A 71,256-nucleotide genomic window follows, 5' to 3' on the forward strand; every position below is an offset into this window, starting at 1 on the left:
TTCTACTATCTTGTCTTTACAGCATCATAGTCAATCCGTTCGACAATCCTCTTTCGCCAATCAGTTCTATTTAAATTGGCCATTCCTTATTATGAGGGTAAAGATGTAATTTGGATTACTATTTTTATTAGTTCATTCTAAACAAGAAAAAAGTTTTGTAGATTTTCTCCGCACTAAAACACTCATACTTTTGAATTTAGTCACTCTTCAACTATGAAGACAAAAAATGTAATTTTAACTTCATTCAATTCCCTCTCATTAGGTCCTATGTTCAAGGTGTTAACTCTCATTCTCAAAAATCATATCCTTTATTTGAGGCATTTTGATTTCTCACTATTAAATTATACTAATCATTTTAACAATACAAAACTTATATATTTAAAATTGACATGAAAACGAAACCATCCTTCAATATATATGGCAGGTAATAGTTAAATCATCGGATTAAATGGACCAACCCATGTTGTCATAGCTAATAAAAAATTAAAAACAAATAAAATTATAAAATATACAAAGAAGTGAAATAAGAAGAATTATTTATTAATGATCGAAATGAAATACAAAATTTAAAAACTGATGTAACCGTTTTTGGTCACGTACCATTTTTTGTGATGTATAAATTTTTTTGGCCAAGTACCTCGTGTTTGACCTGGTGGTGACGTGCCTTGGTGATGAGCTACTTGGTGGCGAACTTCCTGGGGGAGAACTGCCTGGTGGCGAACTGCCTGGTGATGCTCCCTGGTGGCGAACTGCCTGGTGGCGAACTGCCCGGTGGCGAACTGCCTGGTAGTGCTCCCTGGTGGCGAACTGCCTGGTGGCGAACTGCCCGGCAGTGCTCCCTGGTGGCGAACTGCCTGATGGCGAACTGCCAGGTGGCGAACTGCCCGGCAGTGCTCCCTGGTGGCGAACTGCCAGGTGGCGAGCTACTTGGTGGCGAACTGCCTGGGGGCGAACTGCCTGGTGGCGAACTGCCTGGTGGCGAACTGCCCGGCAGTGCTCCCTAGTGGCGAACTGCCTGGTGGCGAACTGCTTGACGGCGAACTGCCTGGTGGTGAACTGCCTGATGGCGAACTCGTCACTTGACTTGCTCCTAGGCGGTCTGCAACTCAGAGGATGGTGGAGCTCCCTGGTGCAGCGCAACCCGACTACCCTCCGCGTGAGGTGATTCTCTCTCTCCTTTGTAGACGGCGGGAGCTGAGGGACCTGCGGGAACTGAATCAGAGGACCCGGGGGTATTTTCCCGGCGGGGACTCTCCGATGCCTAAGTTAGCATTCTGATTACAGAGGGCTTGGAGAGAAATGAGAGAGCTAGAGAGCGTGGGTTACCATACTTTTTTCTCCTCTGTGGCTTTGGGGGTCAGAGTCCTTATATAGTGGTGCCCTCGCGGGTTAGGTGGGTGAAAAGCCTTCAAATGGTAAGACGTCATATCCCGTCAAAACCGGGGTACGGTGATGAACTCCTCGAGGTTGTCAGGCTGGCGCTTGTGCCAGGCGGCCAGGTCGGCGCTTGGGCCAGGTTGTCAGGTCGGCGCCTGTCAGTCGGCGGGTTGGTGTCCGGGCCAGGTTGCCAGGTCGGCGCCTGTCTGTCGGCGGGTCGGTGTCCGGGCCAGGTTGCCAGGTCGGCGCCTGTCTGTCGGCGGGTCGGTGTCCGGGCCAGGTTGCTAGGTCGGCGCCTGTGTCAGTCGGCGGGTCGGTGTCCGGGCCAGGTTGCCAGGCCGGTGCCTGTGTCCGGGTCAGGTTGTCAGGTCGACGCCTGTGTCCGGGTCAGGTTGTCAGGTCGGCCCTGTGTCCGGGTCAAGTTGTCAGGTCGGCGCCTGTGTCCGGGCCAGATTGCCAGGTCGGCGCCTATGGCAAGCTGATCCGGCCAGGTCGCGTCAGGTCGCGCGCAGAACGCGCCAGGTCGCGCCAGGTCGCACCAGGCCAGCCAGACCGGTGCCCGGGGGGGAGACCAACTTGGTAAGTTGTTGCCTGGGTGCTTGCCTAGTTGTCACGAGGTGCCACGTGTCATAATTTCACTGGAGGGCCAAATCTGCCCTCATCAAAAACTACCCAAAAAACAAAACCATTTTCCTATTCAAGTGGTGGATTAATTGTTCAACCTTTTATGTCAAACGGATAAAATACAAAATTTAAAAGAGATAAAGGCATAGAATTACTAAAAAATATATGAATTTTGAATAAAAAAATGTATTTATCGTGTAAAAAAAATAAGTGTGATAAACAAAGTTATTTTTATTAATGCTAGAAATAGAATAGAAAGTTAAACTATATTCTATCTAAATAGTGGTCAATGGTCCATAGGGATCTACTTGGGAGAGCCCAAAAGTTTGGCCTTTTCTATTTTTTTTGGTTTGGCTTGAACCTAGCCTTTAGGTTCAAGTGTATTAAATTTTAGTCTAGACCAAGGTTCTAAATATCGATATGCTGATAGGGGAGTATCGGACAATATCAGTACCGGTTAGAACCCCAATACACCCATTGTAGATACTTTGAACCTTGGACATATTAGGCTTGGGATTGAGTCTTAGACCCAATTCTTAGGGTTGGGCTTGGGTTAAGCTTAAATTAAGCCTAACCTGCCCAACTTGCTATGGATGCAAATGGATCAAATTGAATTCAGATAGGGGAAAATCCAAATCCGATCCAATAATGTTAATCATATATCTGATTTGATTCGATGATTTGATGGATCTCACAAAAACCGATTCAAATTCGAATATGCTAAGGATGTTGAATATTTGAACCTTATTCAAATTGATTTGATTTGATTATTCATAGGTCTCTTAGATTTGACAAAATATTAACAGGAAAGAAAAGAAATGAAACAATCTATACAAAAAAACACAAATATTTATTTCAACCATTTTTATTATATATACATGTCTTTTTATAAAACAGCATAAAAAATATAAAAAATCAAATTACAAAAATGCAATATATGTGTGTGTATGTGAGAGAGAGAGAAAGAGAGAGAGATTCAAACTCTGTCCTATTTTTAACAGATCCCATTTTTTATTTTATCTTGCATATTCAAATTCAAATCGAATCATGATTTGATCCATTTTGCACCCCTACAATTTGCAACCCTAATGATTCAACTACTTGAATAAAATGGATAAACCAAAGATGTCATAATTAAATAATAACTACTAAAATATAGAATTAAAAAATAAAAATAAGAAACATAGAAAAAGTTAATATATCTCAAGTATCATAAATTTATCATATTAAGCAAAGATTAGTTTGATAAACAATAGTTATTTTTGTAAATAAATTATGAAAATGGAAGAGAAAACTTAAAGCTACCCAATAGTTATATCATATTTTCTTTCAAGTCAAATGGTCAACAAATTGTGTCATAGTTATGTAATAAAAACACTAAAAATTGATAAAAACAAAAAATATAAAAAATGCAAAAAATTGTCAAAATTTATGTAAACATCTAATATCATACATTTATCTTATTAAACGAAGATAGACTTCTTAAACAAGTAGTATTTTTATTAACAAAGAAAATGAAAATATATAATTTAAATCCATAAATCACTATGCTTTGATTACTTAATTTTTCTTTTTAGAATGGTTTTAGACAATGAGCTATTATTGAAATTATCACATGCAACACACACATACTAATTAATCTAAAAGATTAAGCTATTAGGTGAGACCCCTAAAGATGTTTTTATTTCTCTAATGGATACAAACCCATTCCTAAATGTCAAAATTAATTATATCAACACATCAAATAAATGGATAGCAGCCACTTGGCCAGCAGTTCTTATTTTCTTTCTTCCTTTTTTTTTTGATGGGTACCTAGCCAGCAGTTCGAATTCTTTCAGAGTTTATTTTATAGGAGAAAATTCTTATAGCACAATTTCTAAGTGCATATGGTTTATTGTTCAAATTGCAAAAGACAATTTTCGGCCTTCCTCTTGGATTACAATTAGCTAGGTATGTAGGTGTAACCATGCATCATCAGTGTTGCCTATAAAACCCTAATTTTTCCAAATTTCTCAATTTACTTTTCTTATGTCAACGGGTCAGGTTCGGCATCGGTTTGCTTCAACCCAAACCCTACCCTCTCATGTTGCTCTCTGACCCTGATCCAATTTGTCTCGGTAGGATGCAATTCTTTAACCCAACCCGATTGACATTATAGGGTTCAGCCTCACTTGCACCCTTTCAATTGTAATTTTTATAATACATTTTGAAAATTTAAGAACCATTAATTTAAATCCCAAATCGAACAGAAAAACAAAAAGTTGAAGGATATAGGCTCTATTCATAGAGAAGACATCTTTAGGTTAGAGTTATCAGGATCAGAAATTAAAAACTTGGAGAAGTAGTAATGTACAAAGCCCAAAACGAAAAAGAAGCTCTCAACTCTCGACAAATTGTTATATTTTGGGTTGGCTAACAAATCCTCTTTTAGCCAATCTGCTCTGCCCAACAAAACAATAATTCACCAAAATAAGAAATACCCAATTCAAGTAATCATGGTTGAAAATCCTAAATTTAACAGGCAAATTTTTAAAAAGAAAATTTCAAAACAGACAAACCTAGCTTAGCTCTATCCTAAATTACTATTTCTATTTCTAACATGCAAAATTTAGGAAAAAAAACCATAGGAAGTAAGCTGTTTCGGACCTAAAGAGTTGAACGACCTGATCATTGGCCGCGTTCCATTGGTTTTGGGCACGAGGAAAAGAAGAGAAATAAATGGGTTTTGAGATCCAAGGTTCTTGCTCAAACTATCCTTATATTTGTTCAGTTTGATCATTCAGGGACACAGCTATTTAGCAGTCTCTGTCATGATTCTCTCTCCTGCTTGAATTTCCACCACCCAGACCCCTCCATCCCTTCACACCCTTCTATTCTTCGAACTTGCCTTCGCTCCTTCAATGAAGGACGCAAGCTTCCTTCCGACTTGCATCATTCATTGAAGGAGCGAAAATTTTTCCCTCTTCCAATCAACCTCACATCTTAAATCTTGTCACGTTCATATGCATGAGAGTTAACGTGTCTGTGATTGCAACAGCGAAATACAGAAGGTCCAATAGATCAAGAGAGAGAGAGAGAGAGAGAGAGAAAGAGAGAGGAGAGAAGAGCAAATTGAACCGATTGCTTAAGTGAGTTGGGTCTAGAAGTAGAAGTCTTTACCCAAAATAATCACATCTTTTCATATAGGATACAGACGAGAGAGTCAATCGGAAAGGCTCGTGGTTTAGGACGAATGACAAAAATTGGTTCTAGACTTCAGGGTCTGGAGACCCATCCGTGACCCCAAAACATTGCCTAACTTAACCATCTCGTTCTCTCCTTCCTCCTCTCTCATGGCTTCTTCCCAGTGTTGGTACTGAGGGACCAGTCATGGGGGAGCCAACGGAACATGCCACGGCCTCCTCCTCGGAAGAGCCGGCACCACCACCCCCAGCACCGCCCCGCCCGCCTCTGTCGCTTGTCGAACCCACCCATAAGAAGAAGAAGTCTGTATTTCGCCGCGTCCGAGCTGTTTTCCGAACTTTTCCAATCTTAACGCCTGCCTGCAAGCTTCAATCTCTCCCAGGTGGATTAATACCGGATGGCCATGGCCATGGAGGTACTCGTGTAACGGGCACGTTGTTCGGATACCGTAAAGGAAAGGTGACGTTGTCCCTGCAAGAGAACCCCCGGTGTCTCCCGACGGTTGTGCTGGAGCTAGCCATGCAAACCAACGTGTTGCAGAAGGAGATGAGCTCCGGCATGGTTCGAATTGCACTCGAGTGCGAGAAGAGACCAGAGAAAGACAAGACCAAGCTGCTCGAGGAACCCATCTGGTCAATGTTCTGCAATGGAAAGAAGACCGGCTTCAGCACAAAGAGGGATGCGTCGAAGGAGGATCTGCACGTCATGGAGCTCCTCCACCACGTGTCGATGGGTGCAGGGGTCCTCCCCGGAAGTTCAGAAGCAGAGGGACCGGACGGCGAACTGGCCTACATGCGGGCCCATTTTGAGCGTGTTGTAGGTTCTAAAGATTCTGAGACCCTGTACATGATAAGCCCAGAAGGTAATAATGGGCCCGAGCTCAGTATGTTTTTTGTAAGGATTTGATACTAAGAGATTGATTGTCGTTTGCAAACGATTTCTTGTCTCCAAGGTAGGAGATAATCGAGTCAAAGGTAAGTAAAGTTTGCGACGGATATATGTAGAATTGAAGGAAGAGGAAAATATATAGGAATTAATCAGTCTAGGTAATGGCTTAGGCTTAGGACATCCAATCAGGTTTACTAATCTAAAACAGTAGCACATAGAGTAGAGACATCGATCGATCAGTGATTCTTCCTTTCACAGCTCAGGGTTTCTGGGTATTAGGTTAGAGATACCAACATGGTCAACCTTTTAGCAGTAATAGATTTGATGCATTTATCAGTAGACAAGTAGAGAACCCTTGATCATACCCATAATAAAAGGAAGATCCCATTACAGACCAGACCATATATCTGCATAACCAGCACAAATTCAATCAAGATAAATTCTATTCGGGCTGTATTAACCCTAGTTTCTCTGCAAATTAACAGATTGCAAACTTATTAGAAAGAAAGAACTCTTTTATTTCTGTTACACTTTGTATTTAATCAATAATCTCCACATGTCATCATGCATCTTGTCCCTCAATATCAGTTTTCTTATCATAGTTACATCATATTCATTGCCACAGTAACCCACTCAATGAGAGCGTCCAAGATGATTCCCAAGAATTGTATCCAACGCAATTCCTGAGATCTGTATCCAAAATCTATTGATCGAATGCTCATAAGTTTGGACTTCAATTAAGTCTACACACCAACAAATCCCAAATAGGCTTGAAGTTTGTAACTTCTAAAAACCTCCAACCTTTGAAGTTTGAAGTAAGGTAACTTCTAAAAAAATGTCAAAAATTAAATAGAATATTTCGAAACAATTACATATGTAATGACTGAAGACTGATTATACCACAAACTAATCTGTTGAGCTCATACTTCTGCCTTGAGGAATGACATAAATTTGTTGTTGTAAATTGAATGTCTGATTGCGCTCTGTATGTTTTTCTTATAGCTGTAATGTGGGATGCACGATATGGGCCGTGCCAGGCAAGGCCCTTCACACTGGGCTTGGGTTTTGAGGCCCATGAGTTGGCACGGCATGATAACGTGGGCCGTACTGGCATGACCCACATATATATATATATATATATATATATATATATATATATATATGAATATAAATTTTTATTTTTAGTTTTGTTATATTATTTTATTCTAATTTCATTGTAATTTGTTTTTATTTTCATTTTATTATTTCATATATAAATAAATTGTATACATCAAAATTTATATAGAATAAAATTTTAAGATTTTTTTTCAACTTATTGTCTATCTATTTATACTGTTAATTTATTTTAACTTTTCATTATATATTTTTTTAATTTTTTCTAAAAATATGCGCTGCCCCAACTCGGCATGGGCCCACTTGGTCTCATGCTACAAGTCTTACTGGGCCTATCTTTTGAGGGGTTTCGGGCCTGACAGACACAGCCAGCTACAATGCAGAGCCAGCACAGCCCACTTTACACCTCTAATTTGTCTGGAGAGAATGCTACGTTTTTTCACAAGGTTGAAACTGTGTAAGTCTTAGTTTGTAATGCAATGTAATATATTGGCCTGCAATAAGCTGAAGCTGAACGTAATTGCTATTTTACTTTTTCTTATATTTGACTTTGTCTTATTTGTCTATGAAAAGTAAACACCTTGTACCAAAGAGAAAGGAGGTAGGCTAGGAGGGTTATTGGTTTGAGAGTAAGGTAAGAAGCAAAATGATCTTATCCCCAGTCCCCACTTTATACATGAGAGAAAATTTGATGCAATAAGAAGGTGGTGCAAATTTTGTTTCAGTTTTTGGACAGGCTGGCCAGCATTGTAATGCAGGTTTTAGTTCGAAAGTAGCCACTTAACCACTTTGAAGAAGAAATGCCAAATGCTAGAAGCCTAGATAGAACTATATCCAGTTTACACCTCCCTAGACCCAACTGGGTGATAGCCTTCGAAGCAGGATCTGCTCCTCACAAATGGGCGCCTCACAGGCACATCCACTGTGCATTGGGAATATCTCCCGTGAATAATAACTAATAAGTACAGGAGATATTCCTAATGCATGGTAGGATGTGCGTGTGAGGCGCCAGGTGTGAGGAGAAGATCCGGTCTCGATAGCCTTCTTGTGTATAAGTCAAAGAGCCATTAATTTATTTATAATTTTTAGACATTTTTTATTTTAAAAATAGTGAATTTAATTTGTATTAAATCTGAAAAATTCGTAAGATCCAAATCCAATTTGAGATTTCTATTGGATTTTGGATCGGATGTTTAGTTGAACATACAATATCTCTCTCTCATCTAATATGCAAAATATCAAAGTTAGGGAAATTTATGGTCATATAGCAGTTTCTAATCAATCAGCACAAGATAACAGACAATTTACTAGACTTTAGCAAAAAAAAAAAAAAACTAGTCATATTAAGCAGAATTCATTTGTTGATCCAGTTCATCAACACTCTTCTTCAGCCAATTAATAAAACCAAATATGATATTTTTAAAATATGTAAGGGTTCAATTGTGATACCGAAAAAAAAAATCGCAACTGGTATCATAAAAACGATAAGCAATTTAAATGATATTCATCAAAATTCAGTAGGGTTTGATTGTTCAAAGCTTTTCTAGTATCATAAATTTGATATTACCAAATTAGCATCTATTACAATTAAGCAAGATGATACACCCCTATTTTAGATGAGAGGGAATTGACATAGGAGGAAGGTGGTGCAAATATTGCTTCAGTATTGGAATGCAAAACTTGCATTTCTAGTGAGTTGAAATGATGGAAAACAAGTTCAAATTTTATATCAGCTAACAGTGCAAATTATAGATGCAAATGCAAAACTGAACTGGATGCAAAATTTATATTTGGTTTGGATTTGCATGGCAAACAAATATAAAAATGAACAAATTGGAAACAAATAATGAATTTTCTCTTGTTCTTTTGGTAAAATTCTCTTCGTCGGTTCTGCACTACAAGCAAATATTATTAGGAACAGTTCTTGAACTAAACAATTAATCTCTTATACACAAAAGCTCTCATAACCCTCCCCCTCCCCCTCCCCCTTCTCTCTGCTAGTCAGTTAGATGTTGAGCTCGCTTAGGTGCTAAGCACATCTGTTTCTGCCACCACAAGACACTACAATCGCAAATCTGCAACATCTTCCCATAAATGACGACACTCAAGTATGAGAGATGATCTAGATGTGTGGCTGTAGGCTTTTGTGGGTAGCAGATCCGGTCGAGAGCACATCAATAGCGATTTGCCACAGAAAATTTTCTATACCAAGAATAGAGAGTATGTGATTTCGATCCGGATCACGATAGACCTGGTGGCTGAAAAGTGATGTCAAGAGCAAAGATTGGGATTTTTTAGTACCGGTGAAATAGACCCGGTGGCTGAAAAGAGTCAAGATTGGGTCGATGCCTTATCTATCGAAAAAAAAAAGAAGAGTCCAGAGTGGGATTTTTAATATCCGTGAAGTTTTGGGAAATTCTTTTGGTAATTATGGTAGCCAAAACAAAACCCAGAAAATTTCGATGTGTTAATTTTCCGAAATTTAAAATCTTGTTTGGGCCCATAACTTGCAAAGAAATAGGGGCCTAGGCCTAATGCTAATTCGAAATTCCTTTGTAGGACAGAGTTTGAACTTTGAACCCAAAGAAAAGAAATTGTGATTTGTGACCATGGTCCACGAATAACAGGCCTTCTGAAATGTAGAAAGTAATGGGCCTTAGATAATTTGCTCTTTGTGAACAAAACGTTATTGAACTCAGATGGCTATGGGCCCAATCTCTTGATCCTAATCGTCCTTAAAAGGCTAAGGCTGCTATGGTATTGGCCCATACTCAGTAGGTCAGATGACTTTCCTCTAGAAGTTAGTGCATATCATCTCGTGAGTCGTGAGTCGTGACATCGACATCTTTTTCCTACAAAAGAATAAGGTGCACACGCGTCACCAGCTCACACTCATGTAATTGGAAAAGGGTATGTCAGCGAAGGATTAGACGCCACGAAGACATTCGGTCATCATCGACTGACCTCACAAATTTTCCGAAGACGTGGAACCCTGAGACACCGCGAAGTCTCCCAATAAAACGGAAATCCAGATTCCAGTATCGCCCCATTTTCCTTCTCGTGTCGTGTGGTATCGGGCATTTCTGATTCTCGTCCCCATGGCTGCGGCCGCCCGGCCGATCTTCTGCGAGTTGCAGACGCAGAAATCGATCGTACCGAAGAGAGAAGTGGCGATTCCGAAGCTGAAGCTCGGCGATTCGTCGCCCGATAATGCGAAAATCGTTCTTCAGCCTCGTGTTTGCACTCTGAGGTCTTATGGTTCAGATCGCACCGGAGTGATTAAAACACGGGAAGATGCCCAACTGTCTCCTTTCTTTGCTTCGCTCTCGGAGTACATAGAAAATTCAAAGAAAAGCCAGGACTTCGAGATCATCTCCGGCAGAGTCGCTATGGTAATAGATTCTTTATTTTTTCTATATTTATTCCTTTTTGGACATTTAAGCTATGTTTGATTTGAAGGAAAAGATAACAAAAGGAAGAAGGGAAAGACAAAGAAACCAATACAAGGGTTCTTAAGGTTTCTCTGCCTTTCCCTTCTTTTTCCTACATTTTCCCTCAAACCAAACATAACCTTTAAGTTGAGAGAAATACGGGTTTGAAAAATTAACGCACCTTCCACTTAGAGGGAGTATGAGTCCCGACCGCGGGGTGGTTGTGATGTGTGAACTTGCTGCAATCGCCCTTGCGTTCTGCTTTGAGGTACCGGCGGTGGATAGGATCCACGTAACGGGGATCCTGATTCTTTATAAGGGAAAATACCTTATTATAACCCTGTTGTCTACTGTCATTTCTTCAACTTCAAAGTGTGTCTATACAGTAAGGGTTGTGTTCTGTCAATCCCCCAATTTTAAAACGTGTCTAACAGTAACCCGAATTTTCAGAATGTGTTTAATATATTCGTTAACTTCGTCACTTATTTGTATTACGTCATGATATATACTACTTAAAATTTTAAAAAATGTGGAAAAATAGGGACAGGCCTAATGTAGATTTCTCATTTCCACTGCAAATTTATAAACATTCAAAAGGTAAAAAAAAATCATACTCTATACACTTATACCCCTGTGAATTAGCATCAATCCCGAGCTGCCATAAATACTGTTCATTGTCTTCTTCATTAAAATTAAATAAGAGGAACGATCACTCAAAAAACTATCATCTCTCTATTTGTTACATTTTTCTGGATGCTAGTGACAGAGAACATATTGGTACACAATAGTGCCTGGCCATGGAAGAAGTTCCAAATAATGTGTATTCAGTGTTGAACGTCATAGCTAACCTTAATATTTAATTTTATTATTAAATTATTCATAGCTAACCTCTTAAATCAGTGTAATCCTGTTGGAAAGATCACCGACAAAATCAACAACATCCTTGATCTTGGTCTTTATCTCCCATTTAGTTGGAAAGTAGAAGTTTCTTGCTTCTTTCGAGTTTAGGCTTGTTGTTTTATGCTTGATATGTGGATGAGAAATTGGACAAAATCAATTCGGGTTTTAAGAAAAAAATAGTGATTTTTCTGGACAATAGTATGGTGAGACCTGGACTGAGACTTTTTGGTTGAGATATCAGGGGTTCTTCTATTTGATAGGGAAATAAAAAATGGCGAACTGAGAACTGAGCAAAGATAAAGAAAATTAGATGACACCTTATGAGTATTTTTAACATTTCCAAAATTAACTGAAGGACTATTAACAACAAGGACTTGTTAGACACATTCTAAAAGTTCGGGATTATGCATAGACACATTTTGAAGTTTAGGAACTGAATGACGCATGATTGCTTGCCCCAATTTCATAGGAGTGGAATGTTCATAAGTCTATGATGAGTCTATGGACATTGTATCTTGTCAATGGTGCATTGTTCCCACACTAGTGTGTTAAGTCGTGATAGGTTGTCCATACCGCCACATGTGATTTTGTCTCCACCCAAAACCCAATCCGATATGGAGTTGTTTAGGCTTCCAAGTCAAGGGGCTAAAAAAAGGATATGGATGGTCGTGATCACCCCAATAATAGTATTCTTTTAAAAGTTTTGTTTTTTGGGGGAAATTTTTTATCAGTACCCTATACTTTGGTTCGAGTGACAATTTGGTCCCTGAACTTTAAAATGCGATAATCCAATACTTAGACTTTCAAAACGCAATAATCTAGTACCTGCTGTTAATGGACTGTCAATCTAGTATCTGTGAGTTTTGGGTAGAGCTACAGAGCTGGGAAGATTGGTAACCAATAACATAAAGAAGACTACCACCAGCGCCACCAAGTCAGGCTAGCTGTGAGTTTCATACCACCCTCTCCCTTTCACCTAACTTCTCTCTCTCTCCATCGTTTTCTTCTCTTTATATCTCTTATTTCCTAACAATGGGAATTATTTTCTAGGCAATTATAAGGTTTCAGTCTATACTTTCTCTCTCCCCTCCCTCTCTCTTAACAGATCATTCTTGTTTAGTTTGCTATTTGGTTGATTATCTCCTAGAGGGAAAAATTAAAAAGGATGAAAAATTTGATGATTGATTGTGATTTTAGTAGATGATCAATAAAGAAAATTAGATGATACTTGAAGGGCATTTGTCTTTTCACATGTTACTTAATGGTTGATTAACAATAGGTACTAGATTGTCACGTTTTAAAAGTAAATTGTTGCATTTTAAAGTTTGAGACTAAATTGTCACTCGAGTCAAAGTAAAAGCTACTGATCGATAATTTTTCCTTTTTTAGTGTACAAGTGGACCAAGTGATACGGATTAGAGAGCAGGATGCACGTGAGGTCCACCATCATCTTACCCCGCACGTCCCACTGAAACTCTACCGACTTCAGACTCAAAAGTTCACACGAAATGTGCAAATTAGACCCAGATTCGGTCAGGTTTAGGTCAGCGATAACTCAATCTGAGCTGTTGAACCCTCAACACTCCCTAGGGCAACCGAAGTTTTTGGGTTTGGTTGGGTTGCAATCAGGTTGGCCCAATTTTTTTGCTTTCCGTCAAATCTTTTTTATTCAAGTATTGAGGTTTTTATATTTTCTGGTAATGGAATTGTTCAGTTATAATATTATATTATTGATTATATTTGCATCTACACAAATATATATATATATATATATATATATATTATATAATATAATATAATATTTGTAAATAGTTATATCGGGTTCAGGTTGGCGAAGACTTCAATCTTAACCCAACCCAAAATTAAGACTTCATATTTTTCAACCCTAACTCTAACCTGTCCCAGCATAACCCGACTTTTTTCGAGTTGGATGCCACGGTTTGGATTGATGCATCTAGATCTGAATTCATTCCGGTTAGTACATTAATATGACGCTTAGATGTTTGAGACCTAGTCTGAACTATTGAATCTGAATAGGACTCGAATCATGTCCAAAGTGCAAAGGCTATAACTAAAAATGGCTCCAAACTTGCAACTTTTGATTAAAAATGTAAAACTTGAGGGTTCAAGTATGATATCAAAATACATGGTATTGAAAAACCTTGTAACCAATCAACTATCATAGAAGTAGATACTGGTAGGGGTGTTAATTGGACTGGATTTGGTCCAATCCGGTCCAGTCTAATGAATATTTTGGACCATTTTGGATTGGTCCAGAGACTGTCCAATCTGTTCAAATTCCTGTTAATTTAGATTGGTTTCAACTCAAACCTGGTCCATTGACACCTATGTTCTTATCTTCTATCAATGAACCGGATACTGGCTTAATACAATATAAATTCATTATGGACAGACCAGGTCCAATCCAATATGTTATATTGGTCCGTCCAATCCATTCAAATTCAATGTCTTATTGGTCCATCCAATCCATCCAAATGGATTTTGATTTGGATGAAGTCCAACCCAAAACTGGTCCATTAGCACCCCTAGGTACTGGTTGATTAGATTGCACGAGTTTCATGGAAACTTTCGAACATTGCTCAGTATCTTTTTTGTCTACCAACATGCAACACTGTTGCACAGAAGTTGGCTAAATAGAGTTCTCTTTAGATCTCATGTCTTTATGTGGACAATTGTTCCTACCATCAATTATTGTCTATTGAGACTGAACAATGTAATAGATGTTTGTTGAATGGAATTTTCCCTAGGCATTCAAGAAAAAAAAAAAACTATCATAGTAGTAACAAAAGTACCAAACCAATAAGGTGGTATACATCAAAATTTACTTGGAGAGTTGATTGGTCAAAACTCTTCTAATGACTAGACCTAGTTAGTAGGCCCCTTTGGTTAAATCTTAATTTTCTTTTTCTTCTAATTTTTGTATTCTATTTCTACTATTAATAAAATAATTTTTGTCGCAACATGTATTTTTGTTTAATATATTGATTATAATATTAAAGATGTTTCCAAAATTTTCTACATATTTTTTATATTCCATCTACTTTTAAATTGTTATTATTTGATAATGATATTATAAGGTTGATCCATTTTACTTGGATGGTTAAACCAATAACTCACCAAGTAGTTTAATTTTTAGCTTTCTTTTTTAGTGAAGTGGATTGATTTTAAAATGGTGGAAAACAAAAATATTGGTTTTTATACCATTCACATTATGGGGTACAGAAATAATTAGTGGAATTTAATGTAAGAAATAATAACGAATTAAACATAGGAATTAGTGAAAGAGAATGAGAGTTTTTTATGTTAGGAACCAGTGAGAGAGAATAGATGAACCCAAAAATAATAATTCAAATTATATCTTCTGCCCTCAAAATATAGACTAGAGAGAGGTCAAATTTAGTAGTAGGGATGCTTCAGTTTAGTAAAAGTCCAAAAATACTCTAGATCCATTCCCACTCCTTATAATAGTATAGATGTGGATATATACCAAAAGTATAGAATAGTAAAATGATGGATTAAAAGCAAAAGCGGCCATTTAAAGCATAGCCTACCTTAATTTCCATGCCATGCCACAATTATTGTTTCATTACACTTTTTTTTTTTTTTTATAATTTTTAACACTGGTGTATATAGTCATAACTTCCTTCAAATTTCTTTTGGTAGATGGTGTTTGCTGCTACGGTAACAAAGGAAGTAATAACAGGAAACTCGTTGTTTCAAAAGATGGATCTACAAGGCATTGAGGAAGCCGCAGGGGTTTGTTTGGGTGCTGTAGTTTGTGCTGCTATTTTTGCTTGGTTTTCGAGTGCTCGAACCAGAGTCGGCCGAATTTTCACTGTTAGTTGTAACACATTCATCGATTCACTGATTGACAATCTCGTCGATGGTTTGTTCTATGAAACCGAGCTCAGTGACTGGTCTGATGACATTTAAACCAATTACTACTGATCACCCATTTCTCTGCTGGGAGAGAGGGCACTATATTCGGATAGTTAGAGTGTTTCAATCTGCAGAGTTTGATAGTTATATATATTTGTGTTACTGTGTATATATTCAAGAAAACTCCTGTATATCAGCAGATGGTACTAAGAGCCTAGGTGCTGGAAGAATTAAATTGCTAATATTCTAGGTAAATTTCTTGGGAATGACCATCGCCCGTGGTTAAACATAAATTCTGTAAATAAGTTGTCACTATTAATAGATGCAAATTTAGAACATATCTTGCATCCTTCGTACCTTCCATGTTTTTTGATAAATTCTTTTGGTTAACATAAACACATCGATGTGTAAAACACTAATATGATCAATTATATTAGTATTGTGAATATCAATGGGCCCATGTATGCTTCTCTGTCATCATTAAGGCACCTTGTATAGGTTTTAGCATACCTTTTTCCTTCTTTCCCTAAGGTTATGTTTGGTTTGAAGGAGAAAGTATGGAAAGGAAGGAAAAGATAGGGAAAGATATATAAATATATATTAGGTTTATAAAAATTTTCTTACCTTTCCTTATTTTTTCCTTTAAACCAAACGCAACCTAATTTTCTTTCAAACCAAACATAGCATAGACAGAATTCTCAATGGATCAGGTCTTTTCAGTAGAAGTGAACTGAATTGATTATACTGGTTTCTGGTTCTGAGTTTTGTGTCCTGGTTATAATAATTCGGTTGGGATTGGTTTTTGTTATTCCAAGCCTAATATCTAATCAATATTAATATATAAAGAAGGTCTTATGGCTTTCTTGTAATACTGTTTTTGTTATAGCTTATGTCTAAATAGGAAAATTCATATAATAAATAAGATGCTTTTAGTTAAAAACGCTTGTTTGTCAACACATAAATAGTTTATTATTTATTTGCAATTTTATTAAGGTCATATATTTCATCATCAAACATGATGTCTGTAGTTTTCATATTATAGATATTAAGTATAATTTGGGAGCCAATTATCCTGATTAATATATAATTGGTTTCCATCCTGGTTTTGGGTTTTGTGTCCTCATATAACACTGTTGGGACCAATTACACCCTATGAGAGACCCGATCGACCTGTTATCATCTCTAATTATCAACCCACAGTACTAATCCAGCTAATTTCTGAGTACAGCCTTTAAGACTTGCCCCTAGGAGGAATCCGGATTTCCTTTGCTTCTCACACCCACCTCACAGCAATTGCAATCGTGCATTTAGAATTTTTTTATAAATAGATATTTATAATGTGTGGCTGTAGTGTGAAGTGGATGTACCTGTTAGAGAAAATCCGAACTCCCCTATAAGGACCAAACCATTATCATCGAAGCTTTATCCTAACTAGATGAGATCGGCTACATGCATGAATCCTGTCTCACCAAAGTCGCATAACATGTACCAAAAGATAATCTGTATAGTATTTCCCATTTCAAACCAAAGCTAATGATCAAATACATTTTTCTATGGGTAAATGAGCATTTCTAAAGGTTATTCTGAATGGCCACTGAAATGAAAAATCCCACACCACAGTATCAAACATTCTCCTACTTATAATCATTAAAAAAACTAAGGCCCCGTTTGGTTTGTAGGAATAGGGATTTGGAATTGGAATCGGAATGGGCTATTCCGATTTCAATTGTTTGGTTGGATAGAATCGGAATCTCATTCTCATTCTTGTTAGAATGGCATTCCCTCATTTAGGGGTGGATTCGAGCTAAGCCAAATACTTGGCTATTCGAGCTCGATTCGCTGAAATTGTGTTAGGTTCAAACTCGACTGCAAGTCAAGTTTTTTCTTTTTCTAAAAAATAAAAAGTATACACATAAAAATATTTTTCTTATTTTACATATAAAAAATTAAGAATTATAAAAAGCATTTATTATTATATATATAAAAAATAAAAAATATACATATAAATAATGCTTTTATTTTACATATAAAAAAATAAGAATTATAAAAATTATTTACCATTGTACATAAAAAAATAAAAATATTATTATGTAATAAAAATTATTTATTATATATATTTATATATGTATATGTTTGTATGTATGTAATAAAAAAATATTTATTTATTATACTAGGCTCGCCAGCCTTACGAGCCAATCTTCATTGGGCTCGAGCTTGGCTTGATTAGCAAACAAGCCTATATATTAGGCTCGAGTTTGGCTCAAAGCTCGATTTAAATTGAACCGAACTTTTCACGAGCCGAGCTTGAATAGCTCATGAGAAGTTTGGCTTGTGGCCACTCTACCCCCATTTGAGGGAATGGCAATTCCCTGCCCCTCCCTTGGGAATGAAATTTCATTCCGGATGATTCCAATTTTCATTTCCATTCATTTCTGAACCAAACATACTATGAGAATAGACTATTCCGATTCCGATTTCAAAGGATTTCAATTCCGATTCTGAGTGTGAACCAAACGGACCCTAAAAGGTTTTGTTGGACGATGATAAGAATAAAATGACTATTTATTTAAAAAAAAAACATAAATTCCATTCAAAAGTGAAAAAACTTTGGCTGTTTGTAAAAAACAGTTTGGGTTGTTTTGAAAAGCTATTGTGAATGATATTTCATAACGAGTGCGGGTAAAATAATATTTACGCCAAGGCTCCTAAAACAGCTGTTTTTTTTCCAAGCAGCCAAAGTGACCTCTTCATAAGCATATTAAAAGAGCACAGTCATATTGAATTAATAAAAAGGGAAACAACCCCTTTTATTAAATCTTTAAACAAGGAGGCGGCATTGTTATTTCACTATTCGTTAGAGGAATAGATATTTGATTGATGTTTGATGTTGATATTGATAAATGTTTGTGAATATAGACAACACCCCTTACAACTTTATACAATTATTATAAGGGAAAGGTTATGTATGTATGGATATTAAGATATAAGGACAAAAGCAAGTGAGAAGAATCGTTGAGATATTTTGATACCAAATGGGGATGTTAAGGCCTCGTTTGGCATTAATTCTCAGGATTCTCATTCTCACAATCCTTTCAGAAAAGAATGAATTCTGATAATCATGAATCCTGTCTGATACAGTTATTCAATCCCTCTTTTTGAAAAATAAGACAACAACCAATTTCTTTAAATCAATTCTTTGTTCATTGGATAGACAAAACCATGCCAGTACTAATAACTATAAGTTAAAATAGAGTTACACTGCACTCTTTTACGTTTACAAATAAAGCTCTTGTGCTTAATAAATTTGAAGACATAATGATGGTAATTTTTTACATCAATCACCTTGCTAGCAAAGGAATTTATGCTACAATTGGATTTCTTCGTTGTATCTAGGGCGAAGAATCCAAGAGTTGTAGAGAGCATTACTCTCTTCGTTGAATAGAAATCATTCCCCTGGCCCCTCAGCGGGTGAAGTGTAAGCAGCCTGAACCGTCGGCTCGAACCTCGAAGTTTGCACTTTGGGAGTTGAAACCCTCTCTCCTCAAGTGGAGGGGGACAATGGGTCAGGATTCAGATACCCAGACAAGTGCCCATTTGTCGATTTCTCTCTGTTTCGCTCGCGTTCTTTGCTCTCTCGATATTTTATCGACGATGGTGGATCCAAACGCATGGCTGCAACTGCTGTCCAAATTAGCGCCCTGAAATTCTCATTCTCTTTTCGCTCCTCGTTTTTTATTCAGCCATTCCTTACTCTCTACGTTTTGGTGGTTGGGTTCTAGAGAACTTTTCTAGTTTCCTTTTAATGGAGATTTGCATTTCTATTTCTATTCGTCCTTCCTCTGTATATTATTCTTCAAGCCAGCTCTTCCCTCTCAAATTTTGCAAATTTTCATCTCCTTCGTTCACTGCCAGCGCCATAAGGAACAATGCTTGCTGTTTCAATGGTTTGAAGCCCGAAACCAAGAGAAGAGTGTTTGAGCGACGATTTTCGAGCGAGACTGTTACTGCTGATCTCGTCAGCGTCGGAGAGGATTTGCCGGATGACTATGGAGAATGGTTCCCTAAGGCGGATCCGAAAGATCGGAGAAGAGCTGGTGTTCTGCTTCATCCGACATCATTGCCAGGACCATATGGTATTGGAGATTTTGGTGAAGAGGCCTTTCGCTTCTTGGATTGGCTTCACGAAGCTGGTTGCTCCATTTGGCAGGTCTGCTTCTACTTTTGGTTATTACATTTTAAATTCTGTATTGCTTTATTCTTTTCTCTTTTCGATTTTAATGATATGATTTTTCCTGGCTTTTATGAGGATATCTTACATCACTTATAGGAAGCTGGATTTAATTCAGAGTGGCTGCATACTTGCAGGTTCTCCCTCTTGTCCCTCCTGGGAGGAAGGCTAATGAAGAAGGATCCCCTTACTCTGGCCAGGTGAACTTTATCTTCTTTACTAGACCGTTTCACTAGTAACTTAAACATTGTTGCACTGGAATGCTTTACTTAGATAAATTATGTGAAGAGTGGCGATCATTATGGGGGGTGCGTGGTCAGGATATGCATTTTTTTTGGAAAGGGAAACTATAAAAATGAAAACTTGAAGGGAGCAGGGGAAAAGATACCAGAGTCCAGACATCAGAGGAAGAAGAGGGATCGAGTAGGAACTCTGATCACTTAAACATCTAGAGGAGTTTTATATTCCAGGGCTCCTATACATTGGCGGTGGTGATGTTTTCTGGGGTTTTACTTTTGTTCTTGATGTTTGGTGTGGTTTCTATTTTGTAATGAATGGTTCTTTGATTGGTAACGAAGATTCACTGTTATTAATTATGAATAGAAAGAATAATATACTAAAATATGCATGCCTCACACCCCTCATACTGCCTTAGCCCCTGCTAGCCACCCCTCTATGTACATACTCCCCACTTGGAAGATTACACCCTACTATGGATATCTATTTGCTCCCTGGGAAACCAAAAGAAGTTTGTATTCAGCTTCTATGCCAAGTTCTAAACCTCCCACATAATGTGTTAGTACGTCCAGGAACCACTATGGTTTGTAATGAACGTTTCCAGGTTTATATGATAAGGTCAATCTTCTTGATTGATTTCTTTTCTCACTGGTGTTTTGACAGGCTTAAAGGGGGTCAGGTGGTTTGCGTGGTATTTTGTTCTATTTTTTTGTTTGTTTTTTGTAAATGGTGGTCCATTTTTTGGATTATGTTGCATATAAAGCAGAATCCATATTTCTTGCTTGTTAAAGTTCTTTGCATCTGCCATGTCTTTTCTAGTTCCCAGGAGGCCATTGCTTCTGCAAAAAATGCCAGTGGTTAGGTTTGTATCCAATGTGCCAGTTCCAAGATCCCAGATTGCAGGGACTAGCATCGATAATGGCTTTGTTTATGTTGATATGGTTCCCTCTACTAGCATCGATAAAACAAATGACTGCATGCTAGAAGCAAAGGCATCTTCATAGCATTTATCTCAAATCATTGTGTACTAAATTTTGGAAGTTGGAAATCAGGAGGATAAAGGATATTTCATTGTAAGGAGTACTTTAGGAGGCAAAAAATCAACTGCATGGTTAGCTTTTCACCATAAAAGGAAATTTCTGCGAAGACAAAAGAGCTCATGGTTGTAGACAAGCGATTCGTACATGATCCTGTGGTTACTATAATTATTTTATAGTATATCCATTTTGTACGAGGTGGGTTTAGAGCATACCATTTAATAAGTGCTACCTAGATTTCCTAGGTATAAAATCACATCATAATCTACATGATGGGTGCTACATTGGAAATTATATGATTAAGTTGCTAACCATTTGATGTACTCCTTGCTGTTGACATTTTGGAAAGAAGAAAAAGATGCTAATTTGTCCAAATTCAGATTCAGTTTCATTGACTATAACACAATTAATCTTCTTGGCATCTTCCTGCAGTTGGTACCAACCCTTCTTTATGTGTCTCATCTCATGTGCAGTTTGTGGGAAAACTGTTTTGGAATTTTGCCCAACTCTTACCCATGTATATCAAGGAATTTAAAGATATTTTGATGATCATCTGCAGGATGCAAATTGTGGTAACACCCTTTTGATTTCTCTTGATGAGTTAGTTAAGGATGGTTTGTTGATGAAGCATGAACTTCCAAAACCAATGTAAGTTTTTCTTTTTATCCTTTATCTTTTTTTTTTTTTTTTTTTTTTTTTTAAATAATTGCTTGATGTATGGGATTGACAAACTTACATGGTGTTCTGAAAAATGATGGTATGGTTCTAGAACCATACCATTTTTTTTTTGGAAAATGGCTGCTTTTTTTTTGAACCAGACAATATAAGAGGCTGTTCTATTTGTGGTTCAATTATTGAACCATGATATGTTAGTATTGATTGTGCGACTCATGTGTATGTGTACTTTCATTATTACCTTTGATTACTTTTGATCGTATGGTCATTATTGAGCAGAAACATTATGATATGAGTTATATTGGTGTGTGAGACACACTATATAACTGCTAAGTCATGCTTAATTCAGTGAACCATGTTGCTTGGTTGAGAAGGCTATTAAGAGTTGTGTTCAAAAAATGCTTATTATGCTGGCCCTGGAACCATGTATTGCTGGTTCCAGAACCTGCAACTTCATACAGATTACTCATTTCTGTCATGTCATGAAACATGAAAACAACCATAAACTGAACACACCCTTAATTTTTTGTTTTCACTTTTAACGTATGTGTTTTTCTTATTAATATTATGCTGCATTATGTGTTTAGGATTGCTGACCGTGTGAATTTCACAACTGTTGCTAGCATAAAAGACCCTTTGATAGCAAAGGTAAAATATGTGGAGAAGCATCATATTTAACTCTTCTTGCACTTTCTAGTATAGATTATATATTACATAATGTATGAAGTGACTGCCTTATTGAAGATGGCGTCACTTGTTCCATATTTGCTTCAGTGGCAATGCTGCATTCTTTATATGTTATTACTTGTGCAGTTGTGCTCCTTAAATGATTTTAATGTGTGAATGCTAACTATAATAGCTTCCTCAGAAAGCATGCCTGATTTTGTCGTACTATGCATAATATATATGTATGCATGTATAACTGATTGTCAGAGGCACAAACACACATACACTCTAAAAACTAAAATAGGAACCTTATAGAATGCTCAGGGTGTTGCTACATTATCACACCTTGTTTATGATTTGTGTTCTTTTTAACATGTTAGGGCATCTTCAGAAATATTTTTACTTTTTCTGTTGATTCTAAACATTGTTCTCTTCTTTAAGTAGTTACACCACAGGCTAGGAACTTGATGAATTAGCTACATTCTAAGATAACAACTTGATTCTAACATAACCTTTCTTGGAGTTAGTTACACCCATCAGCCTAAGTGCATAACACTAGGAAATGGAAAAATAGGAGATATCTAGGTGTTTTCCTTTCTAACTACAGTAAATTTTTCTTTCCTTTTTTTCCTGGAGAATCCATCTTTCATCTCTTGGTGCTTTTACAAGCAAAACTTGGGTAACAGCAAGGGAATAAATCTATTTTTGCAGGCTCTCATTTAAATGAACCCCAAGCAACTTCATTCTTAATGAACTTTCAAGAAGTAGGTTGCTTAAGTTGGAATTAGTCTGAGACATTCATATGTGTCAATTTATGGGTATCCAGTATCATCCCTGGGACTTTTTTTTTTTTTTTGATAAATTATCCTTGGACAATTTAAGCAACATGTGGATCTAGCTGCCCTAAAAAATTTGAAGTCAAGCAAGTCAAATAATCATGAAATCACCAAATTTATTTTACCACTTTTTTTTTGAGAAAAGTTAACAATTTTATTGAAGAAAGGAGTGTGTACCTCTCTTTTGTATTTTACCACTTTTTAACCACAACAGATTACTTAAATCTGTGCCATGCCTAACCTTTAAGGTGTATTTTGATTATTGTTAATATTTAAACACTTCCATGATATTTGGAGCCAATATTGTTAGGTAGAGCAGATCCAAACCTTTTTTATCAGTAACATAAAGTTTTACTGCAATGTTTTAAAATGTGGAGACATGACACGAGGCGTTTCGTTGCCAGGAGGCGTGAGGTATAGTTCAGAACATAAAAGGCGTAAGCCTCCTTAAGTGGAGGGGGGGGGATGAGGAGGAAGAAGAAGGGGCAAGTGGATCTTTTTTTTTTGTTTCACTTTTTATGAAAGATGTCTTGTATTAAGAATTATTGATAAAAAAAGGTTTCTTGTATTAAGAAGAATGAAGATGCATGACACTATCTGAAGGGGGGGGGGGCCTTGTTGAATTCCTAAAATAGTATTTTAATTTAAAGACATCAGAAAAATCACTAAAATAGTTAACCAAAGATTTACTAAAAATGGAAATTATGAGAATTACTATAAATAGTAAGCCCAAGAGTTACCACAACTAATAATTTCAAAACAACAACAAAATTCTAAAAAATAGTTATTAAGATACCAACAACTTGAAAAAAAAAAAACTAAAAGAGTACCAATATCCTATAACCCAAAAATTCTGAAATTGGTATAGTAATTGGAGAATTGGTTTGTTTCCCCATGAATTCTTTCCTTGTTTTTGCATCTGCATCACTTTCTTACTACTTAATATGGGTTTTGTGTAGCATGGAAATGTTTTTGCTCAACTTCAAATCCATGTTACTCTCTCCTTTTTGATGTTATCATATTAATATGTTTATAATATCTACTTCATCTTTAGGCTGCAGAGAGGGTCCTTTTGAGTGAAGGGGAGCTGAAAAGTCAGTTTGAACAATTTCGTAGAGACCCTCAAATATTAGGTAATTAAAGATTTTAGACTTATTATTGATGAAAAAAAAGCTTTTAGACTTATTTACTCATGGATCTTTCATGGCTTATTGTAGTGAAATGTTCTAGTACAAACATTCTACCAATAGAAATAAATGTTTGATTTGGAAATAGTTGAGGAAATGAAATATTGAGCAGCATTTGTTTTCCTATTATTGATATTCTCCTCGATATTGTTTTTTCCCTTAAATTGATATAAGAAACAGTCATCGAATTTGACGTGAGCTCTATTCTCATAAGAAGGATTGGATAATAAGAACACAAGAACCTTTTCCATAGGAAGTTATAGCTTTCTGACTTGGGAGTTATGTAGTTGACTTTAGAAGTCATGTCACAATTTAAGTTTTTACAAGCTATGTTTATGTGGTGCTACATTTTATATTAATAAATAATAGTTAGCTTTTATATTTTCATCATCTAGGGAGATCAACCATGGAAGCTATCTTTGTTTTGAGAAGATTGATAGAAAAGTTTAGAGAGAAAAAGAGAGATCTCCATATGGTGTTCATTGATTTAGAGAAAGTATACAATAAAGTTCTTAGAGAGATAATATGGTGGTTCTTGGACAAGAAAGGGGTTCAAAGTAAGTATATAGACCTAATTAAGGATATGTATGGTGGTGCAACAACCAATGTTAGAACACTTGTCACTTGTGGGAGAGACATCAGATTTTTACAGTTACAATGGACCTTCTCCAAGGTTCAACACTTTGTTCTTATTTATTTGAATTTGGATTAACTGAACGATTTAGCTGTTCAGCAGGCTGTGGAATCAATGATAAGACTCCACACCAGTCTTAAAATACATGGGGCCCACACTGAGAGGTTGATGATTGTGGGCCTCATGTACTTTTAAAACTGGTGTGGAGTCTTGTCATTGGTTCCACAGCCTGCTGAACAGCTGAAGTGTTCAGCTAATCCTATCTCTATTTATTTGCACTGATCATGGATGAACCGACTAAACATTTTCAAGAGGAGTTCACATGGTGCATGTTGTTTGCTGGTGACATCATTTTAATTGATGAAACTAATGGAGGATTAAATGCAAAGCTAAGCTTATGGATAAATTCGTTAGAAACAAGAGGTTTTAAAGTAAGTAGCTCTGAAACAGAATATATGGCATGTAAATTTAATGACGATGGGAGTGCAAATCAGGGTACACTTAGGATTGGAGACCAAGAGATAAATCAATGTGACCTTTTTTGGTGCTTTGGTTTGGCAATTTATAATAATGGAGAGACTGAGGAGGATGTTGCCCATAGAATTAGAGTAGGATGGGCAAAATGGAGGGGTGCATCTGGAGTTGTAAGTGATAGGTGAATACCACTTAGATTAAAAGGAAAATTCTATAAAAGAGTTGTAAGGCCAGTTATGTTGTATGAAGCAGAGTGTTGGGCAGTCAAGAAACATGTCCAGAAAATGGGTGTGGCAGAAATGCGTTTGCTGAGATGGATGAATGGAAAAATTAGAAAGGATAGGATCAGAAATGAAGTCATTGGTAGGACCTTAGGAGTAGCTCCAATAGGTGATAAAAATGAAAATAGCCTAAGATGGTTTGGTCATGTGCATACTGCATAGAAGACTATCAACAGTGCCCATAGTAAGAATTGGTTTGTTACAAGTTGAAAGGGGCTAGAAGGGCAAGGGGTATACCAGAAAGGACATGGGTAGAATTAGTAAGAAATGATTTACGTGCCAATAATTTAACATTGGATATGTCATTAAACAGAACCAGACTGGAGAAACAGGATTCATGTAGCCGACCCCATGTAGTTGGGATAAGGGTTGCATGATGATGATGATGATGAATTTAACAATGGATATGACATTAAACAAGGAATGGTGAACGGGATTCATGTAGCCGACCCCATATAGTTGGGATAAGGGTTAGATGATGATGAGTCTAGTTATGCACTATTGTATTTAAGATTTCCATATAGCGTTGTTAAAATTTCAAACAAATATACATGGATGTCATAATCTTTTGATACCATTTTTTTTCTCTTTATGGCCTTGTACTACTCAATTTCTAAGTTGTCTTTTTCTCATATGATATTGCAAATTCTGTTTACTTTCTTTTTAGGATGGCTAGAAGATGCAGCTTATTTTGCAGCTATTGACAATGCTCTAAATACTTTCACTTGGAATGAGTGGCCTGCACCTTTAAAAAACCGCCATCTTGTGGCCTTGGAGGAAATAAACCAAAGCCAAAAGGACTTTGTGAGTGCTGGTTTACAATCTGAATACATCTGTGAGACAGTGGTGTCCTGGATATTCTACTTGACATTTCTATTCCTTAAGGAAACTTGTTCATTCTTTTATGAATGCAGATAGACATATTTATTGCACAACAGTTCTTATTTCAAAGGCAATGGCAGAAAGTTCGCAACTATGCACATATGAAAGGAATCAACATAATGGGAGATATGCCCATATATGTAGGGTATCACAGTGCAGATGTCTGGGCAAATAGGAAACAATTTCTTTTGGTTAGTATTTCTTGATGGGGTTGTGACAGATATAAATCACCTTAGTTTCATGAACTTCTTAGCCTAATGCTCTCTCTCTCTCTCTCTCTCTCTCTCTCTGCAGAGCAGGAGTGGTTTTCCTTCCCTAGTCAGTGGTGTTCCCCCAGATGCCTTCAGCGAAACTGGCCAGCTTTGGGGCAGGTTGCTATTATACTGGATATCACCAAGTATATTTAACTTTTTAGTTTTTAGACACTTTGATAGTGAAAATCTTACAAGTTTTTAGTCAAATAGAGCATTGCGTAATGAAGACTTTGTCTGTGATCCCCATACAGATTACTATAAGATGACTAACACAATACTGGTTGATGTGGATTTGGTGCATCAATGCATGTGTAGGGAACCCACTATTAAATTTGTTCCACTCATAGATGTGCTGCTTTGGAAATTGACTTGGTCAGATGGACTTAAGTAAAATCAATTTATCTTGATTGCATACAATTTCTTTCACAATTCTATTACTATATACCAGTGATGTCAGACTTGGACTGGATGGTTGAACCATGACCGTGATCCAGTTAGATTCCCAGTTAAATGATGGTTTTCATGGATTGAGTGGGCTAACTGGCTGGTTAACTGGTAAAACTTTGACCGGTGAGCATTCTTATTTTCTGTTCTGTCCAAGTCTGACAGAATTTCTGTATACCTATATTTGATTCTTATGTAATTTTCCTAGTCTAACTGATGTTGGTCATGTTCAGAAGCTGGACCACTAGTTATTGGTTCCACTTGGTAGATATGCTTTGCCATAAACTGACATGACTGGATGACCCTAGGTATTTATTAGAGGGGCTGGACATGTTTATTGAAGGTAGGATTAAAGAGTAAGAACCAAAAAACAGAAAGGGCTACAAAAGGTAAATAGAAAGAGAGGGATTGGGATTTGAGATATATCTTATGTATAATATGTTAAATTTGGATTAGAAGCACGATCAGATAAGCTTTATTAATAATGTAAAACATTAAAAAGAAACTGCCCAAACTTGAGGATGTCTCCAGGGAGGGGATATGTAAACAGCATACAGCTGACTCAGAGCTGATGGAACAGAACAAGTAGACATACCAGTATACTCATTCTCTCAGCTGGACCCCAGGACTTCGTAGTAATATCTTAAAGCTAAAACTGTTTATTAAAAACAATGCTATATTTTGTCTTTATGTCCTGTTCAGAAAGTTTATGAGACCTAAACCGTAAAAACTTGTTCAGCTAACTTATGACATCTATTAAGAAAAGTTTCTTTTTTTAGCACTAAAATTTTCTAATCCTTTTCCATTCTTATTGAATGATATTACTGCAGTATTAAAGTTTTCACTTATCTGTAGTAGGTAATGTTACCTAACTTGGCATTTCTAATCACTTCAATGTTGCCTTTTGTACTTGAAGTCCTCTATATGATTGGGAAGCAATGGAAGATGATGGATTTGCTTGGTGGATACAGAGAATAAAGCGTGCATATAATCTGTATGATGAGTTCAGGATAGACCATTTTCGAGGATTTGCTGGCTTTTGGGCTGTTCCTTCGGGTGAGACCATTTATGTTATATAGCTTGAATTTCTGTTTGCTATGTATATTATAGTAATCCTAATTGCATGACTTTGCAGAAGCAAAGATTGCAATGGTTGGCCAATGGAAGGTCAGACCTATGAGCATTTATTTCTTGTTTCTTTTTAACCTAACAATCGAAACTAAATGCCTTTTCCCCTCGTTGACTGTAGGCTGGACCAAGGAAGGCATTATTTGATGCCATATTCAAAGCTGTTGGAAAGATCAACATAATAGCAGAAGACTTGGTATGGTTTGTTGTATACCAGCCTTCCAACCATATTTTTATTTGATTTCAGTTTGTGATGTTGATTGTCAAAGCCTGATGGTATTATATTAGGATGGTACTGATTACTGCTTATATAATCTTAGGGTAAGAACCTCTACACATATGACTGGCATTCTTGTGGCCCCTTACCACTGGTTCTGAAGCCGGTGGGATGGGACACTAATAAATACCAGCAGCCTACCAAATTTTCTTCCATGATCATTCTTTTGTCCAATTCTCCTTTCCATGTGCCCAATGCACATGGAAAATATGAGTCTATTCCCAACCATCCAAGGTGTCATTGTGAAATTTGTAGTGCTTCTTGTCTAGTATTGCAGTTGCCTATCTAATAACAATGTAATAAAGGAAACTTTTAAGACTTTAATAACACTTTGATGCAATTGTGAATCTCCACAGACTTTAGAAAATTACATGAATTTAGGACCAATTGGCAGCATTTATTGGATGGTATATCAATATGTATCAAATTATTATTGTAGTTGTATTTGTCTGTTTCTACTTCCAAAAATCTGTGGGCCTGTGGCTTTTTGATAAATGATATGCCTCTAATATTGTCATTTCTCTTCTTTTCACTATTTATCATAAAGGGAGTAATCACGGAGGATGTAGTTCAGCTAAGGAAAGCAATTGGAGCACCTGGAATGGCTGTTCTCCAGTTTGGTAATTAGTTTCCACAGGTGCTAGTGTTTTCCAAATATTTATCCTCAGAAATTCTTTTGAACTTGCTTTTCGTGATATTTTCTTGGTACAGCATTTGGAAGTGACTCAGATAATCCTCATCTGCCTCATAATCATGAGCCTAATCAAGTAGTGTATACTGGAACTCATGATAACGATACGGTAAGTGTCCCCTATTTTTAATTTTATTCCTCCTTCCTATGAACTTGAAAAATTGACTATTTATTTATCAAGAAGTTATTGGAATGTCACATTACTTGATATGGAGTAATTCCTGACATCTTCAAAAATTTTTGTTTGAGATTTATTTGTGTCGTCATCATCATTATCATTATGAATCCTAACTATATGAGGTCAGCTACACGAATTCTGTTTTGCCAAACCAATCTATTTAAAGCCATATTCGTTGTAAAATTATTAGTGCTTAAATCATTTCTTAATACTTTTACCATGTCCTTTTTGGTCTACCCCTAAATCTTCTAGCCCCTTCCACTTGTAACAAATCACTTCTTCTAATTGGAGCAGTTGGTGGTGTAAGTATGGTGGTGAGGCTAGATAGGGTGGTCTCCTTGAAGGACGAAGAAGGATTAGGGTTGGAGGCCGTGGGGGAAATAATGGGTAGGCTTTTGCTTCTGGAAAATCTTACTAGAGTTGGGTAGTAAGGTGGTCGAAGAGAATGTCCGCTGGTCATAAAGTACGGCCTCTTTTTATAAGGGAGATCCTGATACTTTAAGGAGAAGGATTCCAAAAAGGGTTTGATTTCTATTAGGAAAGGGGATCCTCGTCTTTATGCCGGTTATCAAGGGAACGCCACTGGGGTTTCGCCATGTGTGCAATGAGATCCTCTGAGAACAAATTCCCTTTACCTTGAGGATTCTTGCCTAGCACATGCAAGCTACATCCCATTATGGGTTTCCTCATGGCCACATGGCAGGGGATGAGGTTTTGGGTCTATCTAGCGCGCTCAGGTTCCGCTTGGTTATTTCTGAGGTGCCTCGTCACCATAGTTGTCAACGCACCTAGGCGACCACTGGGTGCTCAGTTGCCCAGGTGCCTAGGCACCTAGGCACCTAGGGGATGGAATTTGAAAGTATAAAATAAAGATCACTAACCGTTCTTAAGCTACTGTTTGATTTTTATACTGACCAACATACCGTATACTGGTTATTAGCAGTAAATTCATTCAAATAAAACATAAAATTCCATCATATACATCATACCTGTTTCAGGCCAACAAAAAACAAGGAATGTAGCAAAAAAAAAGAGAGAAAAATAAGGGGACAGAGCCCCTGTTTTGTTCCCAAAAAATATTTCTTAAAAAAGAAAAAAAAAACGTAGGAGTTAGAGGACATAGAGCAAAAAAGGGAGAATGCTGCGAAAAAATGAGAGAAAAATGAAGGGACAGAGCCCCTGTTTCGTCCAAAAAAAGCATTATTAAAAAATAGTGCAAAAAAAAATACAGGAAAGTTTTAGAAAGTTGGGGCGCAGCCCCTGTTTAAGAAGAAGAAGAAGAAGAAGTGCTCAGTTGCCCAGGTGCCTAACCTAGGCAATGGAATTTGAAAGTATAAAATAAAGATCCCTAACCGTTCTTAAGCTACTGTTTGATTTTTATACTGACCAACATACCGTATACTGGTTATTAGCAGTAAATTCATTCAAATAAAACATAAAATTCCATCATATACATCATACCTGTTTCAGGCCAACAAAAAACAAGGAATGTAGCAAAAAAAAAAAAGAGAGAAAAGTAAAGGGACAGAGCCCCTGTTTTGTTCCCAAAAAATATTTCTTAAAAAAGAAAAAAAAACGTAGGAGTTAGAGGACATAGAGCAAAAAAGGGAGAATGCTGCGAAAAAAGGAGAGAAAAATGAAGGCACAGAGCCCCTATTTCGTCCAAAAAAAGCATTATTAAAAAATAGTGCAAAAAAAATACAGGAAAGTTTTAGAAAGTTGGGGCGCAGCCCCTGTTTAAGAAGAAGAAGAAGAAGGGGGTGGAGCCCCTGTTTTGTTTCCAAAAGTTTTTTTTTTTTTTAAATAGAAAATAAAATACTGGAGTACCAGGTTAATTTGAGGAAGGAGGGAGGAGGAGATTGAAGAGGCGAAGAAGAAACTTACCGGGAGGTCTTGGATGACTTGGACCGAGTCTTTGGCTTCTCTTCTCAGTCTCGGTTCAAAATGCAAAAACCCAAAGAAACTTTCGTAGCTTTAGTAAAAGATGATTTATCTTTATAAAAAAAAGTTGTTACATACAATAGGATGTATTCTAATAAAATAAAACCAACCAATAAAATGATACAATATATATAAAGGCATTCAAGAATGATATAATGCGTGGGCGCGGTGACTTCTAAAAATCGCCTAGTCGCCTAGGTGTTGCCTTGACAACTATGCTCGTCACAGCTCGTTGTGATTGGAAAGGGTGTCAATCACCCGCAGGCGGGTGTTGCTGGTGTCGGGGTGTATTTACTGTTCGTTACAGTATGGACTACCATTTCGTGTCCATCGCAGGGTGCTAGTAATGTATTGGGTTCATCTCAGCTTAGGTTGGCGATATCATTTTTTCTGTCATGAGTCTCAGGCAATACTCATTGCTCATCGCAGGTCTCAGGAGGTATTTCATGCTCATCACAAGTCCCGGGTGGCTTTTTGAGCTCATCGCAAGTATATATGTGTCTCTGTTTTGATGCCTTCATCATGATTATGACAACGGAGGACTGCATGTACTTACAGGTGGTCTTCTATGCATGTGACCAAACCATCTTAGTCTACCCTCTCTTTCTCTCTCATTTTATCACCTATTGGAGCTACTCCTAGGTTTCTGGATATGTTGTTTCTTAACTGCCCAACAGTCTGCTCCATACAACACAGCTGGCGTACAACTGTTTAATAGAATTTTCCTTTTAGGGCCCATTTGTTTTTCAGATTTTAGGAGGGGGGAAAGTCGGTCAATGGGATTTTGGTTTCCATTGACCAAGATGCCCATTCTTTTTTCAGATTTATGTGGGGTCCATGGAAAATTCATTTTCCCTGGGTACCACTTACCTTGGCAAGTGATACTTATCCCCTCGGTGGGTAACTTTCCCACCTGGGGGGAATATTGCCAACACTTGGATGAGACAAAATTTCCCTTTTTAATAATGGATTTTTATGGCTAAAACAGTCATCATCTTATTTACTTGGAAATAAAAGAACATGGATAAGTAGCTTCCTGAAAAACGAATGGGGCCTTAATCTAAGTGGTATTCATCTATCACACCAAAGTTCAGGTGCACCCCTCCATTTTTCCCAACCTGCTCTAATTCTTTGGGTGACTATTGTTCAAATAGACTGCTCTTACGTATACCATTTCCACTTTAGTAGAACATGCAAGTGAAAAGAACTATACTCCCTATGGTACATGTGACACCTGCAAGGATCCAGATGGTAGTTCAGTGGGTCACATAGAAGATCTTTTAGGTGGAAGCTTATTTTATCCACTAGATCCTCTGGATGATCAGAAAAGAGATGACAGTACATGGAGATCTAGAATGACAGAACTGGATTAACTTGTACAGTTTGTTTCTGTCCTGAAGTAATGATGTTAGGGTTATTTTATTTATAGGAATAACTCTTAACACATTTGCATAGTTTTCAGGTTCGAGGTTGGTGGGAAAACTTGAAGCAGGAAGAGAAGTCCAATGTGAGTATCTTGTGAAAGAGTATGAAGTATAACAAACATGTTTTCTGGATCATGTTATCATCTTAGAATTTCACTAGTTAGCAGGTTCAATTTGATTTTACATCTAGCTGTATATTCAATTTAATTGCAATTTCTTCTCATTTATCAAATAATTGCAACTTCTGTGGCAGGTCATGAAATACCTTTCAATTAGTGAAGAAGATATTTCATGGACTTTGATTCAAGCTGTAATGTCTTCAGTGGCCCGTATTGCCATCATACCCATGCAAGATATTCTTGGTTTGGGAAATTCTGCTAGGATGAACATTCCAGCAACACAGGTAAGTCACAGATGCTGAGTGGCAAGTTACAGATTACACTTCAAATTTCCTGTTTATGTAGTACTGAACTAGGAATACTCTTGTGTTGTGTTCAGATTTGGAAGGGAAAAGTGGGATGAAGAAGGATTTGCTAATCCACCACTTTCAATATTTTGCCACTTGGTTCCAAAAAAGAGCCTGGTGGAAACGGGAAAGTGTTGGCTAGTGGGGCTGTAATTGGTTGGATTTGGATCAGATCCAGCAACATCCAAATATGATTGGATCTAGGGATCTCAGATTGGATTTGGAGCCTATTGAATTTGGATTGGATCCAGATTATTTAATCCAAGTTTGCTTTATATTTTTAAAACCAAAAATTAAAAAATTATTTAAAAAATGTTAACCACTTTTTAACTTATGCTGCTAGAAAGACATGATGCTGGACCAAAGAAAAAGAAAGACGTGATACTGGAATGGCTTTGACCAATGAATACCCCCTGGCGTGAATTTTGATAAATACTACCTGATTGGTTACCACTTTTATGATATCGTTTCATTGGTTACAGGTTTTTTTTTTTCAGTATCATAGTTGAACATATAAATTTATTTAAATATAAAATATATAATATAATATAATATAATACAATATTAATCAAATTTGGGTTTTAATCAGATTGGATGGGGTTAAATTGAATCTAATCCAATCGTGTAAATGGATTATTAAAATTTGAAATAGCTGGATTGGATGTTGGATCGGGTTTTGGATATATATATATATATATATATATATATATATATATATATTTTTTTTTTTTTGGGGGGGGGACTAATTTTATTTTCTACTGATTCTTCAGTTCTACTTCTACCCTGCATTTCCACTTCCACAGGTACAGGTACAAATACATGAGATACTGACAGTGGCCTTTGGTTTTTCACTGTCAACTGACACATGCAACTAATTTTCCTTTAGATTTGCTTAATAATAAGCTTCTCTGACAGTACCTCTTTTTCTTTGCCCCTTCCTCTTCAACCTAGTTTGGAAATTGGAGTTGGAGGATACCAATCTCGGTGAGTTTCGATGCCTTGAAGCCAGAAGCGAAGAAACTGAAGAGTATTCTCTCAATGTATGGGAGGCTGTGATATGGGGCAGAAGTAAGATGTTCACCATCACCCATCCTCCATGAGACCATGAATACCACCTTGATCCTAGGCCCGTTGAAAATACCATGCAGCCCTCGACTCTGTATACACATGCATGTTGAATAAGAATGGGAGCTCGTTGGCTTTCATCGCAAAAGCCTGAACTGTATTTAAAAATTTTGTAAGTGCACAAATATTAACGATTTGGATGTACTTTTAGCAGTGGGGAAATTTTGGAAGTATTGGTTTTTCTCTTCTTTCTTTTTAAACATTTCAATTTCAATACGTAAGTAAATCTGTAAATGCCTCGTAAGGACTCACTAAGTCGGGGTACCCTTGTCGGTTACAACCTACGTTTGTATCACACGTTGGCTCGAAAATGCAAATTTTCAATATTTTGGTTCTCTAAAATTTAAGGCTGACAAGTTGCGATGAGAGAAGAGTTTGCGATGAGCAAAGATGCACGCTCAGCCCAACCTGCGATGAGAAAACAAAAGGTTTGCGCAACTTTGAAATGATAAAACGAAATTTCTTATTATTTGTTAGTGGTACACAATGTATTTATAAATACAATTTGATGCCCAATAACTTGTCGAGCAAGTGGCAAGAAATCAAGATCAAGATAAAGAAGGCGCCAACTGGAGTGCCAGCTGGAGAAATCAATTGGCACGTGTTCTTGATGTTGTAATATTCCCCTTCAAGTTGGAGTAGGAGATTGAACGCCTAACTTGGATAAGAGAAAAGTAAACCGATCATGCCCAAAGGCTTTGGTAAACAAATTAGTTGGTTGAGACTTAGAGGGAATGTGACTTGTCGCAATGGTGTGGGCTTGAAGATGAGAGCGGGCAACATGACAATCAATCTCTATGTGTTTTGTCTGTTTATGAAAAATTGGATTGGCGGTAATGTGTAAAGCAACTTGGTTATCACAGAAGAGCTGCATGGGCTGTGAATGTTGCAGTCCAAGATCAACAAACAAGTGTTGAAGCCAAAGCAACTCACTTGTAGTTGCCGCCATTGATCTGTATTCGGCTTTGGCAGAAGAGTGAGAGGACGGCTAGTTGTTTCTTGGATTTCCATGACAAAGGGGAGGAACCCCAAGTAGTAAGGTAACTAGTTGTTGACTGTCTTATTGATGGGCAACTTGCCCGATCTGAATCACAGTATCCTCGTATGAGGAGATCAGATTTAGAAGAAAAAAAACAGTCCATGCTTGGGTAAAGATTTGAAATACCGTAGAACATGCATAGCAGCATCCAGGTGTTGTTGCCGTGGATCGCTCATGAATTGATTGAGGATATGTACTGCATAGGTGATTTCTGGTCTAGGGATGGTGAGGTATATTAGACACCCAATTAAGCGTCTATACTAATTTGGGTATGGTATGAGAGGACCAGAATATGGGCCAAAATGGTGTTGCTGCTCCATAGGAAAAGCACTTGGATGACATTCAAGCATTCTCGTTTCTTTGAGAATGTTGAGCGTGTATTTTCGCTGGTTTAAGAAGATGCCAGAAGGAGAACGAGAGATCTCAATGCCTAGAAAATATCGGAGCGGACCCAAGTCTTTGATGGGAAAGCAGTGACTGAGGTATTTTCTGAGTGAGTCAATGCTAACTGGATTATCACCGGCAATAATTAAATCATCCACATAAGCTAGCACAATCAAAGTCCCTCCAATTTTGTGAAGCATGAATAGAGTGTAATCTGCAGAAGACTGGGAGAACCCTCTTTGCTTGAGTGCATGGATTAGAGTTTCAAACCAGTTTCTAGATGCTTGCTTCAGCCCGTAAATTGACTTGTTCAGTTAATAAACACGATTGTCACCTGGAGGAAGGAGGCCCGGAGGGGGCCGCATATATAATTTTTCATGTAGAGTACCATGAAAGAAAGCATTGTTCACATCCATCTGATGTAAATGCCAATGATGTAAATGCCAATCCCGTGCAGCCGCTAAAGCTATTAGACAATGAACAGTGACAAGTTTAGCAATTGGTGCATAGGTTTCTGTGTAGTCCACGCCTTCAGTTTGGGTGTAACCCTTGGCTACAAGACACGCTTTATAGCGCTTTATACCACCATCAAGATTGGTCTTAATTTTGTAGATCTATTTATAGCCAATGGACTTTTTTCCAAGAGGAAGATTTGTTAGAGACCAAGTTCTGGTAGTTTCAAGAGCTTTAAGTTAAGCTACCATGGCATTACGCCAACACTAGTGTTGGTTGGCTTGTTGAATCCACACTGACATCATTAGCTATTGGGCGGGCACCATCCTCATTGATCGTTTCCAATGGGAAAATGGCATCATCTGTGATTGGAATAGGGACCACTACAATAGTGGATGCATCAACGTTGTTGAGATCAACAATCTTGAATGAAAATTGATCTTCACAAAATATCACATCCCAAGAGACTAATGAATATCACCTCCCAATGAATATGCATTGTTGTGAACGTGGGCTGAATTTATCCATACCACGTTTATGTGTTATGGCATAGTAGAGATACCCAAATGTGTGAAGATTATCATAGGCAGGTGACCTTTGAAATAACATTTCATATGGGGTTTTACCAGATAGGTTAGGAGTGGGTAAATAGTTGATAGAGATGCAGTTGTAAGAACACACTCCCCCCAAAACTGAATTAGCAAACTTGCTTGGAACTGTAGGGCTCTAGCCACCTCAAGAATGTGATGGTGTTTCCATTCCACCACTCCATTTTATTGTGGAGTTTCAACACACGAATGTTGATGTAGTATGCCATTCTCAATGAAGTATGTCTGCATAGGACCAAACAGAAATTCCAACTCATTATCGGATCTGACACATTTTATCCGTGTGCCGAATTGAGTTTGAACCATAGCAAAGAACATAAGCAAGTAACAATAAGCATTAGATTTGCATTGCATAAAAGAAACCCATGTAGCTTGTGAATAATCATCCACAATAGTAATGATATCCACCCCAGATATCTATATGTATCAAATCAAAGCATTTTGTAGCATGAACCTTACTAATGGGAAAACAATGTTGAGCCTGCTTTGCCTTCATACAAATGTCACGACAAATATTATTAGGTATAGTTATATGTAAATCAGAAATCAAAGCAATATTTTGATAAGAAGCATGTCCAAATCTTGAATGCCACAGTCTCGAGTCAGCATCATGAACAACATGAAGAGCCATGGATGGCGGACTAGGCAGAAGATAATATAGACCGTCATGCATCGGACCGAGTCCAATCACCTTCTTGGAGCTCAGGTCCTGTATCACACAGAAATTTGGAAAAAACAAGATGGCACAATTAAGTTGTGATGTCAATTTGTTGATGGATAATAACTTGCATTTGAACTCTGGCACGAATAAAACATCTCGTAGGAACAAATCCGGGGAAAGTGCCAAATCGACCTGTGATTGTACTGGCATTACAGATCCGTTTAGCAAGTGGATTGGCTTGTTGGGTGCAGAGATAATGTGATTATTTAGACTCATGGTTGAGGGTGCCGTGTGGTCTGATGCACCACTGTCCAGTAACCAAGGTCCTAACTCAAATAACCAATGTAAAGTAGAGGCCTTACCAGCAAAATTTGAGAAAATCATTGGGTTATCAGACTTGAGAAGATTCAGAAGCTACTAGTATTATTCTTTTCTTGATAATGGGTTTTCTTCATGCCAGATTTCCCTTTACATCCCAACCAGGAGGATAACCAATGAGTTCATAGAAGCGATCTTTGCCAGGTCCCGTCATCTTGCAGTGATCACAACAGAGCTTTGGTCGATCTTTGGCGTTCTTGGAACCACCTTTGGCCTGAAGTTGCTTCAATCATAGGACTCCATTATCTAGCAATTGACTAATGTTTCTCTTGTGTAATTAAGGCATATGCCTTGCTCACAGATGGAAGTGGCTCTATTCCAAGAATGTTGGAGAGAATAGTACTGAAGCGGTCATTAAGATCCATGAGAAATTGGTAGATGCGATCTTTTTCACGTTCTGCTACTAGATCTTTCATCATACCACATGTACAACAAGTATAGACTGGCATTGGAATATAAGTTGAGAGTTCATCCCAGATTGCCTTCATCTTCATGTAATACATTGAAACAAAGAGGTTGCCTTGTCTAAGTAGAACTAATTCCTGTTTCAAGTGGAAGACGCGGGTAGCATTTCCCTGCGAAAATCTTTCTTCAAGATCCAGCTAGATTGCCTGAGAATCATCCATGTAAGCAACACTATCATGTAAATCTTTGGTCAATGCATTGCAAATCCAGGAAATGACCATCAAATTACATTTCTTCCAAGCAACGAGCTCTACTGGTTTTGTCTGATCCGGCTTCAAAATTGTTCTGTCAACAAAACCAATCTTGTTCTTTGCCCAAAGAGCATTCATCATTGCTCTTTCCAAGTCGGATAGTTGTCACCATTCAGTAGAGTGGTGACCAGCACCATGCCGAGATTGTTTGAGGTGCCAAGATAGTATGGAGATGCAGAATCAGAGTAGCTGACGTTTTCTCATGATCTGATGAAGAACAGAGTCATCGACGTTGCTGGGGAGATCAAGATGCAGTGGTCGATCAGACTGTAAGCTTTGATACCATGACAAAATGCAGAGTTATGATGAGCAAAGATGCATGCTCAGTGCAACTTGTGATGAGAAAACAAAAGGTTTAGCGCAACTTGAAATGAGAAAATGAAACTTTCTTATTATTTGTTAGTGGTACACAATGTATTTATAAATACAATTTGATGCCCAACAACTTGCCGAGCAAGAGACAAGAAATCAGCCAACTGATGGTGGCTCAGTTGGTAGGTTCTTTGACTCGTTGGAGTAGAGACCTGGGATCAAATCCCGTTGCCACTAGGGGTTGGGGGGGTTAAGGGAAAGGGGATGGGCTACCCCCTGTTGTGTAGCCCCATGAAGCGAAAAAAAAGAGAGACAAGAAATCAAGATCAAGATCAAGAGGGCACCAGCTGGAGAAACCAATTGGCACGTTTTCTTGATTTCGTAATAAAGGCTAATGACTGAAATAAGAGGGCGCTCATTAAATCGTTGCTAGGACCGAGCGTTGATGTTTGCATTCAATTTGTAAAGAGACTGGGCCGAATGGGCCCTAACAGCCTCTCATGTGATATCCTTTATTTTATCTTTTATTTTATTTTGATGGACCTCACTTAATGGGCCTGTTATTTGTTCCTATTTTACTTTCTTTATGTAACTGCCATGCTGGCCGCCCACTTAAGGGTATACTTGTCATCATCAATTTTTTAGAGATTAATAAAAAAATAGGGTTAGAGGAGAAGGGTGATTAATTCGACTTCTTCTTCTCTTACCTCTTCTCTTCGCCATCTTCCTCTCTTATACAATTATTCAGATCTGTTCTATTCTGCTAATCACTAAATTTAATCTTGATATTAGAGGACTGATTTACATCTTGGTATCAGAGCGGGTTCAGTTCCTCTTTCTTCTTTTTTATTTGTTCTTGTACACTCTAAAATCAAGAGAGTGTATGAAGAGATAGGTTCTCTATAGTATTGAGAATCGCTTGCCTAGTTGGTAGAAGGGTTTGGAGAGTTTAGTTCTGGTAAGATTTTTTCAAGAAGTGATGTTGTTTTGCTGCTGCCCAAAACCCTAGCCGACTGGAGATTTTTGAGTTACCAGGAAAGGTGAAGCTTGGGTGTGGCGCTCTATGCTTGGAATGTGTCTTGTGACTGCTAAAGGAGGGCGGTTCAGGTTTGTAAGAGTTTGGGTTACTCTGGTAGGTGCGGCAGTGTCTTCTCTCTCCCGTCCATCTGCTGGACGGAGAAAAACCCTAGTTTTTCAAGCACCCAAGTTCTGGTTTGACTTCAAGTAAGTTTACATAGTCAAAATTTTATGTTCTTTGATTTTCGTTTGATTAATGGAGACATACGGAAGTAAGCTCAAGCAGGTGCCAACTTCTGGACCTGCTCCAGTAGATTCCGTTTTGACGGGTGTTACCACAATTAAGCTAGATGGGATGAACTATCTTGCTTGGGCCCAGTCTATAAAAATCTATGTTTGTAGTAGAGGAAAACTCGGGTATCTCACAGGCAACAAGTTGAAACCCGAAGAGACAGACCCTGAATTTGAAAGATGGATGCAAGAGAACTATACTGTTATAGGATGGTTAGTCAACTCTATACAACCTCATATAAGCCAGCACTATCTCTAGATGTCTTCGACTAAGGAGATATGGGACAGTGTGACTGAAACCTATTCACAGAAACTGAATGTAGCCAAAGAATACAAATTGAAAAGTGATGTGAAGAACCTGAGATAGGGGAGAAGATTGTGGCAATCTACTACTCTATACTAAAGTCCCTATAGCAGGAAATTGATGTTATGGAAATAGTGGTATGAGAGAGTAAAAAGGATGCTAAAATATATAGAAAGCTAGTGGAGAGAAATAGGGTGTTTGAGTTTCTCACTGGACTCAACCCTGAGTTTGATATTATCAGACAGAACATTTTGGCCAGGGATGAGGTTACTCTTTCACAGGCATATGCTATGATAAGTAGTGAGGAGAGTAGGTGGTAGGTGCAGTTGTAGAGTCCATCTACAGAACATTTTGCACATGTGGGAATGAAACCGAAGGGCCCTACTGAGAAAAGAGAGCAGTTGTGTGAATATTGCAAGAAACCACGACATACAAAGGACACCTACTGGAAGCTTCATCCTGAACTTCTTCCTGATAGATTTAAGAACAATAATAACCCTAAGAAGGGCAGTCAGGTGGGAAAATCCAAGACTGCTAATGCTGCTACAGTGCTTGAAGGGGGAAGTAAGGAAAGCGAAGAAAAATCAACTATTGAGCAGTTGGCTGCAATGAAGCTGGATTTTGAGAAGTATGGGAGGCTCCTAAATCATCTGGAAGCTACGGTTTCTTCAACTCACCCTTCCAATAGTACATCATCTTCATCGGCTTTTGCTCACTCAGGTACTCGTGCTTCTACGAATCATGCTTCAGCTTTAGGTAATCGTAAAATCCCTTGGATTATTGATTCCGGTGCATCAGACCATATGACCATCCTATCTAACCTGTTTTGCTCATATCACCTCCTCTCTGGGAAAGAGAAAATATCCCTTGCCGATGGGTCCCTTGCCCCCATCTCTGGTAAAGGTGATATAAAGACCTCTTACACCCTGTTCTTATCTTTTGTTCTTCATGTCCCTAAGCTTAACACAAACCTCTTACCTGTTAGTAGCTTAACAAAGTCAATGAATTACATCATAACATTTTATTTCCCACTCATTGTGTTTTTTAGGACCTACAGTCACAGAGGATGATTGGGAGTGGCCATGAGGCAAACGAAATATACTTGCTGGACACACCAGATCAAGCTTTGAGACCACCTCATGGAGTTGCCTTAGAGTCAGTCGTGTCAGAGTCTGTTAACAAAATTTTATTATGTCATTTTCGGTTTGGTCACTTGTCCTTTTCTGCTTTGAGTCATCTGTTTTCAGATATGTTTAAAGGAGTGTCTTTATCAAGTCTTCATTATGAATCATGTGAGTTGGCAAAGCATTGTAGACATTCCTATTCAATTAGCAATAAAAGATCATTTTCTTATTTCCATATTGTTCACTCTGATGTGTAGGGGCCATATCACATGTCAACCATGGGGGGGTTACAAGTACTTTATCCTTTTCATTGATGATTATTCACGTTACACTAGGATTTATCTCATGAAATCCAGGGATGAAGTACTAGCTATTGTGAAAAATTTTCATGAACTCATCATCACCCAGTTTAATACACGTATTAAAATATTCCACTCTAACAATGCTAAGGAGTATTTTGAGAGAACCCTCTCCACCTATCTTGAAACTTTTGGGGTTACTCATCAAAGCTCTTGTTCCTACACTCCACAACAAAACAGGGTGGCGGAAAGAAAGATCAGGCATGTGGTTAAGGTTGCCAGGTCCCTTTTATTTGCATCCCATGTTCCTATAAAGTTTTGGGGAGATGTTGTTCTTACTGCTACCTTTCTGATCAACCGTATGCCCTCCCGGGTCCTTGGCTTTAAAACCCCTTTTAGTCTTCTCTTCCCGGATGATGATCTATTTTCTCTTCATCTCCGTGTGTTTGGGTGTACTTGCTATGCGCATATTCATAGTTACCAAAGGCAAGGCACAAGTTTGAACCCAAGGCTCATAAGTGCGTGTTTCTGGGATATGCTTCCACATAGAAGGGTTATTGCTGTTTTGATCCGGTTCGTGGCACCCGCTTTGTATCTCGGGATGTCACCTTTGCAGAGTTGACTCCCTTCTTCAGTATTCTCTTGAGGGGGAGAAATCTAATGAGTACTTTGCTATGTCTCTAGCTGTTCCGCTTCCCATTCCTTGTGAGTCCGATCATGGGGTGTCCACCTCTTCCACTGGACCTACCCTTGATGTCCCTGCTCCCCCTCCTACTTCTGCTCCTGCTCTCCAGAGGTGGTACCAAAGGCGGAGATTCAGACATGTGCAGGTTGTTTCCACTCTTTCAGAAGAACATTTTGCCACTCCCATCATTCTTAAGGAAACATGTTAGTCCTCTACTGACCCATCTCTGACTGTTCCAGACCTTGACCTTCCTATTGCTCTTCGCAAGGGCAAGCGGAAGTGTACAACCCATTGTATATCCAAACACTTATCTTACAGCCTTCTCTCCCCTTCCTACTACTCTTTTCTTGCCTCTGTTTCTTCCCATGTGATACACAGGTCTGTACCGGAAGCTTTATCTTAAGCTGAATGGAGGGATACTATGATGACCGAACTTGATGCACTGCATAAGAATCATACCTGAGACATTGTGGATTTGCCGGAAGAAAAGGAACCAGTGGGTTGTAAATGGGTGTTTACTATTAAATATCACTCTGATGGCTCGGTTGAGAGGTTTAAAGCTCGGTTGGTTGCTAAGGGTTACACCCAAATGTATGGCATTGACTATCTGGAGACATTTGCTCCTATAGCTAAGATGACTTCAGTCAGGGTTTTACTTTCTCTAGCAACTACTTTTGACTGGCCCCTACACCAGTTTGATGTTAAGAATGTCTTCTTGAATGGAGAACTGCATGAAGAGGTCTATATGTCTCTACCTCCAAGAGTGTATGGGAAAAAATGAAAGGCAAGGTGTGTAAACTACACAAATCCCTTTATGGTCTCAAACAATCTCCTCGGGCTTGGTTTGAGAGATTTCAGGCTGCTATTGTCTCCTTCGGCTACATTAAAAAACAATCTGATCATACACTGTTCTTGAAGAGAAATGACTATTTGGTGACCTTCTTGATTGTTTATGTTGATGATATTGTGGTCACTGGTAATGACATTGAAGAGGCCAGTAAACTAAAAGCATTTCTCAACTCTGAATTTGACATCAAAGATTTGGGAGGTCTTCGGTATTTCTTGGGCATTGAAATTGTTCGACCTAAGGATGGTATATTCATATCTCAGCGCAAATATGTCATTAATCTTCTTGTTGAAACTGGTAAACTTGGAGCTAAACCCATCTCCACTCCCATTGATCCTAATCATAAATTTTTTGCCACAGATGGTGTACCTTTGTCTGATAAAGAAGTATTTCAGAGACTGCTTGGGAAGTTGTTATACCTTTGCATGACTCGGCCAGATATTTTCTATGCAGTAAGTGTTCTCAGCCAGTTTATGCATTCTCCCAGATATACTCATTTAGCTGCTGCAAAAAGGGTTCTGTGCTACTTGAAAGGTACTCTAGGGAAAGGTATTCTATTTGCTAAGCATAGTCACATGAAGCTGAAAGCTTTTACTGATGCAGATTGGACAAGATGTATTGATGACAGAAGGTCCACCTCTGGTTATTGTGCTCTGGTTGCTAAGAATATTGTTTCTTGGAGGAGTAAGAAACAATCAGTAGTTGCTAGATCTTCAGCTGAAGTAGAATACAGGGCAATGGCTCATGGTGTGTCAGAATTACTATGGCTACGATCCCTTCTAGAGGAGTTGGGGTGGACTACGAAAAACCAATGATGCTCTATTGTGACAACCAAGCTGCTATCAACATTGCACACAATCCTGTTCAACATGACAAAACTAAGCACATTGAGGTTGATAGGCATTTCATAAGGGAAAGAGTCTCTTCAGGAGAAATTTGTTTACCATTTATCACATCAGAAGAGCAACTGACTAATATCTTGACCAAGGGAGTTCCCAAGGGGAAATTGACACACTATATAAGCAAGCTAGGCATGATTGACATCTATGCTCAGTTTGAGGGGGAGTGTAAAGAGACTGGGCCGAATGGGCCCTAACAGCCTCTCATGTGACATCCTTTATTTTATCTTTTATTTTATGTTGATGGGCCTCACTTAATGGGCCTGCTATTTGTTCTTATTTTACTTTCTTTATGTAACTGCCATGCTGGCCGCCCACTTAAGGGTATACTTGTCATCGTCAATATTTTAGAGATTAATAAAAAAATAGGGTTAGAGGAGAAGGGTGATTAATTCGACTTCTTCTTCTCTTACCTCTTCTCTTCGCCATCTTCCTCTTTTATACAGTTATTCAGATCTGTTCTATTCTGCTAATCACTAAATTTAGTATTGATATTAGAGGACTGATTTACATCTCAATTGTATTTGCATCACATTGCATTGCAGACTTTGCAGTTTTTTACCTTGTGAATGGTTGCCCTAAGTTTCCTCCAAAGATAGGGAAAAGAATTTTATGGCACGAGGGAGGGAGAAACTATTTGAGAAAAAAATTGCCACATGAAGCAGGGTCACTCCAGATGTGGACCATTTTGAGCTTGCTTGTGTCAAAATATGCACCAACAGGTTGCAAACCTCTTATTTGAATGGCATGCATGGCATCATGTTTAGCATCTAGTCATCTACTGGTCTAATATGTCAATCTCAAGATCCTAATCTGTCCAATTAGCCACATTGAATAGCATCCTTTATCTTTGCTAGAACCAAGATGGGTAATATGGGCTAACACACCCCCAAGTCACAAATAAACACAGTCAGTTGCCATACATCTGGTAACAGTACAGAGTTGCACATCTAATTTCAATTATCTCTTTGAGTCTTGAGTGATCCTGCTTCATGTGGCTATTTTGGTAAAATAAAAACAAGGAACATAAAAATAAAACTGGTTCAACATTTAATCAACATCTAAATATGGTTAACCAGATGAACTGAATTTGTGATCCATGAAGCCTTTAGTGGTAGAAGTAGAATTATGCGGCTTTCTCAATTGCTTCGATGCATTCCAACACTGTTGCCTTGTTTGACATTGCTGACATTAATGCTTCATGAGCAACCTTGTTGTTTTTCAAGAGGGATCCAGAAAACAAAACCTGCATGGTTTTTTGTTTTTCCTTAGAATGATCAGCACATCATAAGAAGCATGCTCCATGTGCGCTGACAACAATATGCAAAAGCAATGCTGACATAACTGAACCTCTAACAACTTTATGCACAAATGAGACAATCTGGATGAAGTTGTAGATAGTAGGAGTCAATTTTTGCTACCCCGTTTCAAAATTTTGGCTACGAAATTTGAGAAGACATGCATATAAGGAGTGAAGAACTCACAGCCCATCTGGTAAGATTCTGTTGCTGTTCTTTGCTTATCTGTGGCTTGCTCCTGTTTATAAATCTCTATGGAGAGCATAAATGGAATTGGTTAGATGAAGTTTTAAGAGCTCTAGGAAGCATGGAAATGGAATGGAATTTAACAAACCTGAAGTGTGAAAAGATCAGCAGATTGACCAACCACTTTATCATATTTTAAGCCTTCTGCTGCCAGCCCAGCCATTGATACCACTGCCAGCCTGATGAGGTAGTCAGTTTCCAAAGTTAATTTTTCCTTTTAGAGTCCCTCAATTACAGCTTTTTCCATACTCTTCTTTCTTGTTCTAAATAATCAGTTGAACACTTGAACTTTGTTAAAACAAAAGGCAGGAAGAAACATACATGTGTATTAGGGGATAAAGCTCATAACAATTAAGAAAATAAAATTAGGAGGTTCATCAGAGAGGGCTTTTGCATGACTTGTAACTTTTCAACTTAGAAAGAGAGAAGAACGCAAATGGATTTTGTCAGATCCCTACATCTAGAACTGAAAGTTAGTGGAGGATTGTTGCAACTATTTACACAATCTCTTTAGTTCAATTTATAGAAATAGAAGATATTAATTAAATTTGGATTTCCAATAATTATATCTAATCAATTTGATACCTGTCTAGTTCCTTTGCATCAAGCTGCCCACTGTATATCAGCTTCTGCAGCCTTTCATCAACCAGATTGACATGCTCTTTTCCAATATCCAGTGAATACCCCAGAATAGGAAGGCCAATCAAGTAAGCAACTGACTCAAAGGAAATTTGATTTCATCAGATTTTTGTCTTACAGAGGAAGAAATGTAACTGTAAAATGAAAAGAGATATCAATAAATTACTAATTAGAAAATCCAAGCCACATCAATGGTAGAGCATCATTCGTAACTAATATCAGACGCTAGTGGATGTAGAATACTAACCAAGAAAAGAAAAATTGTAATGACCAATTTGATGATGCCAACAATCTAATATATCACTAAGTTTTGAATGCCAAAAAACATCATAGTGAGATAGAAAGCTATCAGTTGAATGGATGGTAACCTTACTGGATTAAATTTTCATGGTGTTTAATGTTTCAATAAGACATTTTTATTTGAGGTAGAAGAGGCAGAAAAACGAGGTCTTGGTGTAAAATGGGAAGAAATATATCTGAAATCTCTCAGAGAAAAAAAAATCTCTTTTGTGTTATTTTGAGGGCTATAGGAAAGAGCCTAAGGGAAATGTATAGCAGGGAGTTAAAATGTTTTTTCCACCTTGCTTTGTGCTTTAGGGGGATGACAAGATTGGAAGTAGAATGGGACCTTTTCCAGTCATAAAATTCCCATTCTTATCAAAAACACAATGGTATAGATGTTCCTAGGAGCAGGGAAATGCACCAACCTCATGCACATAATATACTTAGTGCACACAGAGACAAATAAGCATGCATGCAGGGATGCAGATTCATGGTTTTCTGTGTCTTCACTTGTGCAAAACACTCTTTATATCATATTTTGTTAGCATAACAGTATATGTACCCCTTACAATGTCTCTTAAGCCTCAAGTTAACAGTTTTACCACAAGATATATTTATTTCACTTGCATCATTTTATAATAAGACATCTTTGACTACTGATTGTTTTATATCAGGACGAGATGCTTTCTATATAAATTCTTCTCAATAAAGATTACCTAAAAAATGGGCTGCTTCATGTCTTGCAACTCTTTCCTGATAATCAGGAAAAAAAGATGAAAATCCACCAATAGCAGCCTGAAGAAGCCTACAAAAGTAAGTAGAATAATTAGGTTTGAGGTGATCTGTCTGACTGTCATTGCAGCATATAAACTATTACGAATCCACAACAGAATATGAATTTCTTAAAGCTTCAAAACCTTCAATACTTGAGGGATTTTTCTTTCTAACATGGAATCTTGAAAACCCTTTTTCTTTCTAAAAATAAATTTTGAAGAAGATCCTATTCACGAACCATTCAGGAATTTAAGTCAATTATAAAACTGTAAATGGAGCATCCTCATGGATCTTAATATGCAAGATGCCTATCTCCTGCAATTGACAAAAAATCCCTCTTGAAAGGCAATTGATTATATTTTTAAAGCCTTTAAAGGATGTGGTTGGTGTATTATAAAGCTTGTTCAAACCAAGATTGACCTTCTAAAACTGACCACTGATCCTCTTCCCCAGAAAAAAAGAAATTAGAAAGAAAGATTTAATGTTTGTGAAAATTCTGGAAAAGGGATGACCCTATACAATGAAGAAGACTATTTAAATCCTTCCAAAGCTTCCAACAGAGTACAAACGAGATCATGTTCAAGAGGATTTGATCCTGCAACCTAGAGGAAAAACAAGATCATGACACATATATTGTGACATCCCAAAATAGTTCAAGCACATTACCATGAATAGTGCAAGGGAGAATATCCAAATTTTGGTTTCCCTTTCCAAATCACAATCAATAAATAGCTTATTCACATTTTATTCCCTTTATCTGCACATTATGCACCAATAGGTCAAATGAGATCCACAAGACTTCAGATGACATCTTGTCAAGACATTTTGATAAATCATGATTTCCTTGGATAAAATCAACCAATCAATTCCATTATTTCTAATGCCAATTCTGATAATATGTCTTCCAGTCTCAACCTTGAAGCTTGAGTTGCTCAGCATATCAGATGGCTTCACTGTTGTTTATCAACTGATGGGATGAAGATACCTTTTTAAGATCTCAACCTCTAAAGTCCACACTTATAAGTAATCAAGTCCTCCAAAAGGACAAACATGAATTTGGAAACTTTCTAGTCTAAAATTAGAATGCATTTATTTTAGTGGAGTGACAGTAAGAAATCAAATAAAATTCAAATTTATTGGGTTACTTCAGATAGCCAGGACCAACATTGAGTAATGGCCCTTCTATAGTGTAACCAGAAGCTGAAAGAAGCCAATGCCTTTGGCCTATAAGACTCCTGCACTCCCTAGATCAAACAGATATTTTTTTTATTCTTTTTTGAAGAAAGGTAAACTGTTATGGACGCATTCGTGGGGAAGAAGTACCACCACCGGCTGCAGCAGTAACGTGGGACCCTCATCAGATTATCTAGCTAGCCACAGTTCATCTTACCTTATCTTTATCTTATCTGCTTTCTTACTCTTATCTTATCTGTTCCAATAAGGATTAGTATAGAGTCTGATTTATCTTAGGGAGTTTTTATCCTTCTTGAGTAGGGAGTCTTATCTATCTTATCTGTAAGCAGTTTAGTTAGTCTTATCTAGGAGTCTTATCTATCTTATCTGTAAGCAGTTTAGTTATCAAGGAGTCTTCCTACAAGGAGGACTCTTACTTCTTGTAATCTCCTATTTAAGGAGCTGAAATTATTGAATAAAGATATCAAATTTCCAATCAACAAAGAGAGTAAAAGGAGAGTTCGGTGATCTCTTGGACAAATCACCCTCTAGGACGCCAAGATAGGTTCAGCTAGGAAGGGGAGGAACAAGGGAAAATAGGAGCTTTTCCCCGTGGACCAACCCGTGACGAGATCCTACGCCCGGGCCCATAACAATTTGGTATCAGAGCCTACCGCCATGGGAGATCTGGAGCAGCTATCATCTAGGGTCCACGAACTGGAGCATAGGCTCGTGGAAACCAACGTGGAGGTTCGTGAGGTCAAAGACGATGTCCAGGAGCTGCGACGCTTGTTGGAATCGTATTTCTCTAACAAGGAGAGGAATCCAGAAGGGGCTGTAACCACAAACAGCCACCGACCAGACTTGACGGAGTCATTCGGCGAACAGCAGGTCGTCCCCCCGGTAGCCGCGGTCGTTCCCAAGTACAGCAGGCTGGAGTTCCCTTCATACAGCGGCGCCGGAGATCCTTTGGGATGGCTGTACAGATGCGAGCAGTTCTTCTGCAACCAACGGAGAGGGGACAGCGACAAGGTAAGCTTGGCTGCATTCCACATGATGGAGGAGGCGTAGCTCTGGTTTTATAAATTGGAGCAGGAGGAACCCGGGCTCAGTTGGACCCAATTCAAATCCGACTGCCTCCTCAAGTTTGGGCCCCCATTGACGAGCAACCCGTTGGGTGAACTGATTAACCTCAAACAGATGGGAACGGTGGCTAAATACCAGCGCCAATTCCAGACCCTCCTCGCCAGAGCAGCTTCGGTACGACCGGACCAGCAGGTAGACATGTTCATCGCAGGGTTAGCAGAACCCTTGAGGGTGGATATGGAGATGCAACACCCCCCTAACCTGGTTACAACCATGAATCTAGCTCGCGCCTTCGAATGAAAGGTGCAGCTCAGCCGCGGAACCTTCAGTATGGGGCGGCCTCCAACCGCATGGGCATCCCCGGAACCACTCGGAATGGCTCCATCTTCAGTAGCCAGCCAAGAACGGAAACCACAGACGAGCCACAATTCCAGATCAGCATCCAGTGAGGGGAGCAGCGTTGTTGCACCCCCTATTAAGCACTTGTCCAGGGCTGAGATGGCAGAACGCAGGGCGAGGGGACAGTGTTTTAATTGTGATGAACTCTACTCAGCAGGGCACAAGTGCAAGAGACTTTTCTGTCTCCTGGTGGAACAAGAGGACGATGTGGATGAACCCCCTTCATTGGAACCCGATCCAGGAGGGCTAAATCATTCCACCTATCCTGGATTCCCTTGACTGAACTCCAAGACACATATCCAGATTTCGAGCTTGAGGACAAGCTCATAGTCCAGGAGGGGAGTAATGTTATGGACGCATTCGTGGGGAAGAAGTACTGCCGCTGGCAACAGCAATAACGTGGGACCCTCATCAGATTATCTAGCTAGCCACAGTTCATCTTACCTTATCTTTATCTTATCTGCTTTCTTACTCTTATCTTATCTGTTCCAATAAGAATTAGTATAGAGTCTGATTTATCTTAGGGAGTTTTTATCCTTCTTGAGTAGGGAGTCTTATCTATCTTATCTGTAAGCAGTTTAGTTAGTCTTATCTAGGAGTCTTATCTATCTTATCTGTAAGCAGTTTAGTTATCAAGGAGTCTTCCTACAAGGAGGACTCTTACCTCTTGTAATCTCCTATTTAAGGAGCTGAAATTATTGAATAAAGATATCAAATTTCCAGTCAACAAAGAGAGTAAAAGGAGAGTTCGGTGATCTCTTGGACAAATCACCCTCTAGGACGCCAAGATAGGTTCAGCTAGGAAGGGGAGGAACAAGGGAAAATAGGAGCTTTTCCCCGTGGACCGACCCGTGACGAGATCCTACGCCCGGGCCCATAATTTCAGCTCCTATTTTCCCTTGTTCCTCCCCTTCCTAGCTGAACCTATCTTGGCGTCCTAGAGGGTGATTTGTCCAAGAGATCACTGAACTCTCCTTTTACTCTCTTTCTTGACTGGAAATTTGATATCTTTATTCAATAACTTCAGCTCCTTAAATAGGAGATTACAAGAGGTAAGAGTCCTCCTTGTAGGAAGACTCCTTGATAACTAAACTGCTTACAGATAAGATAGATAAGACTCCTAGATAAGACTAACTAAACTGCTTACAGATAAGATAGATAAGACTCCTAGATAAGACTCCCTACTCAAGAAGGATAAAAACTCCCTAAGATAAATCAGACTCTATACTAATCCTTATTGGAACAGATAAGATAAGAGTAAGAAAGCAGATAAGATAAAGATAAGGTAAGATGAACTGTGGCTAGCTAGATAATCTGATGAGGGTCCCACATTACTGCTGCAGCTGGCGGTGGTACTTCTTCCCCACGAATGCGTCCATAACATAAACCACGTTGTATTAAAACCAAAAAGTATATGGTCCTCTGTACAATGAGATGCTATACAAGTATAAGCCAAATAAGGACCTCAAAAAAAAAAAAAGTTGAAAAAGTATCACCTTTGGGTTGTGTTAACTTTCTATATCACCTAGTTGTGCATCTTTTGTCCTCTCATCTGGGGCCACCACCATCAACTTTTGGTTTCTCTAGGTCCGGATAGAGGCATTGAGCAATGAGGGGAGTTGGAGTTGGATCTACCCTTTTACATGGTATACTTTTATGAATTGTTTTACATTGTATAATGGAGAGTTTGTTTCTTAATTGGATGATAGTAAGGCAGTTGTAAAAAGCACTTGATTTTCTATTGAGGTACATGCATTCCTTGCTTTTCCAGACATTATTTCTTCTTCCTAGCCATTTCATATATATATATTTTTATATCTTTTTAAAGGGCTACACGACGGGGGGTAGCCCATCCCCCAACCCAGGTGCAGGTGGGATTCGATCCCAAGTCTCTGCTACGACCAGCAGGAGACCTTACCAACCAGCTGGTTGGCACATTGCTCCTAGAAATTTCATATTATTAATCCAGAAAGAGTATTGAAAAATGTTGTTTATCCTAAATTCTCCCCATAGCCTTACCCTGGGCTAATGCTTCCAATTGCCAAAACTATCAAAGAGATGCTCCCAATCAAATATGGCACAAAAAACCCCCAATCCTGCAGTGATGCAAATAGGAAACATAAAATATCAGTAAATGTTCAAAAAGAATCATTCTCCCAGCTCAAACAGAACATATAAAAGCGGTTTTATCATAGCATGTAACTTAAATTGAAAATTGTACCCTGTGGGAATTTCATAAACTAGATGGACTAGAAAAAAATAAATCCAAGGAGAAGATCAAATCAAATTACACACTGAAACAGTTGTTGCTTTTTCAGCCATTGGCCTTTGGATTCTTGTTGCACTATTATGGGTATAAAATAAGAAAACAGTTTAATTCACTATCATTATCCTTGATAGGCTCAAATTCCCTATTCATTCCTTATTTGGGTTCTGCACAATTATTACAAAAGTAGGTAAAATATTTTGCTGACCTTTAAACATAAATATGCTTCAGATTTGTTTCATTTCAAGTTAAGAAATGATCTGGTTAACCTCTCTGCTTTGCCATTGAACATGATGAGACTACCTCCAGTCTCTTTGTCAAGGAACACATGCACACACTACATGGTAGAACTGCAACTAGCAACGGATCAAAATGAACTGAAAGTTTCAGTGATTTCAAGGATGGAATGGGCTAGTTAATTTTTCCATCCATTCAGGACAAAGAGTGGGTTCCCTACTGAGTATTGTCAAAATTTATCTTTATAGGTTATAGCTTCTTGATGCGGGTGATGCCACTCTAAAATGATGTTGGTAAGATGCTAGCAATGAGAAAAGAATTGAAAGCAATCTCTAATGATCATATCAACTGAATATATTTGACTTTGAAATTCTCACATTCACGATCTAGAGTCATCCATGATTTTAGTTTTCGTCAAAAAGCATCTGCATGAACTGAAACCTATCTTCAAATGTCCCCTCTAACTAACACAAGACTTGCATATGCAGCATAATGCTGCTTGTACCCAACCTCTTTGCAGAACCACATCATTAATGCTAAAAGAGGACATAAAGCAGATCCATAACACATTCAAGTATATAATATGGACAAGCCAATATATACTGAAAAAATGTTTGTACACTTGACATCTTACAATTCACTAATCAGCAATTCACTCATTATCTCTTAGGACAAATAGTAGGGGAAAATGTGTCTAGCACCTTGGTCAAACTATAAAATTCTTTAATTTACCTCGCATTTTCCTCAGATTGAAAATTTTCATGTCATTCCAAAATAAGCACTAGGTACATTTTTCGGCACAATGAAATTTCTTATGGAATTGAGTTAGGCGCCTTTTTAAATTTGAGTTCAGGAAGGTCTAATGGAGAATCCACTAATACCATTTGAATTGCAGTCTTCAAACTAACTGATCTCCCAGTTGGAGAATAATAACTAAATAAGGTCATGTAAAGGACATTTTATCACATCTAGCAGCTAATAAAAAAACTATTTTAAGGGGAGTTGGGAATCACTCAGTAGTCAGTATCATACATTCATCTAGTCAACTTAGTCCTGTAAGTCATTCTAGTCCTGGAGATATCAGAGTAGATTTGAAAAAACACTAGAGAGAAGACCCGGAAGACATCAACATTATATGATCACATCAAGATAAACTTGCTTTTTCTACATATAATAATCCATAGATTTTAACCATCTTTTCCAAAATATTAATGCTTGCTTTTGCATCCAGATAGCTTGAGAAGTATCTAAGGCAGAATACTCTCATTTTTCATTGAGTGGAAGTGATGAATAAACTTACATTTGGAAGAAACAGAATGACAAATTTGAGTAGGGCAGATGCAACTTAATTTCATGCACTTTCATACAGAGAGGCTGTTTCCAATATGTTGGGTATTAAATGCATACAATATATCATTTTGTCAATTAGGGTCATTGCTTGGTGAAATGGTAAAAGCTTGGGCTAACAAGCATGAGGACAATGGTTTTAGTCTGGGAGAGGCCACTTTGTGCAAGAAAGTGCTAAAGGTTAGGTCCATTCTAGTCAACCCCTTCCAACCGTGGATAGCAGGGACTGACATTATTGGGTAGTGGCCTTGTATAAAAGAAGGGCAACCCAGTGCACAAGGCTCCTGCCAATGTGGGGTCTGGGGAGGAACAGATGTACATAGCCTTACCCCTGCACATATAGAGAGGCTGTTTCCAAGATTTAGACCCTGGTCACCCAGGTTGCAATGGATCAACCCAACCGGTTGCACCAAGATTTGAACCCTTGTATATTTGATGAAATTATAAATACATACAATATATCATTTTGTCAATTAGGGGTCATTATTGGGTAGTGGCCTTGCCTTAAAGATGGTTCTGTCCAGTTGTATGGTCTTTCTCCTACAAGGATCCTATCTGCTAAACATGAGAACATTTCAACAGGTAAAGTAGAGCAACTCAATAATTTTCTTCAAGAATCAAGAGAATATTTTCTCCAAATCAAGCTCATGTTGATTTGGTTGAATTATTAAAATTACATTTTTCTCTATCCAGGAAAAAGTTAAAAAGAGAGTTAACAGAAATTACAGAATACAAGCTAAGCCTCTACAAGTAATGAATCATACTCACAAGAATGGCTAATATTTAATTGTTTATACAGTATTGCAGTAATAAGTGAAAATCATGGAAGTTACCCCAGGAAGCTGGCCTGCAAGTACACCAAGGAATCCTGTTGTCCCCACTACTGTGAAAAGAAAAGCTGCCTGCACCACTGAAATATATCAAATTTGTGAACAGTAGGTCTAATGCCAACCCCATAATATAAAAACAACAAAACTTGAGGACAAAGAAACCGACACAATAAAGAGCTTCATAGGTTAGCAGAAATGCAACTAGAAGTCTAGAGCAATACAAAAATAAGAAAAGACCAAGAATAGTTGAAAATACAAAAAAAAAAAAGTGAAAGATTATGATACTGATATTCAAATACCATCATGCATCTGGGAATCTGGTTCAAAGGTGTAGGGGTAAAAGGGTCAAATGAAGGTTTTCCATCATATCACAGTTTACACACCCAAAGCATGCATTTTCCCTTTCCTTTTGAATTTTTGATTGAAATTCTACAGGTAGAAACTGAACTGGGAAAAAAAAGCTGGGGAGTTCCATTCCAAATCCAGAACTGGTTTGTGCATTTAAATTCTCTTGTCTTGTGAAGTGCCCAAAGTGTTTAAGTGTAATAGAACTTACATCATTTCTCACACTTGGGATTGCTAAGTTCTCTGCATTTTTAATTCCAAGAGTTGTCAGCTCCCGAAGAGATGTCTGTGCAGATGGTGTCACTGTTAGGATATTAATTTGATAATTGATTAACAGGGCACTTGAATAAATATGGACTGCAACAGACAGATTTTTGTGATTCATGTACATGTATGAGTGAGTTTGTGATGTAGCTAATATTTGAGTAGCACTTTCCCAGAACTTCACACTTGAAATGGAGGACTGACCGAACGGCGTGATACATATGGTTGAGAACTCCATTTCTTGGTCCAGCCAACTTCACTCAGTTGGTCAAGTGCTTCTTTAACAGCATCAGTATCTTTCTGCAAGAAGATATTTTTTAGATAATCATTTTAGCAGCAGTTGCAGAAAAGAAACAGTAGACAAAGACAGGGTAGAACAGTAGAACACCCACCAACATGCTATATGCTCATAAATTGTGAACCCTCAAGACTAAATTAGAAATAGGTGGAACGTGAAATCGTTAACATGTTTCATGCGGGAACAGGAAATAAATAAAAAGAAGAGAAGACATTATTATCAAGTTTGGATTGAGTTACAAACTAAATAATGATAGGGAAATAGTGAAGAAAAGAAAATCTATACGAAATTAAGTACCCAACGCAAGAATTTAGGACTCTAAATTAGAATTTAGAACCCATGCGTTGGGAAGTGAAGGTCCTTGACATTAGGCAGCGCAAGCTAAAAATACACTTTACGGTACTGGTACATATTCCTTAAGGCATGAGTTACCATCCTTGCTGAAAGGGAACTCAACAGACCAAAAGGAACTGTTCAATCTGGAGTAGATAGCAATACGAACTTGAAAGAATAAACGGCATTCTCATCACTGAGAGTTTCTTTTCACATCTTAAACAGAGCACTTGACCAATAAGTAGAGAGGAGAGAAAACGAATTCTTTTAAGATGGGATAACAAACAGAAAAAAAAAAAAAAAAAAATCGTGAAGAACTTTCGAGTAGCCTTCAGGTGATGAACTTTGACAAAGCATAACCCAGAAGAGAATGTCCAAAAAGCTTCCTAAGTAACTTCGAACCAAATGAGGAAGTAAAGCAGTAGAAAAGATCAGCATAACTGCGAAAGTTCAAGAATGAATCAAGTAAATTGCGGTAACGTCTCATCAGAAACAAATCACATTTCCTGGAAAAGCAGACTTGGAATGGTAAAGAAAGAAGTTGGGGAACCGAAGCCAGAACCTTAGCAAGTGCAGCTTCAAGGGTCTTCAAATCAACACCGGGAGCAGCAGAAGAAGCTCTGGTTGTCCATCTTTTCTGGGTATTGAAGCTCTTGTGATTATATTCGAAGGAGAAGGAACGTAGCCTTGATAGAGAGGCAAGCGAGGTCGCAGAGATAGACATCGCTGCGCTTTCTCACAAGCCACTTGATCTCAGAATCGAGGATAACGTTTGGGTCGTTCTCTGGACTTATGGCGCCGAATTGGGCGAGTCTTATGTGCACGGATTCCTTAACCTACGCATGGAGCGGTTGGGTAAGTTGGTTGGTGAGTTCCGGTTGCCGTGGCGGGAATGCAATTGTAATTTACGTGAGCAGGTGAATTCAGAGGGACGGCCCACTTGAAGCCCAGTACAGCCCAAAATGCCCAAGTGTAAAGTGTTGCCCGATTTCTCTCTCACCAGCCCATTATGGGCCTCCGAGCAATATTCCTAATCCTAGGACGCACGAAACCATATTTGAAGTGAGGAATCGATAGAACTAAAGCATTAAGCTGGCCTAGTCTGATGTTTACTTTAAGGCTGCGTTTGTTTTGAAGGCTACCTTTTCCTTCAAACCAAACACAGCCTAATGTTTTACTCTTTTGAAAGGTCAGCTGTTTAACTCGGGGCCTAGTCTGGTTTTGACAACATTGGCTGTGAATGAAAGGGTTTTCCATTTTATTCCTCCAATTCTATTTTTTATTGAGAAGATCCCCTAAGTTTTGAACTCCTAGGAATTCCCAAGTGCAAGTATGTATAAAGTTAGAAAAGTGATAAGCTCAACATCCAGTGTGTGACCTAATTAAAGGGAAGGGATGCTTGAAGGGTAGACTGGATGCTTGACACTTGTATGGTCAAAATTATCCAACCACAATAACAATATGACCCTTGATAGAGTGGATAGCCCAAGCTTGACAAATGGACATAGGCTTTGTTGAGTTCAGTTGACTACAATATAATGTAGGAGTCATTCCCGGAGAATTAATGTCTTACCCACTTGATAATATTGTTTTTTTTTTTTTCATTTTGGTATTTATAATATTGGGGTTGTATAGACAAAATAATTGTTTCTTAGCCTTTCATAGACCAGATCAGTTAGTTGCTTAGACCTTAGATATAGGGTGTGTTTGGGCCGCCCTGTAACACTTTTGGAAGAATTACAATGTTAAGGCAACTTTTTTCGAAAAATATCATTTAGGAGCAGTGACATACGAGGTTTCTTTACCGTTGGTATATAAATTGTATTCTTATCTATTAAGACAAAATTACCCTTCTCATTCAAAACAATCTCTCTCTCACTCTCTGACTCTCTGTCTTTCTTTCCCTCGATCTGTTTCAAGAAAAATGAGGACACCGTATGGTATATAAATTGAAACTTTCTCCCCTTTCTTTTTCTCTTTCTTTCTCTCTCTCCCTCTGTTGAAGCTTCAAGAATAGGAGTCGGTGTCGGTTTTTGATTCGAAAACATTCCACTAGGATACACAGGGACACACTAGGTAATGGCTCCCTCCAATGGAGGAAAATTCTGAGGAGCACAGATCAAAGCAGGCAACACCCCACCAAACAACGCAGACCTCGATGCTTTACCAAACCTTGACACATCTGGAGGAACTCGCTGGTGATGGCACCAGTAATGATAGAGTTCCAAGGGTCTTCTTTTTGTTGGATATAGACCATGGTGCAACTGAAGATGGAGAAGAACCGCCCCAGTAGGTGAAGCTGCCACCGATGCGGGGAGCGTTCATGTGACCGGATTGAGAACCGCCGGTTAGATGCCCGCCATCTGATCAGTAGAAATCTTTCTTTGAAGAGTTAACAAAAGAGAACAAGGTCTCTGTTTTTGTTTTTCTCCAGAACAGAGAGAGAGAGAGAGAGAGAGAGAGAGAGATGGTCTTTGTTTTTGTTTTTCTCCAGAACACAGAGAGAGAGAGAGAGAAAGAGAGAGAGATGAATGGTGACCAAGGTCATCTCATTTTGACCGAGAGAAAGAAAGACAGAGAGAGGGGGAGCGTTTTGAATGAGAAGAGTAATTTTGTCCAAAAAATACGAATACAATTTCTATGGCATACATATAAAGACCTCGTGTTTAAGTGCTCTTATTTGATATTTTTCAGAAAAAGCTAATTCGAAATTGTAATTCTTCTAAATGTGTTATTTTTGTTGCTATTGGGGGCAAAAAGTTGCCCTTATCTGTTAGAATCCCTAATATTTAAAATTCAAGAAATTCTTATTTTTGTAAACCCATGCACTTCATATTAATATTATCAGAGTGGGATCTTAATTGGATTGGATTGAGGTGGATCCATCTGATCCAAGTATAAACATAACTGGTTATTTATTAGATCCAAAACTACTGGTTTAATCATGTCGAATTTCAAACTCGGACTCATATAATTGGAACCATTGACAACCTTATGCAAATAGAGTTCATAGGCTCAGAAAATCTGCCAACAATTTACTCAGTTTCAACTTTCAAGCTTGCAAATGGGCAGACCGAGAAACAGAATTCCATTAGAAACCACAAATAAGATGTGTCATGAAATTACAAAGGATACAAACAAGGGAGCATGTCTAGGAAGAACGAAACGCTTTCATGGAGGATTACAGATTCAACAAAACCTCAGAGACGAGGAATACAATAGATTTAGCAGGGTGGCAGACCGGGAGGTGGAGGAAGCAGGCGAGCTTCTTCCTGTTCACCATCTTTCACTATGAACACAGCATTCATTCCCCACGTAAGACGACGTTCCAAATGGCAATGCATGAACCACACCCCTGAAAGAACAAAACCCACCAACATTACAACGCAGCTCGATCGGAAGAGAGAGAGAGAGAGAGAGAGAGTTAAAATATACCAGGATTATCTGCTCGGAATCTAATGGCACTCCACCCATTCTTGGGGACCAAAATGGTGTTCAATTCAGGAGGATCAACGAGGTTATACCTCAAGGGGTCCTTCTTTTTGTCAAAATTCCCGAAACCCCATCCAACCATATAAAAGCTGTAGCCATGTAGATGCATTGGATGGTCTTCTCCTGCAACCAAGTTAGTCCCTTGAAACACAAGCTCTACCGCAGAGTTATAATCCAGGAACTTCACCTCAGTACCCCTTCTGGGCGTCTGCAGACTCTGAGGCAAGAACTGGGCTGTGTAGTTGAAAACAAAAGGTGGCTTATCAGGAAAACGACTACCAAAATCCCCATTTATTCCATAGTAATAAGCCTGTAATATGTCAATCGGTGGGTTCACAAAGCTTATGTTGTTCATTCTAGCAGCCAGTCGTGTCCCGTTTGTCCCTTGACATGAATTGTATGGGCACCGGAAGGTGTTAGCGGAAATTGTGGCGATGATTCGAGTGTCCACAGTTAATGGAACATCGATGGGGTGCTCTTCATTTGCTAAGCTCCTCAGAGCGTTGGTGAAGCCAACTGCGGCATTTGTGTCGTTGTAGAAAGGGAGAAAGGGCAGAGAATATGGGGGCGACGTTGCAGCGTAGTTGCCACTGCCAGAGTACTGGAGAAATGCTGTGGTGGTCGTGTTATCGAAGTTGACACCCTGACCACTGGAGTAAGCTCTGGCAGCGATGTAGTACTGGTTTTGTGGTTGATTGGCCTCTAACAAGGCGTCAATGGTCTGGCCTGGGGATATCAAGATGTAGTCTCTTGTTAGTGGCTTGTTGTAGCTAGCGTCTCTTCCCACGACTGTAAGTTTATGTTGAGCGATGGCGAAGAAGAGATTATCGTTCATTGCAGCGTTGACTATTCGGAGTAGATAGGTCTTTCCTTGTTCCACAGGAAGCTTAAATGTTCCTACATCAAAACAAGAGTAGAAATTAGATATCAGCTGAATCATTGAAGAATTAATTAAAGAAGCAATTAATTCTTCTTTTGTAATTAGTTAGTTGGACTTCTAGCTACTAGGACAGATGGAACTAATTAATGAGCAGTTTGGTACCTGGTTTTGAGCATGGAAAGAGATCACCTGGTTGTCCGTTTATGGTGAAAGCATCAGAGATATTGGGTTGACCTCCCGTTCTAAGGGCTTGCCGTAGCACCTGCATTACGTCTCTCTTCCACCACTCTCCTGCAGTATTAATAATTGATAATTAATGTACATCAAACATTAATTTGAGACATAATATATTTGCATGTGTTAATCTAATTATATCTCAAATCAGAGCTTAGGTGGCATCATCAGAGGAATTGAGTCGACGTCGTGTCCAACATGTCAGCATATCTATCCACGTGGCAAATTTAAATTCTAATAAAATCCTCCGGCTGATGGGAACTTCAAAGGAGTGATTTGTGTGTGAATATATACGAGGAAGAGTACTTCTGTACTTGCCTAGTATGAGGACTTGTTCTGCAACAGGCTTGGGGAAAGGGTAGGCAGTTCCATGCTTGGGATAAATGGCGATGGCGCCGTGGACAGTGATTCGATTCCAATCGGTATGAGCGTGCCACCACAATGTCCCTTCCTCTTTGGAAAATATGATCTCGTACGAAAACATTCCTCCAGGTTGAATCGGGCACTGCGTAATATATGCAGGCCCATCCGACCATGGATTCCTCGGTTGCCTCACTCCATGCCTGCAACATACAATTGTTTAACTCTCTCTCTCTCTCTCTCATACACAGAGATGATCAGAGATCCAAACTCTTAGTAAACAAGTGAAAATTATTAACTTTGATAGAGAAATGGTGGAGATTGGAGATGTGTACGTACGTACCAGTGAATGGTGATGTTATGTTTTGCCTTGTTATAAACATCGACGATCAACGTATCTCCCCTATGAACATGTAGAGTAGGCCCCGGAAATTGCCCATTTACAGTCAAGATTTTCTTCGTGCTGCACAGCCTTGTGTAAGGCGTTTCCTCAATCTAAATACCAGAATATGAATGTTGTAGGGTTAGAATTAATAATGCGCTAATTAGCTTGTCTCAGTCATATATATAGAACTTACCACGAAGGTATGACGAACCCAAGCTCTGCAAGTCAGCAGGAGGCTATTGTTTAACAGTAGAAACACCAGAAGGTGCAAGATCAAGTGCCGCTTTCTTGAGCAATCCATTTCTTGATTGAGAGATGTGGATCTTACACCTCTTGTAAAGGAGCTTTATATAGATTTAGAGTAGTTGCTGTCTGAACACTGAATTTTGAGCAAATAAATGGTAGCAAGTGAAGGTGATAGGTTTTGGTACTTGTCATTTTCTTTGACATGAATCTCTCTCCCTCCATTCTTCTTGAAAATATGTAATAGCTAGCTAGAAAGAACCATAATAGCTTAATTAAAAAAATGGCAGTTTTATTAATTATGGTGACTATAGTACATCGAATTATAGAGACTGTTTGGTTGGATGGAATTGGAATCTCATTCTCATTTCTGTTGGAATAACATTCTCCGGCCTATTTGAGGAATGGTCATTCCCTATCGGCCCCTTAATTAGGAATGAAATCCCATTTCTACTGATTCTAATTCTCATTCTCATTCCTGTCTGAACCAAATAAAATATGGGAAAGGACCACTTCCATTTCATCAATTCTGAAGAAGTTTAATTCCGACTGCAAAGCAAACGGATCCTTGGAATAGATATCTAGAACTAGAAGGATTGAGGGAATGGGATTATTTGTGGTGTAACATGAAAGTAAAATAAATAAATAAAAAACAACAACAGTGCAGTGCATTCGTATGTCCTGCCTGACAATCAGTGGCAATGTCATAGAGCTCGATAGAAGCATATGAGTCAAAGTTTGGTAATCTACTACTAATCTGTGAATATACAGGATTGTACTTTGAATGCAAATAATTTTTTTCTTTTTGGTTTTGTTCTGTAGAAAATCAGTGACAATGTGATAGAGACCGATAAAATTATGTGAGTTGGGGTCCGGTGATCTGCTACTACTCTGCTCTGTGAACATATTATTGGATGCACATAATTAGAAGTAATATTTAATCCTGTCTTTGGTATTATACAAAATAAGAGAGGAAATTCCTTAAAAGCATGGCCCAAGCTAGGGAAGCTGGAGGACATAATTGTTGCGATTTCATTTACACGTACAAATGCAAAAGCATGGGAGTGCAAATGGTCAATGCAAATTCTAGTTCATTTCTGTTTTGATTTGTGCCTTGTGTTTTTTTCTGGTTTGCATCGGAGATGATAAAATAAAGGGTTTGCCGAAACTTTTCTTGAAGTTTGGTAATTGCAATCACATTCTTTAAATTTTTTGATATAATTGCAATTAGACCCTCTTTATTATTAAAATATTCTAAAAATAGGCATAAAATGTCTAAAATACCCTTACAGTTGCTTTTGAACAAGATGCTTATTTTTCAAATTTCCTTTCCATATGAATCGCTATCCCAAACCATTCTAATTTCTTTTTAGAATTTTATTTATTTTTCAAATTCACCCTTACTATCAATCACTTAAATTCTTTATTTTTTTGTTGTTTATAAAATTTGTATCTTTTTTTTTGAGAGAAACCAACCTCAATATATAGTAATTGCATGGGTATCATGGACATTTTTGTGCATCTTGTTAAAGGATTCTAACAGAGGGGTCCACTTGCAATTGTGCCATAAAGTTCAAAGGAGGCAGTTACAATTACTAAATTATGGAAGATTGTTCCAACAAAGGTCAAAAATTTCAGGAGAGGTTTCAGAAATTTGCCTTAAAATAAAACCTGAAACTAACTAAAGCAAAATTGGATCAAAATTTGCACTTTTCTCATTTATGCATACAAATGAAATTCCATTGCAGACAAACTTTTCTTTTTCTATGTTGAAACCTAACCAGGTGCTGGGTACAGGAACAGCTCCTCCTCTCTGTCCCTCTGAAAGAGGGGAGTATAGAAAATTAATATTTAAGTAATAAAGGGTGGGCTTCATTAATCAATTTCTTTTCTGTTTTCCATTGACTTCTTTAGGGATTAGTTATGATTCTGTTACTTCAATGTATCCTCCCTTATCATGGGAACACATGTCATCAAATCCAGGATTTACATGTTTTAAATCAAGATTTTCATTGTTTTTAATTTCTTCATAGACAGTAAATTAATGCCTTAAAAGCGAAAGAAAGGCTAATTTAAAGAAAAGGAGACCTAACACAACTTATCCACCCAAAAAAATATAATATATTAAGCAAAAGAAAAAGGAACAACCTAATACTACTTGCACTTTTCTAAAGCAATTAAGTTCTGTTCACATTTTAGTTGACCAAATCTTCAATCTTCGTACACTTGTTGCTGAAAATTTGCTCCTGTCTTGAAAAAGACAAGAAAAAAATTAAGAAAAAAAACCCAAGTCATAGAGATCTATTATTATGCTCATGAATGATTGGGTGAAGTCAGCTTTTTCCCAGAACTTGTTTGGTATTTTTTTTAAAGATAGTTTTGACAGTAAAAAAAATGATGTAAAATTTTACATTAAAATCTTAATAATTTGAAAATTATTTGATTGAAACACGTTTTTTTGTATAAAAATGAATTGAAAAAAAGGTAAAAAAAATTCATTTGCAGCTTCCTGAAAATAGCCTAAAATGGAATTTGTGTATCTTTTCAAGCCTACGGCTTTCGACAATTAAATACTTTATCAACCAAACAAAAAAAAACCAAAACACGAATTACCAAACTTCTAAAAAACTGACAGCCCACATGAAAAGACATGCCAAACAGAACCTAACTTAAAACAAAATCTTCCTTTTAGGGCTGCAGGAGATACACTAGTCTGGATACCACATATACGTCTATTATATATCATTTGGGTTTTAATTTTCAAGGATTTAACTAATATTTTAAGATGAGAATTGTAATCGAACTGTCTTTTTGTCAAGCCTTCTAACTTGGGTTTAGCAACAATGTTGGTTCGATTGGTTGGACGATTTTTATTTATTCATAATTATGTTTAAATAACAGTAAATATCAAAACAGAAGGTGTTCAAACCAAAGGGACAGACGATTTATAGTAAATTTAATGGTATAGAAACACAATTATCTGTGGTGGTAGCATAAAATATGCACTTACAGCTGTAAATGTTGCAACATGAGCTCTATAATGTTGCACCACTAATGTTTTTAATGTTGCATCCAGGTAGCGTGCAACATTAAAAATTGCTCATGGTTCAAGATTTGACTCAAGGTTCATGTCATGGTACCGGTACAATAAATTTAGTTTCTGTATTTAGGTTGTTTTTCATAATTTATATAAGAACTATTAGGGGTGTAAATCACGCAGGCTGGGCCGGGTTAATGCTCAACCCAGGTGACCAGAGTCAACCATAAGAAGTGGGTTTAAGGCCCAAGTCTGGCACAAGCCCAAGGTCAAGCCAATCTATATAATTCAAGGCCAGCCCATACTAAAATTTTGAGGTACTTGGGTTGGACTTGGGCATGGGCCGGGCTCAGGTTAGTCAATGATCTCACACTAAGGCCCCATTTTGGTTCGTGGGAATAGGGGTAATGGGCTATTCTGATTTCAATTGTTTGGTTGGGCAGAATCGGAATCCCATTCCCATTCATGGTGGAATGGTATTCCCCCATTGAGGGAATGGGTATTCCCTCTCCCTCCCTTGGGAATAAAATCCCATTCCTTCTGATTTCAATTCTCATTCTCATTCGTGTCTCAATCAAATAGATTATGGGAATAGACCATTTTGATTCTGATTCCAACTACAAACCAAACAGACCCTAAAATTAAACATAAATCTATGTGTTTATTTTGCACGTATGCATATATGTATACACACACATGTATGTATGTATTTAGTTGGGCTGGGATAATGTCAAGCTGGGTTTGGCCTAGGCTTGGGTTACCCAAGGATTAGGCCCAGGCTAGACTTGAAAATTAAGAAAACCCAAACTTTTAACCCAGGCCCAGCTTGAAGATCAAAAATCTAAGTCCAGCCCGTATAAAATTGCAAGCCAAATTGGTCCAAACTGGAAGTTGCACCCTTAAGAATTAATATGTTCTGATGGTAGAAGGTCTCCTTTCCACTACTTATCCTGGGGTTGGCATCTAAGTTGCTTTAATTTTATCACATAATTGAGATCAGTTTTTCAATAGAGAAATTAAATTGTTTTGGTTGATTTTCTAAATAACGAAATCCTCCCATCAAAAAAGGGTAAAAAGACTTAAACATACCCTGAATATTGGCCCCGCAGGACTTAAACATACCCTTATTTCATAAAATGTCATATGTCTTTTTTATAAACTTGTTTTATTATTCAAAAATTCCTATTTTGCACTTCAATGCCTTCATAAACAATAGACCTCTTTCAAAAGAATATACCTAGCTTCTTTCTTGCTCTATTTCTGCAACTGCAACAGAGCTTGATTATCCCTCTTTTAGTTGCATTGAATCCTGTGATATCATAGATGGCTGAGATGTACAGGGTACTGGCTTTGCATTTGCTAGGGGTGCTAATGGATCGGATCATGATTTGGTCCAATCCGATTTTATTTGATTAAATTTGGATTGCCCCTGATCGGATCGAATAATAGGATTCAATTAAGAATTGGATCGGATTTGGATCACTCATATCCGATTCGAGAAGATCCGATCTGATATATATTATATATTTATAAATATATATATATATATATATATACAATACATATATGTTATTTATTTATTTATAAATATATTTTTTATATTATATTTTTATAAAATTATTATATTATTTATGTTTTTATAAAAAATACAAAAAAGTACGAACAGGCCCAATGCAGATTTCTGATTTTAACTGCAGAGCTATAAATATTCAAAATGTCAACAACCCACACTCTATGCACCAACACCTGCCCGTGAATTAGCATCAATTCCGAGCTGGCACAGTGGCACCTATGCCAACAATACTTTGGGCCTACAAATTCTGACCTTGGGCTGAACCGTCATTCTCCCTAAAAAATATGTATATATATGATGAAAATAATTAAAAAGTACTTATATTTTTTGTTTTTATTTTATTTAAATTAGTATATTTTTTTATTTTAATAATTTATTAATTTTTAAAGAATACAAATCGGATCGAATCAGATCTGAAAATCAGACTTACTGATAAGATTTGAATTCAAATCAAGTCTTATCAGATCCAATCGGATCAGATCTAATATGAACAGTGTCAGATCGGATTCGAATCTAATCCAATCTGTTTGCATCCCTAGCATTTGCTGTGATTTTGAAGATTTGGTTCATTAATCAGATCGTATTAGGGACACTGATTGGTTTTATGGCTTTGCATGTGGACCAATCTTGTTTTGCTATCAAATTTTGATAATATACGTAGATTTATTTACAGTATTATTTGGAATAATTGTTTCTGGGCATTGGGAGTTTATATATATATATATATATATATATATAGATATATACAATGTAAAAGCATGAGATTGAATAGGGTCTTGCCTTGCTGTTATAGCTATTTTTGTCATGATAGAATTATATTTCTGCTTTTTTTTTCTTTTTTGAGGTTCAGGCGATTGTTTACATTTCATGCATGCCAGCAGCAAACAAATAGATCTCGAGGACTGAATGAGTTCAGAGTAAATTGTAATTAATGAAAACTAGCAACCAATTCATGGAATTCATGCCGATGATCAAGAAATAGGAATTCACCTGGAGCACAAGGTGGAAGGTAGAAAGAGTGATTGAACATGATGGGCATTTCATGCATGGACCAAAATGGCCTACACCATTCACTTTAAAGTATTATAGGCTTGTAGCTGGAGCAACCTAGTGGGTTTTTGATTTGTGGTTGTGTTTATGTTTCATTTAGTTCATTGTTATTGCTGGTTTTGGAATTCTAAGACCAGTTATCCATGGTTCCAGTTGGATGTGAGAAGGCACTGAAACAAGAGGAAGTCATTGGTATATCATCTTGGAAGTGAAGTCAACAGAGTTGCATGTTCATGAACTTGCATCTTGTGGTTTGTTTGAATCTGTTAATAGCTCTTCGGTTCATGTCCTAGTTGGTTGGAGGTCTTCCTGGTCGACGACTGTTATTATCTTGTAATAGAGAGTCATTACTCATTAGACATTGCTAGTGCGGTTAAAAGTTTGTTTTAGTTGGCAGGCTTGTTGGTGGTTGTTACTTGTTAGTAGGGGTGTCAATTGGACTGGATTTGGTCCAGTCCAATGTGAATCCATTATAAACGGATCAGGTCCAATCTAATTCAATGAATGTTTTGAACTAATTTGGATCAATCCAATTCAATGTCTGGACCGTCCAATCTGTTCAAATTCAATTTGATTTAGATTAGTTTCAAACCAAATCCAGTCCATTGACATATATATTCTTATCTTATATCAATGGATCAGATATTGGCTCAACCCTACCCAATTCAATATAAATTTGTTACAAACGGACCAGGTTCAATCCAATCTAATAAATATTTTAGACCAGATTGGTCTAATCCAATATGTCTTGTTGGTCCGTCCAAATTAATTTTGGGGTCCAATCCAAAACCGGTCCATTGACACCCATACTTGTTAGTCTCTGTCTCTGTTATTAGTGATTTTGGATTTTAATGAAAAATCTTGTTTACCCCAAAAGACCCCAAAAACTTGGGTGCATTGGCTTGAATCTATAAAACAAAGCTCTTTCATCTTAGAGTCCGTTTGGTTCATAGTTGGAATCGGAATCCTTCGGAATTGGAATCGGAATGATCCATTCCCATAGTCAATTTGGTTCAGACAGGAATGGGAATGGAAATTAAAATCAGCAGGAATGAGATTTCATTCTCAAAGGAGGGGCAGGGAATGGCCATTCCCTCAAATGGGGGAATACCATTCCAGCGGGAATGGGAATGGGATTCCAATTCCACCCAACCAAACTGTTGGAATCGGAAACTTAATTTATACTCTTTAGTGACACTTAGAACAGAATTTATAAACTTTGTTAATGAGAGTAAATAAATTGCATAGATCTTATTCTGCATAGAAATTGGAGGGATCAGTTACTCGCTTTTATTCATTTAATATTTAATTTGTATTTTTTGAGACATAAATTTTCTCGGAAAAGTACAAATATAAATACATACGAAATACAAGGTTTTGTACTCTACATAATTGTATCTAAGGTTCAAAATATCGATACGCCCGATACGCCGGTATGTGCGTATCAGGCGAATCGATACAGCTTTTTAGTGTTATTTTTTTTTGGCAACTGGTTCAGGGGAGCCAGTTTAGACCTCCTCCACACCCTGAATCGGTCAGACCCTCGATACACCCACTGTAGGGGCATATCGGAGGGGTCCCGGAACGTGTTATGGTCCCGCGCGTAGGATCGCGTCACGGGTCGGTCCACCGGGAGAGACTCCTGTCTTCCCTTGCCCTTGGACTTGCGTACAGACCCTATGGTGGCAATCACATGGGTGATTTGTCCAAGAGATCACCCGAACTCTCCTAATGGGTGATTTGTCCAAAAGATCACCCGAACTCTCCTCACTCTCTTTCTTGGCTGTGAAAACTGAATGTCTTTATTTCAATTCGTAGCTCCTTAAATAGGAGATTACACAAGGGGATTCCTAATTAAACTCAAACTCCAACTTGAACTCAAACTCCTAATTACCTACTCCTAATGGTAACACATTCTTAAGATAAGATAAGGATAAGAAAAGATAAGATAAGGGACGAGGATAAGGGATAAGGTAGGGATAAGGTAAGCTGGCGGCGAGTTGGCTTAACGTGTCCAGATAAGGGTGGGCCCACCCCTATGAGCTATCATGTGGGCCCCGCTCTGCTGCTGCTGCCGGGTGCATGGGCGCGGCTCATGGTGTCGTTGCACCGCTGTGCGTGCGGTGCCGGGCGTGTGCGCGGTGCATGCTGCCGTGCGGGCTGCTGAGCGGTGTGTGTTGTGTGCTGCCAGGCGGTGCATGCGGCGCGCTGCCGTGTTGCTTGTACGGCGCTGCCGGGCGGCTTGTGTGGCGCTGCTGGGCGGCCCACTATGCGTGCTGCTGCCTATGACTGCACCGTAGTATGCTGCCCAGTGGAGTGTCCATAACATCACACCCCTCCCGGACTACGAGCTTGTCCTCAAGCTCGAATTAGGTGTCGAAGACACCCTCAAAGGAATCCTGGATGGCTTTGCCCTCCTGGATCGGGTTCCCATGGAGGGGGTTCATCTTCTTCTTCCTCTTGTTTCACCAGGAGGTAGAAAAGTCTCTTGCACCTGTGCCCTACTGAGTAGAGTTCATCGCAATTAAAACATTGCCCCCTTGCCCTGCGTTCTGCCATCTCCGCTCTGGACAAGTGCTTAATAGGGGGTGTACCGCCGCTACTCCCCACACTGGATGCTGATCTGGAATTGGTGCTCGTCTGTGGCTTCCGTTCTGGACTAGCTGCTGGATATGGAGCCATTCCGAGTGGTTCCCTGTTGGCTGCCAGCGAAGACCCTCCTCCAGTAGGCTTCGGGTTTGTCCAAGCCTCTGTTGGGCATCCCATGCTGAATGGACCTCGGCTAATCTATAGTTTGCGCTCGAAGGCTCGGGCCAAATTCATTGCCGTAACTAGATTTGGGGGGTGCTGCATCTCTACGTCCACCCTTAAGGATTCTATTAGCCCTGCTGTGAACATGTCCACTTGCTGATTTGGCCTAACCGTTGCTGCTCTGGCAAGGAAAGTTTGGAACTGGCGTTGATATTCAGCCACGGTCCCCGTTTGCTTGAGATTGATTAGCTCACCCAGCGGGTTGCTCATCATTGGGGGTCCAAACCTGAGGAGGCAATAGGACCTGAACTGCTCTCAACTGAGCCCGGGTTCTTCTTGCTCCACGCGGTAGAACCAGAGCTATGCCTCTTCCGTAAGGTGGAAGGCTGCCAGGCTGACCTTGTCTTTGTCATCCGTGCGCTGGTTGTGGAAGAACTGCTCGCAGCGGTACAACCATCCTAATGGGTCTCCGGTGCTGTCGTAAGATGGAAATTCGAGCCGGCTGTACTTGGGGACAAGTGCAGCTGTCGGGGCGGTGGCTTGATGTTCGTTAGCTGATTTTGTCCCGTCCGTACGGCGATTGCTGGTAGGGGCTAATCCCTCAGAATTCTTTTCTTTGTTGGAGAGGAACGCTTCTAGCAGGCGACACAGCTCCCGAACGTCATCTTTGACCTCTCGGACCTCCATACTGGTCTCTGCGAGCCTATGCTCCAGTTCATGGACTCTAGAAGACAGCGGCTCCTGTTCCCCCATGACGGTAGGCTCTGATACCAAAATGTTATGGTCCCGCGCATAGGATCGCATCACGGGTCGGTCCACCGGGAGAGACTGCTGTCTTCCCTTGCCCTTGGACTTGCGTATAGACCCTATGGTGGCAATCGCGTGGGTGATTTGTCCAAGAGATCACCCGAACTCTCCTAATGGGTGATTTGTCCA

At 38.4% G+C, this 71,256-nt stretch overlaps 5 protein-coding genes across 8 annotated transcripts; 3 read left to right on the top strand and 2 right to left on the bottom strand.

Annotated features, from left to right (window-relative positions):
• The first annotated feature begins 4,701 nt into the window (after positions 1–4,701).
• Positions 4,702–6,118, top strand: LOC104600171 (MIZU-KUSSEI-like protein (Protein of unknown function, DUF617)). Its single transcript, XM_010263010.2, has one exon. It carries the CDS (start codon positions 5,371–5,373, stop codon positions 6,088–6,090), a length of 720 nt encoding a protein of 239 aa, XP_010261312.1. The 5' UTR covers positions 4,702–5,370; the 3' UTR covers positions 6,091–6,118.
• A 4,106-nt stretch (positions 6,119–10,224) lies between these two features.
• On the top strand, positions 10,225–15,754 carry SEP2 (stress enhanced protein 2). The gene is made up of 2 exons (XM_010262815.3): positions 10,225–10,577; positions 15,201–15,754. Exons 1-2 carry the CDS (start codon positions 10,284–10,286, stop codon positions 15,468–15,470), a joined length of 564 nt encoding a protein of 187 aa, XP_010261117.1. The 5' UTR covers positions 10,225–10,283; the 3' UTR covers positions 15,471–15,754.
• Positions 15,755–18,692: 2,938 nt separating this feature from the next.
• Positions 18,693–34,681, top strand: LOC104600019 (4-alpha-glucanotransferase, chloroplastic/amyloplastic-like). Of its 3 annotated transcripts, none has more exons than XM_010262812.2 (16): positions 18,693–19,623; positions 19,782–19,844; positions 21,478–21,566; positions 22,181–22,241; positions 24,150–24,228; positions 26,339–26,475; positions 26,586–26,744; positions 26,848–26,924; positions 28,168–28,307; positions 28,387–28,418; positions 28,501–28,575; positions 29,204–29,276; positions 29,368–29,456; positions 32,929–32,973; positions 33,144–33,293; positions 34,308–34,681. In XM_010262812.2, the coding sequence occupies exons 1-16, from the start codon at positions 19,219–19,221 to the stop codon at positions 34,410–34,412; spliced, it is 1,779 nt and encodes a 592-aa protein (XP_010261114.1). In that variant the 5' UTR covers positions 18,693–19,218; the 3' UTR covers positions 34,413–34,681. The 3 variants fall into 3 exon arrangements, with proteins under 3 accessions (XP_010261114.1, XP_088743459.1, XP_010261116.1); XM_088887333.1 differs by lacking the exon at positions 34,308–34,681 and adding an exon at positions 34,127–34,286 and having other exon boundaries at positions 18,807–19,623; XM_010262814.3 differs by lacking the exon at positions 34,308–34,681 and adding an exon at positions 33,389–33,731 and having other exon boundaries at positions 18,807–19,623.
• A 10,756-nt stretch (positions 34,682–45,437) lies between these two features.
• On the bottom strand, positions 45,438–57,121 carry LOC104600018 (uncharacterized). 2 transcript variants are annotated; one of them, XM_010262810.2, is made up of 10 exons: positions 56,878–57,121; positions 55,889–55,984; positions 55,632–55,706; positions 55,079–55,147; positions 52,415–52,491; positions 47,680–47,768; positions 46,628–46,757; positions 46,131–46,221; positions 45,983–46,048; positions 45,438–45,744 (listed from the first exon to the last, which is right to left on the bottom strand). In XM_010262810.2, exons 1-10 carry the CDS (start codon positions 57,037–57,039, stop codon positions 45,625–45,627), a joined length of 975 nt encoding a protein of 324 aa, XP_010261112.1. In that variant the 5' UTR covers positions 57,040–57,121; the 3' UTR covers positions 45,438–45,624. The 2 variants fall into 2 exon arrangements, with proteins under 2 accessions (XP_010261112.1, XP_088743188.1); XM_088887062.1 differs by having other exon boundaries at positions 55,810–55,984; positions 56,878–57,019.
• Positions 57,122–59,340: 2,219 nt separating this feature from the next.
• Positions 59,341–62,008, bottom strand: LOC104600017 (laccase-15-like). Its single transcript, XM_010262809.3, has 6 exons — positions 61,860–62,008; positions 61,625–61,776; positions 61,240–61,484; positions 60,850–60,978; positions 59,751–60,704; positions 59,341–59,670 (listed from the first exon to the last, which is right to left on the bottom strand). The coding sequence occupies exons 1-6, from the start codon at positions 61,965–61,967 to the stop codon at positions 59,540–59,542; spliced, it is 1,719 nt and encodes a 572-aa protein (XP_010261111.1). The 5' UTR covers positions 61,968–62,008; the 3' UTR covers positions 59,341–59,539.
• Positions 62,009–71,256: the final 9,248 nt, after the last annotated feature.

This window comes from Nelumbo nucifera, chromosome 5 (assembly GCF_055504915.1).
Source record: "Nelumbo nucifera cultivar China Antique chromosome 5, China Antique-T2T, whole genome shotgun sequence".
Lineage (NCBI taxonomy): Eukaryota > Viridiplantae > Streptophyta > Magnoliopsida > Proteales > Nelumbonaceae > Nelumbo > Nelumbo nucifera.

Bases quoted from the DNA above. Each gene is read 5' to 3' on its own strand.
- LOC104600171 (XM_010263010.2), top strand. From the start codon at position 5,371: ATGGGGGAGCCAACGGAACATGCCACGGCCTCCTCCTCGGAAGAGCCG.
- SEP2 (XM_010262815.3), top strand. From the start codon at position 10,284: ATGGCTGCGGCCGCCCGGCCGATCTTCTGCGAGTTGCAGACGCAGAAA. The intron at 10,578-15,200 runs GTAATAGATTCT...TTCTTTTGGTAG, and splicing joins TCTCCGGCAGAGTCGCTATG to ATGGTGTTTGCTGCTACGGT.
- LOC104600019 (XM_010262812.2), top strand. From the start codon at position 19,219: ATGGAGATTTGCATTTCTATTTCTATTCGTCCTTCCTCTGTATATTAT. The intron at 28,419-28,500 runs GTCAGACCTATG...CGTTGACTGTAG, and splicing joins CAATGGTTGGCCAATGGAAG to GCTGGACCAAGGAAGGCATT. The intron at 29,457-32,928 runs GTAAGTGTCCCC...CATAGTTTTCAG, and splicing joins GAACTCATGATAACGATACG to GTTCGAGGTTGGTGGGAAAA.
- LOC104600018 (XM_010262810.2), bottom strand. From the start codon at position 57,039: ATGTCTATCTCTGCGACCTCGCTTGCCTCTCTATCAAGGCTACGTTCC. The intron at 55,148-55,631 runs GTAAGTTCTATT...TCAGTGGTGCAG, and splicing joins TCCCAAGTGTGAGAAATGAT to GCAGCTTTTCTTTTCACAGT. The intron at 46,049-46,130 runs GTTTGTTAAATT...TGCTCTCCATAG, and splicing joins CTGATCTTTTCACACTTCAG to AGATTTATAAACAGGAGCAA.
- LOC104600017 (XM_010262809.3), bottom strand. From the start codon at position 61,967: ATGGATTGCTCAAGAAAGCGGCACTTGATCTTGCACCTTCTGGTGTTT. The intron at 60,979-61,239 runs GCAAGTACAGAA...TTAATACTGCAG, and splicing joins AGAACAAGTCCTCATACTAG to GAGAGTGGTGGAAGAGAGAC. The intron at 59,671-59,750 runs GTATATTTTAAC...TTGTTCTTTCAG, and splicing joins ATTCCGAGCAGATAATCCTG to GGGTGTGGTTCATGCATTGC.